We start from the raw sequence: 66,586 nt of genomic DNA, 5'->3' as shown, positions 1-66,586 counted from the left end.
GCATCAGATGATGCTGCCGTTCTCTACGGGCTGCAGGAATCCAATGACGGAAGGTAGGTATCCTTCCGCACTGTATTCCTCCGCCACTTAAAAAAAAAAAAGTCCCTAGTCTCACTTTATGCCATTGCTGTGTGGGAATTTCCACAATGGCATAAAGTGAGACTAGGGACTTTTTTTTTTTAAGTGGCGGAGGAATACAGTGCGGAAGGATACCTACCTTCCGTCATTGGATTCCTGCAGCCCGTAGAGAACGGCAGCATCAGCTGATGCTGCAGTTCTCTACCCAAGATCGTCGTGGGACACACTCGTGGACTGCTTCGGATCGTGGGTGAGTATTTTTGTGGTTTGTTATGTTAATATTTATTCCGGAAAAGACAATGGCTTCGGGGAACAATGTGACAAGTATTGGTAAGTATGTTACTCTATGTTATATGTACTGTATGTCTATGTATGTATTGTATGAATGTATTGTATGTATGTAGTATATATGTGGTATGTATGTAGCATGTAGTATGTATGTAGTATGTATGTAGCATGCATGTAGCATGCAGTATGTATGTAGCATGCATGTAGTATATATGTAGTATGTATGTAGCATGCATGTAGTATATATGTATGAATGTATGTAGCATGTAGTATGTATGTAGTATGTATGTGGTATGTATGTAGCATGTAGTATGTATGTAGTATGTATGTAGCATGCATGTAGTATGTATGTAGTATGTATGTAGTATATATGTAGTATGTATGTAGCATGTAGTATGTATGTAGCATGCATGTAGTATATATGTAGTATATATGTAGCATGTAGCATGCATGTAGTATGTATGTGGTATGTATGTAGCATGTAGTATGTATGTAGCATGCATGTAGTATATATGTAGTATGTATGTAGCATGTATTATGTATGTAGTATGTATGTAGTATATATGTAGTATGTATGTAGCATGTAGTATGTATGTAGCATGCATGTAGTATATATGTAGTATGTATGTAGCATGTAGTATGTATGTAGCATGCATGTAGTATATATGTAGTATGTAGCATGTAGTATGTATGTAGCATGCATGTAGTATATATGTAGTATGTAGCATGTAGTATGTATGTAGCATGCATGTAGTATATATGTAGTATGTAGCATGTAGTATGTATGTAGCATGCATGTAGTATATATGTAGTATGTAGCATGTAGTATGTATGTAGCATGCATGTAGTATATATGTAGTATGTAGCATGTAGTATGTATGTAGCATGCATGTAGCATGTACTATGTATGTAGCATGCATGTAGCATGTAGCATGTAGCATGCATGTAGCATGCATGTAGCATGCATGTAGTATGTATGTAGTATATATGTGGTATGTATGTAGCATGCAGTATGTATGTAGCATGCATGTAGTATATATGTAGTATGTATGTAGTATATATGTAGTATGTATGTTGCATGTAGTATTTATGTAGTATGAATGTAGCATGTATGTAGCATGTATGTAGTATGTAGTATGAATGTAGCATGTATGTAGTATGTAGTATGAATGTAGCATGTATGTAGTATGCATGTTGTATGTATGTAGCATGTAATTTTTTTTTTTTTTTACATTCAACACATTAGCCGGATGATAGGACTATTACTGTCCCATCATTGGCTAATGTGTCAATCACTGTCATGGTAGCAGGCATCGCCCGATGGGACTTGTAGTCCCATCGGACGATGCCTGCACAGACCCCCGAAGCCTGCACAGCCCCCCGGCAGGCCGGCACAGCCCCCCGGCAGGCCGGCACAGCCCCCCGGAGCCTGCACAGCCCCCCGGCAGGCCGGCACAGCCCCCCGGCAGGCCGGCACAGCCCCCCGGCAGGCCGGCACAGCCCACCGGAGCCTGCACAGACCACCGGCAGGCCGGCACAGCCCCCCGGCAGGCCGGCACAGACCACCGGAGCCTGCACAGACCCCCTGGCAGGCCGGCACAGCCCCCCGAAAGGCCCGTACAGACCCCAGAGAGGCTGTACAAGGGCAGGAAAGGGTTTTTCTTATTCCGATACCGGAAGTCCCATAGACTTGAATGGGACTTCCGGTATCGGAATCGGCGATACCGATACTTTTTTTAAAGATCGGCCGATACCATCCGATACGATACTTTGAAGTATCGGACGGTATCGCTCAACTCTAACTACCACTTCAAGTATTCTCATTAACATATTTCTTCTTTCACATTTTCTTGAGCCTAAGTGACAACCGCTGATGCCTGGTTTGTCACCTGTAACTTTAAATCTTTATTCAAATTTCACATCTTTCCTAGATCTCACTGTCAGCTATAAAATCTGTTCTAGTACGATCAATACCTTTATTAACCACTATCATTATTTATTTTTACTATCAAAAAGTGCTAAACATTATTAATAAGTGCAATATAGACATTGATCCAGCCAAGATGTCATGAAATGTCCTTATTCCAAAAGTAAAACGCTAATTAGTTGAGGTAGTCCTTATTCCTAAAAGACTTATGTAAAACCAAGAAAGAGCACCTAAAGAGGTGCAACTATATACTTAACAGTTCTGGATCATTCAGTGTCCATGATCTCCACAGTTCAGTAAGAAAAACACTGCCAATAAAACTGGGCAACAAAAACTGGAATCAACAAGAAAACATCATAACAAAAATAGAAAAAACAGGCACAATGGTGCAAATACCCTCCTGGGTAACAGAGTTAGTTATTGGTATGCTCTTTAGTGTTGGTGGTCCCCTCCTGGGGTGCTGGAAGCTGATGACTTGGGCTGCTGCCAGGGGAGAACTGGTGGGCATCCTCTTCCTGCTTGTGGGTTCACATAGGACGAGGTGGTGGCAGCTGGTGGAATTTCTGCCTGAGGTACAGCGGGTGCAACTACCTGTACCATAGGGTGGTTAACAGGGTTGGCTGTAGCCTGCCTGGCCTTGGCAGGTGTGATCACCACAGTGGGAGGTATTCCTGCCGGAGGGACATAGGTCTTTTCTTTCTTGGCGTATATTCATAGCGTACCAGCCACGTAACCCCTCATGCCGGTTAAAAGTAGCGTATTCCCCTGGTTGCAGGTCTCTGGCAGGGTGTCCCTTTCTGAGGTGAGACTCCACATCCCTCCTGCTGAAGAATAGGTCTGAGATCCACTTGGGGTCGGTGATGAAACAAAACCCCCGCTCATGATTAACATTCAGGACCTGACCCCATCCTGCTGAGTCCCGGGGACTGTAGTGACCGGCACGGACCTTTTCCTTCTGGTCCAGATCAGGGCCCAGCACAGCCAGCCTCCGCTGTTCCCATTCTCTCTGCTTGACTGCCAGCTGGTGGATGGTCTGACATTTGGCCATGGTCTCATCCTCCTCCCAGGATCTGCTTCTACCCACCGTAGACAAGGGCACTACTGCTAGGGGTTCAGGTGTTTCCCCCCAGGGCTCATAGTCCCAGTCCCAGACAAGGTCCAGCACGACCTGTCCGGACACTGCAGCAGTTACACACCCCGAGGCCTGCCCAGATGTAGGGGCAGCAGACGTACCTGGAGCCTCCTGGCGATGCTCCGTTGCAGGTTTGGGACGGCAGTCGAAAGCATGGACATCCACCGGCATAGTCCAATCAGCTGCTGGTGGCGGCGGTGGAGCAGATGGCGGCTCCGGGTCCGCAGGGGTCTCTGGTGGGGCCTGCGCAGCCGTGTCAGGTCCAGGTTGGGGCTCTACTTCCTCTGCTTCAGCTCCCCAGCCCTCAAACAACTCCTCTTGGCAGGCCGCGACCAGCGGTAATTGCAGCATGGAGGTGGAGACAGGCGCTGCCGGTAACATTGCAGCAGCCGTCGGTTCCATGGGTGCTGCCTGAGGGAGATCCGGTGCAGCATCGACAGGTACTGCGGGTGAAGGTACCGGTGGTACAGCAGCAGCGACAGGTACCGGTGATAGAGGTGCTGATGGCGTGGGCCCCTCCCGGGCGTGCTGCCAGTTCAGGATCCAAAGTGCCTCCTGTCTCAGCCGCAGACGGGTAGTCAGCTGGGTTATCACGTCTTCCAGCTGCTGACGGTTCATGTTGGGAGTCTGATTGGAGCCTTCAGCCAGTGTGCCGGGGGAGGTTCAGCTCAACCTCCGTGCTCTCTTCGGGCCTCCTTCCTTCTTTCATCATGGTGGTCTCTCCTTCTTCCTGTCTGGACTCCTTTCCCGCCACCGACTCTCGCTCCTCCTTCTGGGGGCGGCGTCTTCTTCCTACTCCTCCATACCAAGCCAGTATACGAACCCCTCTGGGGGTGGGCCATGTTGCGGTTGCATAGAAGTTCAGGCAGGGGAGGCCCTGGACAGTTTGTGGTCTTTTCTTAGGACCACCCATGTTGTCACGCCCTTCTTCACCGTGTCGGCGGCCATTTTTAGAGTCCATTTTACAGTCTATAAATGTGGTTATTTTGGCACATTTTCAGCAATGTTTTAAGTCCAATAAATCTGAGGTACACAGAACCCGGTGGTACCGGGCTTCGTCATCCTGTTCGCGACGCCAAGTTGGGTCGCCCTCCCAGGGCCGGCGGGGTACTCGGTACCGGGCCCGATGAGCTTCAATGGGAGATGTCACGGCAGCTGGGACCCGGCCCATGGCCCTGGGCGCCCATTGTAAAGAGGGAATGAGTTCAGTCTGTTTCTGATAGTTACAGTTTATGAATGAATGATTCATGATGCCACCTGTGGCGTTCGGCAATGAAGATGTTAAGCAGAGGCTGCAGACAGATCCTCTGGGACAGATGGTGTGGTGCAGCAATGATGTTATAGCCCTCCACAGGCAGGGCTGTAGTCCCAGGGCAGTGTAGGTGAAGTGACACGTAGATGGTGCAGTGTCAGGCACGAGGGATGTAGCAGTGCTGAGCAGGTGGATGCAGGAATAAGTGGAGGACACCAGGGCATTTAGTTCCAAAGCTTTACTCACAGTCTGTTGTGGTACAAGCGCCCGCATCCGTGCCGTGTCCTCCGGGTCAGGAGCTCAGCCAACTTCCAGGTAAGATAAAGTACTCCTTTCCAACACTCCGCCAACATATGCCTTTTCTGAATGTCTCCCTTGTTGCGCCTATAGTAATCACAGTACTGAGTTACACTGGAGTTCCTCCTGTCAGATGTTCCTATGAACTCTACTTGTACGGCAGACAGCTGTGGCCTGCTTCGGGGACTCCTTACTACCTAGTCCCGGCTCACTCATGATGCTGTTGTGCCCACAAGTCTTGTGTAGGAATAAAGTGGTGACAACTTCTATTCCTCCGGTGTCTGCTGCAGGACCATTAGTATCCATACAACCTCGGGGACCGGACCCCGGCCTTGCGATGTGAACTTGGGAAGGGTTCTCCTCTAACCCTAATCCTTAATCCTCCTCTCCTTGCGTTCCGTACAATCCTTTCCTTCTCATGGAGAGTCAGGCTTTCTATAATGTCTCCTTCCTGTGCCAGCGGACCCAGGTCACTGAGGTCGGCTGCAGCACTTACTTCCATCCATCCCACTCCGGGGATCTTCTCTCCTCCTCTGACTCTGTCAGACTGACCAAATCCTAAACTCTTCCCGCTCTTTTGAGTGCAAACTAAACTCCACCCGCCTCCCAGCACGTTTCGTGTTCCAAGCAGGGAGCCACCAAAGGTGCTTTGCTACACTCCAAGCAGGGAGCCACCCGTGGTGCTTTGCTACACTACTTTGTGGTGTGGAGGTGCCGGTGTTGGAGTGTGGTCAGGTGTCTCCACCTTACCTGGATGGTGGGGTACCACACCTCAGGAGGAGGTGCAGTAACTCTGCGGCGACTGAACCCTCAGGGGCGCCACATAATACTAACGGCCCCATACAGATGAGATCAGAGTTGGCTGAATGGTCATTTGGCAAACGGCTATCTCTCCCGACTCCCCCATACACACAAATATTCCAGCTTTCCTGTGGTCTGTATGAGAGAGTCGCCTCCAGACTCCTCTAGAGGAGGATTATCTACAGGAAGAACAAACAGATTATCCTCTGAAATTCAGGATGCCGGATCCTTCTCTGCCCTGACATCTGTCGGGAGGCCCCCAAATACATTATATGGTCGGCCAAACCCCCCGAAATCAGTGCCTTCATGGAACTTTAGTCTAATGTGTATGGGGGCGTTATAAGGTAACTTATTGGACGCTGCCTCTGGCCCGGCCTAATAGACCTTCATACATTGCAGCCCAGACCCCATTATTAGGCATGTAAGTATCGCAGTAACTAGGCCGCCCCATACTATCGAGCACTTGGAGGCGGGGGGCATTCAGCCAAACTCTGTCACAACTTCTTAGATGCCATGTTTGCTTTTCACATCAGCAAGTGGTTAAACTCTCAGGGTTTTTGTTGCAGCCGCTCCTGTGCCATCCCTGCGGTGTACATCTATGTTCTGGGGCCCAAAAAGATTAATTTCTTTTTAATAAATGTTTAACATGTCAAAAATTATAAAATGTGTCTTCTGCTTTTTTGTTATTTTTTTTCTTCTTAGAAGAATTGTTGGAGCCAATTTTCTTTAGAAACATTTTAATATCGGCTTTTTCTGGAGTTTTTCTTGTAATATAGGAAAGCCTAAGGCCAGAAATAAACCCCATAAATCACTGTACATGGAGACTTTGGGAGCAGATCATTTCTGTCCGCGTTGATTGTGGAAACTAAAAATCTTTTCTAAAAGCCTCAAACTTCTGTGTGTGACTCAGAGCTGAGATCTAACGTGAGAGAAGATTCCAGTGCGGGGAAGACGGGAAACCTTCATATAGACGGCCGGTGGGGATGGAGGCAGTGACCGACTCTGGCCAAATCTGTCTCTAGAGCCGCAGTAGAAGATGAAGATGTCGTCCTCATCATGAAGGAGTTATTTCTCATGTCGCGTGTAATGAATATCTTCTGCAGTATTGCTAATGCCGATTCCAGTGTCGGTAATGAGACGAGAATTAGCGTTATGGAAGATGAGTCTATGAGGAACGTGTTCAGCTGCCGACTCCGAGGAGGAAACTGCTTGTTGTCTGTGACCTAAATATATAGGTTTTATTAGTAGATAAAATAATAATAATCTTTATATAGCGCCAAAATATTCCGCAGTGCTTTACAGTTTAACAGTTTCAAAACACAAGTCATAAGTAACAACGTTAACAATACAATAATTAAAGTAAAATAAGACGACCATGCTCGTGAGAGCTTACAATCTACAATGAGGTGGGGGAGATACAAAGTACAGGTGTGTATTTACAATGATGTATTTACAATGATGGTCCAGCCTTCTTGAGAAGGTGGGGGACAGAGATAGTGAATGGGCTACATACTCACACTTGCACATAAAATGACTTTGATTAGTGAACGTGATAGGCTGCTCTGAATAGATGTGTTTTGAGAGAGCGCCTAAAACTGTGCAAATTGTGGATAGTCCTAATTTCTTGGGGTAGAGCATTCCAGAGGATTGGCGCAGCGCGGGAGAAGTCTTGGAGTCGGGAGTGGGAGGCGCGGATTAGTGCAGAGGTTAGTCGAAAGCCTTTTGCAGAGCGCAGCGGTCGGCTAGGCCGATAGACGGAAATGAGGGAGGAGATGTAGGGGGGTGCCGCACTGTGGAGAGCTTTGTGGGTGAGAACAAGTACTTTGAATTGGACCCTATAATGAATGGGCAGCCAATGTAAGGACTGGCGAAGAGCGGACGCGTCCAAGTACCGATTAGCCAGATAGAAGACCCTGGCTGCTGCATTAAATATGGACTTGAGAGGGCAAAGTCGAGTAGCGGGGAGGCCAATTAATAGATCATTGCAGTAGTCCAGGCGGGAGTGTATCAGAGTGACAATGACGGTTTTTTTTGTTTCCCTGGTGAGAAAATGGCAGATTCTAGAGATGTTCTTTAGGTGTAAGCGGCAAGAGCAGGCAAGACATTGTATATGGGATGTGAAGGAGAGGTTGGTGTCAAACATAACACCCAGACAGCTCGCCTGCTGCCGGGGTGTTATTATGGTGCCACCTACGGTGAGGGAAATGACATATTTAGGGAGGTTAGTAGATGGCGGGAGCAGAAGAAGTTCAGTTTTTGAGAGGTTAAGTTTCAGATAGAGAGCGGACATGACGTTGGAGACTGCGGACAGACAGTCACTGGCGTTCTGTAGTACAGCGGGGGTAAGGTCAGGGGATGGCATATATAGTTGTGTATCATCAGCATAAAGATGGTACTGAAAGCCAAATCTGCTGATGGTCTGTCCAATTGGGGCCGTGTAGAGAGAGAAGAGAAGGGGGCCAAGGACTGAGTCCTGAGGTACCCCGACAGCGAGAGGAAGAGGAGATAACGTGGAGCCAGCAAACAAAACACTGAAGGAGCGGTCAGAGAGATAGGAAGAGAACCAGGAGAGAGCGATGTCCTTAATGCCTAGTGACTGGAGCCTATGGAGTAGGAAACGGTGGTCAACAGTGTCGAAAGCTGCAGAAAGGTCGAGAAGAATGAGCAGAGAGTGTTCACCGTTACATTTTGCTGTCAGAAAGTCATTGGTCACTTTGATAAGTGCACTTTCAGTCGAATGTAGGGGTCGGAAGCCAGACTGTGAAGGGTCTAGGAGGGAGTGAGAGGAGAGGTAACGGGTAAGGCTGCAGTAGACTAGGATGGGTCGAGAGCAGGTTTCTTTAATAATGGAGTAATGATAGTGTTTGAAGGAGGATGGGAAAATGCCTGAGGAGAGGGAGAGATTAAAGATTGTAGTTAAGTGAGTTGTGATGACTGGAGAAAGAGACTGGAGGAGTTGTGAGGGAATGGGGTCGGTAGTGCATGTAGTTGGGCGAGAAGAAGATAGGAGTCTGGAGACTTCTTCTTCTGTGATGGGATCAAATATGGAAAGTGAGCCAGGGGAAATGCAATTAGGGATGGGAGTCACAGCACTTGGTGGTTGGGAGCGGATGTCCTGACGGATATTATCTATTTTCTCTATAAAATGGGAGGCCAGGTCATTTGCACAAATGTCTGAGATAGGAGCTTGTGCTTTTGGCCTGAGGAGGGAGTGAAAAGTGTCAAAAAGTTTCTTGGGGTTGTTGGCTAGTGAGGAGATCAGGGTGGTGAAGTAGGTCTGTTTGGCGAGGTGAAGGGCAGAGTTGTAGGTTCTTAACATAAATTTGAAGTGGATGAAGTCTTCTGCTGTGCGGGTTTTTCTCCATCGGCGTTCAGCACTCCTAGAGCATCGCTGGAGAAATTGAGTTTGCGATGTGAGCCAGGGCTGTTTTACTCTGTGTTTGGAGGTTCTGAGGGTGAGGGGCGCTACCTGTTTAAGGGTGGTTGTAAGAGTGTGTTGTAGTGATGAACAGCCAGATCATTACAGGAAAAAGAGGAGATTGGGGACGGAAGATTGTAGGGAGTCTAAAAGTGTCTGAGGGTTAATGGCTTGTAGATTTCTGAATGTGTGATAGGTAGGAGTGTGCTGGGGTGGGCGAGGATTTGTGAGCGTGAAGGAGAGAATGTTGTGGTCAGAGAGGGGAAGTGGTGAGTTATTTAGGTAGGAGATTGAGCAAAGCCGGACACAGACCTGGTCAAGGGTGTTACCGTCTTTCTGTGTCTCAGAGGTTGAGAGCTGTGAGAGGCCAAGAGAGGTGGTTAGTGATAGAAGCTGGGATGCAGATGTGGAAGTAGGGCTGTTAATGGGGATGTTGAAGCCTCCCAGAATAAGAGTTGGTATTTCTGAGGACATGAAGTGCGGCAGCCAGGCTGAAAAGTGGTCAAGGAAGTGGGTGGGTGAGCCTGGGGGCCGGTATATGACCGCTACTCTGAGGGAGAGGGGACAGAAGAGCCTGATGGTATGGACCTCAAAAGAAGGGAATGAGGGTGATGGAACTGGGGGGACGTCAGGGAACAAAACTAAGCACTGTAAAATAATAAATCTCATATGTTTCCCTTATTATCTCCAGTAATTGTATTATTACACAGGATTCATATGATGTTACATCGGCTCATCATCTTCTCATTCAGGTCTCTACATTATCGGATCCTCTCAGGGAAGATCTTCTACAAAAGAAAATTTTCCTGATTTACCCATCAAGGATGGATATGGACAGAGACAAGATGGTGGAGAGGATATTACACCTCACCCTAGAGATCCTCTTCAGTCTCACTGGAGAGGTGAGAGATTCTGATGACGTCACATTACATCATTCTTATCTGTGGGAATAACAGATGGACAGAACTGGAGAGGTGAGGACTCTGGAAATGTCTGTAGTGAGATTTATTACTGTGTCTCTCCATTACCAGGATTACACAGTGGTGAAGAAGACCTCTGGTGATCACTGTCAGGACCCTATGTCTGAGGGATGGAGAAGACCCCTGAGCCCAATCACAGGGCCTCTACCTCACCCCCTGATCCATGTAGACATCAATGACCAGAAGATCCTAGAACTCATCTACAAGATGATTGAGCTGCTGACTGGAGAGGTGACACTGCTGGGACATTATACAGTAACACTATGAAGGGATCGGGGGGATGACGGTATCATTGTATGTGTCAGGTTCCTATAAGGTGTCAGGATGTCACTGTCTATTTCTCCATGGAGGAGTGGGAGTATTTAGAAGGACACAGAGATCTGTACAAGACCATCATAATGGAGGTTCCCAAACCCCTCACATCACAAGGTAATAGACAGGACTAAATACACACGGCCTATAATTATCTGTATGTAGAGAATGAATTCAGTCCCTGTATGTGTTTCCTCCAGATCTATCCAGTAAGAGGACAACACCAGAGAGATGTCCCCGTCCTCTTCTTCCACAGGACTGTAACCAAGAAGATCCCAATGTTCCTCAGGATCATCAGGTAGATGGAGAGAAGGTGTCAGGAGATCTTCCCTATGATGTGTAGACGGCTGTGAAGGTCTTGTGCTCAGTCTTGTTTTATCCACCAGTATTATATGTTTTATACTTGTGTAATGAGAACGGTGGAGATGGCAGGATTAGAGCTGATCATAGATGGGACTTCTCCATCTGTCGGTGACTTTTACAATATTTGTTTCAGGGTGAAGATCTGACCCATATTAATACTACAGAGACATATGTGAGAGATGATGAGCGGTGTAAAGAGGAGATTCCCACATATGACTACCCAGGTGAGTAGTAACCACTGAATGCAGAGAAGTCACAGATTCTTCTCAGTCACTGGCTGTGGCTGCCTTATCGGTGGTGTAGTCCGGCCATATTACCATGATCACCATTTTGCCTCTTGACCACAACATTCTCCTCCACCCAAAACTGTTCAAATGACTTTGACCTTTTCTATAGAACTTACAACCTGGAGGATCCACCTACCCCCTGGTATTAGTGTGAGGGTGATCCCTTAAAGAGAGATCTATATGATTGCTTGCACCTGATCCAATATAGGCCGAGTGCACTCTTAAAGAGTCACACTGAACACAGAGTTAGATGTCTACCCCTTTCTCAGTAAAGGCTTGCACACAACTGAAGTTTATTCTCAAGACAGAGAGACAGGAAATGGGTGTCACACAATCTCCTGAGTAGCCAGTGTCAGTCTATGATAGGTCCATTTCAACTTCACTTCCATATATGGTATCCAGTATCTTAGCTTCTGCATTCCAAGGATTCCTTCCAAGGTGTCTGAAGACACAGACGCCATCTTGGTACACCATATCAGAACTGACTTATATAAGGGTTAATAACTGATTTCATTAGCCATTGTCTCCTTCACATTAGAAGACGCTGACCGTTACCTGCCCAGATCTGTAACTATAAAGCCAAATGACAGCGTACGTAGAGTGTGCTGACAAGTTAGAAAATCACTTGAAGAAAGGTATTATGATGGGCCTGTAACAGAAAGCGGAGGGTAATGATGCTGTTGGCTTCCTAGATCCCTGAGATCTTATCGGATGAATCTTCTCTCCCTTCTGTGCTGCTGAATGTCTCATGGTCCCTACAAGACCAGGTCCAGTCTTTCTGGCCAAACTTCCCTTTTATGATGGACAACAGTAAATGTGCAGTGAGGCCGAGTGTGAATTTCTGTATAATAACAGCAGAGTTTCCCTTTATCCTGACTTTTCAATTTGTATTAAAACCAACTAACTTCAAGGAGGATTGTGATAATCTACAGGGCAAACATTCCACCTGTGCCATGATATATCTCTAAGCTGTGCGTGGCTGATGGCTGTAATATACATTTATTCACGCCTGCAGGCAGGGCCGTATTTAGAGTTTGTGCTGCCCTAGGCACTTTTCTTGCTGCCCCCCCCATTGGCGAGTATGACTAATGCAGACACTGTCGGCAGTGACTTGGGCTACTTTCACATCAGCGAGTTTCGCCATTCACAGCAGATCCGTCAGTGGATTTAATAGCGCAATATCAATGAATAGATATTATTCTTAATATTATGTCACAATATTAGGATCTGAGGATTTTGTGTTTTGAGGTCACGAGCTCTCTGATATGATGTTGCTGCCTGTCTCTCTGTCTTCCTCTTTTGACACTGCAGTGTGGTGGTCAAGAAAGCATTAACTAGTTAACAGCAAGAAGTATGATGCCTTTACTAACTGAACTATAAACTATCCCCATACCATGTCCAGTTGACATTGGAGGATTACCCGTATATACTCGAGTATAAGCCGACCCGAGTATAAGCCTACCCCCCCTTAATTTTGACACAAAAACTTGGAAAACTTATTGACTCAAGTATAAGCCTAGGGTGGAAAATGCAGCAGCTACTGGTAAATTTCAAAAATAACTAGATGTGTATTTCCTGAAGGAAGTACAGATAGTGGTTTGAAATCGTACCCGGCTGCCCCTTTAAGAGAGACTTGCCTGCTGCTCCTGCAAGACTTTCAACTCAGGATCCGGTTTAACTGTGAGTGCCTCTCAGGGGCCACTTTGGCCTCAGGGTCTGATTTGGTGGGTGGGGCTCCTCAGGATCTGATTCCTTGGCCTGGGCTCCTCAGGGCTTGAATTGTTGGCCGGGATCCCTCAGGCTCCTATTTTGTGGGTTGTGGCCCCTCAGGGTCCGATTTTGTGAGTGTAGCCCCTCAGGGTCAGATTTTGTGGGTGTTGCCCCTCAGGGTCCGATATTGTGAGTGGGGCCCCTCAGGGTCCGATTTTGTGGTTGGGGCCCCTCAGGGTCCGTTTTTGTGGGTTGGGCCCCTCAGGGTCCGATTTTGTGGTTTGGGCCCCTGAGGGTCCGATTTTGTGGCCGGGGCCCCACAGGGTCCGATTTTGTGTCCGGGGCCCCTCAGGGTCCGATTTTGTGGTTGGGACCTCTCAGGGTCTGATTTTGTGGTTGGGGCCCCTCAGGGTCCGATTTGGCGGGCGGGTCCCCTCAGGGTCCGATTTGGTGGGCGGGGCCCCTCAGGGTCCAATTTGGTGGGCGGGGCCCCTCAGGGTCCGATTTGGCGGGCGGGTCCTCTCAGGGTCCGATTTGGTGGGCGGGGCCCCTCAGGGTCCAATTTGGTGGGCGGGGCCCCTCAGGGTCCAATTTGGTGGGCGGGGCCCCTCAGGGTCCGATGTTCTGGCCGGGGCCCCTCAGGGTCCGATTTTGTGGGTTGGGCCCCTCAGGGTCCGATTTTCTGGCCGGGGACCCACAGGGTCTGATTTTGTGTCCGGGGCCCCCAGGGTCCGATTTTGTGGATGGGACCCCTCAGGGTCTGATTTTGTGGTTGGGGCCCCTCAGGGTCCGATTTTGTGGTTGGGGCCCCTCAGGGTCCGATTTTGTGGCCGGGGCCCCTCAGGGTCCGATTTTGTGGCTGGGGCCCATCAGGGTCCGATTTTGTGGCCGAGGCCCCTCAGGGTCCGATTTTGTTGGGGCCCCTCAGGGTCTGATTTTGTGGCAGGGGTCAATCAGCCTCCGATCTGGAGGCCGGGGTGGCTCGGCCTCCGATTTGGAGGCCGGGGTGGCTCGGCCTCCGATTTGGAGGCCGGGGTGGCGCAGCCTCCGATTTGGAGCCTGGGGTCGCTCAGCTTTCGATTTGGCGTGTCGGCCCTTTAAGACTCATTTCGGTGCACCGGCCCTTTAACAATCACTTTGGCGCGTCGGCCCTTTAAGAGCTAGTTTGGCTCGCTGGGCTTCTTCTAAATCAACTTTGGCGTACATTCTCTCTCAGGGGCATGTGTCATGTGATGAAGCTAGATTTGCATTAGTGCTGTGGGTTTCGCTTTAAGAGCTGATATTATGTGGCAGAAGCTCTGTCCTTGGGGCGTCATGTGACATTCGTAGGCGTTGGCATAGTAACTTGGTCTGCCTGCGCATATCAATGAGCTTAACTGCCATTTCAATCGCCTCAGGGCACGTTTTGCCATTTCCCATTGAAAAGCATTGGAGACAGTGCATTCCAATGACGGGAAAAAAAATTTTCAAATGCAAATTGCGCAAAAACTACAAATCCGATCGACACGAAAAATACTTAGCACACCTCTCGTGGACGCTGGCTTCGAAACGACACCTCAACGTAGTCTGTGCGTGTAGCGGTTCGTACTGTATTAATTGCGGAAATCAACTTAATAATAATAATAATAAGAAGAATAAGTTAGCAGCGTTCGGATTACAATATAGTGGTTTTTTCAAACCACTATAAAAATAGATACCAATAAAAGTAAAATTAATTGAGACATCAGTAGGTTGAATGTTTTTGAATATCCATATTGAATCAGGAGCCCCATATAATGCTCCATACAGTTCATGATGGCCCCATAAGATGCTCCATACAAAATGCACCCCATATAATGCTGCACAGAGGTTAATAATGGCCCCATAAGATGCTCCATAGAATAATATGCCCCATATGCTGCTCCATAAAGGTTATGGCCCCATAAGACATTCCATAGATTATGCTCCATATGCTGCCTCATAAAATGCTCCATAGAATAGGCCCCATAAGATGCTCCATTGAATATATCCCCATATGCTGCCCCCATAAGATGCTCCATCGAATGTTTCCATATGCTGTCCCCTTAAGATGCTCCACTGAATATGCCCCCTTATGCCGCCTCCATAAGATGCTCCACTGAATATGCCCCCATACTATGCTCCACTGAATATGCCCCCATAAGATGCTCCACTGAATATGCCCCCATATGCTGCCTCCATAAGATGCTTCACTGAATATGCCCTTATATGCTGCCCCATAAGATACTTCACTGGATATGCCCTCATATGCTGCCCCCATAAGATGCTACACTGAATATGCCCTCATATGCTGCCTCCATAAGATGCTCCACTGAATATGCCCCCATATGCTGCCTCCATAAGATGCTCCACTGAATATGCCCCCATAAGATGCTCCACTGAATATGCCCCCATATGCTGCCTCCATAAGATGCTTCACTGAATATGCCCTTATATGCTGCCCCATAAGATGCTCCACTGGATATGCCCTCATATGCTGCCCCCATAAGATGCTACACTGAATATGCCCTCATATGCTGCCTCCATAAGATGCTCCACTGAATATGCCCCCATATGCTGCCTCCATAAGATGCTCCACTGAATATGCCCCCATATGCTGCCTCCATAAGATGCTCCACTGAATATGCCCCCATATGCTGCCTCCATAAGATGCTCCACTGAATATGCCCCCATATGATGCTCCACTGAATATGCCCCCATATGTAAGGAGAGCTTTAAACTAGAACAACATGGGAAGGGAAGCAAAAGACCAGAAAAAGCCATACACCTGACAAATGCTATTGAGAACTCTGCTATTAGAAGTGGAAAGGAAGAACAAAGACGAAAGAATCTAGTTAATAAATATATTGAAGAAAGAGAAACCAATCACAAACTAAAATGTTTCTATACTAATGCAGAAAGCATGGGCAACAAACAAGGAGAATTGGAACTACTAACACAGGAAAAGAAATATGATGTAATTGGAATCACTGAAACTTGGTGGGACAATACACATGATTGGAATACAAGACTAGAAGGATACAACTTATTTGCAAGAAACAGACTTGATAAACGAGGAGGGGGTGTCGCATTGTATGTTAGAAACGCGTATATCTGCACAGAGATTGAAGCTTCAGAGACTGGGAGTTCTGTGGAAACTGTTTGGGTAAGAATACAAGGACAGAACAATGGAAAGGACACCATTGTAGGCATTTACTACAGGCCGCCTGTGCAAGCTGAAGTTATGGGTGAACTCTTTATGCATCAAATGGCCAAGTTCTCCAAAAAATATGACATAGTTGTCATGGGAGATTTCAACTATCCAGACATTTGTTGGGAATCTCTCTCAGGCAAAACTAACAGGTCAAGGAGATTCTTATCCTCTCTTGCTGACAACTTTATCTTCCAAAAGGTAAGGGAGAAAACAAGGGGAACTGCTACCTTGGATCTAATCCTTATAAACAGGGAGGAAATGGTTGAGGAGGTAAAAGTGGCTGGGACCCTAGGAAGTAGCGACCATGCTATTTTAGAATTTTGGATAACTAGAGGCGGAAGACCAGTGAAGACTCAGACATCAAGGTTAGATTTCAGAAAGGCAGATTTTAAGGGATTCAGAAAGAGAATTGGAGGGATCCAATGGCTGGATATCCTTAAAGACAAAAATGTCCAGGAAGGATGGGAAATCTTGAAAAATGAAATTCTCAAAGCACAGTTGTTAACAATTCCGAAAAGAGGGAAGAATAGGAAGCATTTAAGGAAGCCAGGATGGATGAACACAGAACTTAAGCACATGCTAAAAAGGAAGAAAAAAATGTTTATAAAATGGAAAGAGGGAGGCATATCTAAAGAAGAATATAATGCTGTCTGCAGAACCTGCAGGGCACAAATCAGATTATCTAAAGCTGAAAATGAATTGAGGCTTGCAAGAGATGTCAAAAGCAATAATAAAGGATTTTGGGGATATGTCAAAAGTAAAAGAAAAGTCAAAGATGCTATAGGATTTTTACAGGATGAAAATGATGACATGGTAAGACAGGATGTTGAGAAGGCTGAACTTTTAAATTCCTATTTTGCATCTGTTTTCTCTCAGAAAGGAAATGTAACATCAACTGTTATTCACTGTCCTATTAAGGGAATAGAAGAATCCAGGATATCTATAAACAGAAAGATAGTGAGGAAACACTTAGCTAACCTAAATGAATTCAAGTCTCCAGGTCCAGATGAATTACACCCCAGAGTACTGAAGGAGATAGCAGAAGAAATTTTTGAACCCCTCTCCATAATCTTTGAAAATTCTTGGAGAAAAGGAGAAGTGCCAGAAGACTGGAGAAGAGCAAATGTTGTTCCTATCTTCAAAAAGGGGAAGAAGGTGGACCCAGGTAACTATAGGCCGGTGAGTCTGACTTCTATACCAGGAAAGATCTTTGAACAAATTATTAAACAACATGTATGTCAATACCTGGATAAGAATGAAGTGATTAAACAGAGTCAGCATGGGTTTGTAACTAATAAGTCATGTCAGACTAACTTAATTTCCTTCTATGACGGTATCACTGATTGGGTGGATCAAGGAAATGCTGTAGATATAGTATATCTTGACTTCAGCAAAGCATTTGACAAAGTCTCTCATACAATCCTTATTGAAAAAATGACTAAGTATGGAATGGACAAGGCAACTGTTAGGTGGATTCATAACTGGCTTAGTGATCGGACCCAAAGAGTGGTCGTAAATGGCTGCACATCCAGTTGGAGGAATGTCTCAAGTGGGGTACCACAGGGCTCTGTCCTGGGCCCTGTATTGTTCAACATCTTTATCAATGATTTAGATGAAGGAATTGAGGGTAAACTGATCAAATTTGCTGATGACACAAAGCTAGGAGGGATAGCTAATACTAGAGAAGAGAGAGAGAGGATTCAAAAAGATTTAAATAAACTGGAGAAGTGGGCAGCAACTAACAGAATGGTTTTTAACAGGGAGAAATGCAAAGTACTACATCTGGGCAATAAAAATGAAAAAAGCATATATAGAATGGGAGGAATAGGGCTAAGTGACAGCACATGTGAAAAAGACTTGGGTATACTAATAGATTACAGACTGAATATGAGTCAACAGTGTGATGCAGCAGCAAAAAAGGCAAATGCAATTCTAGGATGTATTAACAGAAGCATACAGTCTAGATCACGTGAAGTCATTATTTCCCTCTACTCCTCTTTGGTCAGACCTCATCTGGAATATTGTGTCCAGTTTTGGGCACCACATTTTAACCCCTTCCTGACATGCGACGTACTCTCCCGTCCACGGTACCCGGGCCCGTATGACCGTGGACGGGATAGTACGTCTACCGCGATCAGCGGCGCCCACGTGGTGAGCGCCGCTGATCGCGGCCGGGTGTCAGCTGATTATCACAGCTGACACCCGGCACTATGTGTCAGGGGTGGTCACGGACCGCCCCCGACACGTTAACCCCTTGCACACCGCGATCAAACATGATCGCGGTGTACCGGGAGTTAAAGGGAAGCATCGGCAGGGAGGGGGCTCCCTCCGTGCTTCCCTGAGCCCCCCACGGCAGCGCAATGTGCAGCGCTGCTGCGGGGGGCTCCTATCCTCCAGGCCCCCGAATCCAAGATGGCGACGGGGGCCTTCGGGGACCTGAGGAAGCTGGCTTCCTCAGTGCCTGCAAAGCGCAGGCAAGAGGAAGTCTTCAATGCCTGTGACAGATTGCTTATCTGTCACAGTGATCTGTGATGTGACAGATCAGCGATCTGTCACAGGACAGTGATGTCCCACCTGGGACTATGTAATAAAGTAAAAAAAAAATTAAAAAAAAATGTAAAAATAAATTTAAAAAAATCGCCAAATAAATTAGAAAAAAAAAAATATATATTCCCTCAATAAATCCATTTTTTGGAAATAATAAAAAAAAAACAATTAAAGTACACATATTAGGTATCGCCGCGTCCGTAATGACCCGCCCTATAAAACTGTCCCATTAGTTAACCCTTTTAGCGAACCTCTTAAAAAATAAAAATAAAAAACGAAGCAAAAAATAATGATTTATTATCATACCGCCAAACAAAAAGTGTAATAACGCGCGACCAAAAAGACACATATAAATATCCATGGTACCGCTGAAAACGTCATCTTGTCCCGCAAAAAACGAGCCGCCACACAGCATCATCAGCGAAAAAATAAAAAAGTTATAGCTCACAGAATAAAGCGATGCAAAAATAATTATTTTTTATATAAAATAGTTTTCATTGCATAAAACCGACAAAAACATAAAAAAACGACCTAAATGAGGTATCGCTGTAACCGTACTGACCCGAAGAATAAAACCGCTTTATCAATTTTACCGCACGCGGAACGGTGTAAACGCACCCCCCCAAAAGAAATTCATGAAACGCTGGTTTTTGTTCATTCTGCGTCCCAAAAATAGGAATAAAAAGCGATCAAAAAATGTCACATGCCCGAAAATGGTACCAATAAAAACGTCAACTCGTCCCACAAAAAATAAGACCTCACATGACTCAGTGGGTCAAAATACGGAAAAATTATAGCTCTCAAAATGTGGTGATGCAAAAACTATTTTACAATAAAAAGCGTCTTTTAGCGTGTGACAGCCGCCAAACATAAAAACCGCCATAAATAGTAAGTCAAACCCCCCGTTATCACCCCCTTAGTTAGGGAAAAATAATAAAACTAAAAAAAAAAGTATTTATCTCCATTTTCCCGTTAGGGTAAGGCTGTGTGCACACGCTGCGGATTAGGTGCGGATTCATCCGCGCGGATTTTGTAAAATCCGCAGGTGAAACCGCAGGTCAAAAGACCTGCGGTTTTACCTGCGGATTGCTCTGCGGTTTTGTCCTGCGGTTTTTCATCTCAATAGAGGAGATGGCAAACCGCAGGAGAATCCGCAGAAAGAATTGACATGTCAATTCTTTCTGCGGATTGAAAACCGCAGATAATCCGCGCGGAAAATTCCGCACCGTCTGCACTGCGGTTTTTGATTCCCATAGGGAATCATGGTACTGTACACCGCAGCAGAAACTGCTGCGGGTCCGCAGCAGCCAAAACCGCTGCGGAACCGCAGCAAAATCTGCAGCGTGTGCACACAGCCTTAGGGCTAGGGCTAGGGTTAGGGTTAGGGTTAGGGCTAGGGTTAGGGCTAGGGTTAGGGCTCAGATTAGGGTTAGGGGTGTGTTGGGGTTAGGGTTGGAGTTATAATTGGGGGTTTCCACTGTTTGGGCACATCAGGGGCTCTCCAAATGCAACATGGCGTCTGATCTCAATTCCAGCCAATTCTGAGTTGAAAAAGTCAAATGGTGCTCCTTCCCTTCCAAGCTCTGCCATGCGCCCAAACAGTGTTTTACCCCCACATGTAGGGTATCAGCCTACTCAGGACAAATTGCAAAACAATTTTGGGGGTCCAATTTCTCCTGTTACCCTTAGGAAAATAAAAAATTGGGGGCAAAAATATCATTTTTGTGGAAAAAAATGATTTTTTTATTTTCACATCCGAGTGTTATAAACTTCTGTGAAACACTTGGGGGTTCAAAGTGCTCACCACACATCTAGATAAGTTCCGAAGGGGGGTCTAGTGTCCAAAATGGGGTCACTTGTGGGGAGTTTCAATAGTTTAGGTACATCAGGGGCTCTCCAAACGCACATGACACCCGCAGACCATTCCATCAAAGTCTGCATTCCAAAACGTCACTGCTTCCCTTCCGAGCCCCGACGTGTGTCCAAACAGTAGTTTTCTCCCACATATGGGGTGTCAGCGTACTCAGGCCAAATTGGACAACAACTTTTGGGGGTCCAATTTCTCCTGTTACCCTTGGGAAAATGAAAAAATTGGGGACTAATTGATCATGTTTCTGGAAAAAATACGATTTTTTTATTTTCATGCCCTGGCATTATAAACTTCAGTGAAGCCCTTGGGGGTTCAAAGTGCTCACCTCACATCTAGATAAGTTCCTTAGTGGGTCTAGTTTTCAAAATGGGGTCATTTGTGGGGGGTTTCCACTGTTTAGGTACATTAGGGGCTCTCCAAAGGCAACATGACACCCGCAGACCATTCCATCAAAGTCTGCATTCCAAAACGTCACTACTTCCCTTCCGAGCCCCGACGTGTGCCCATACAGTAGTTTTCTCCCACATATGGGGTATCAGCATACTCAGGACAAATTGGACAACAACTTTTGGGGTCCAATTTCTCCTGGTACCCTTGGGAAAATAAAAAAATGGTGACTAAAAGATCATGTTTGTGGAAAAAAATACGAATTATTTATTTTCACGCCCAGGCATTATAAACTTCTGTGAAGCACTGGGGGGGGTCAAAGTGCTCACCACACATCTAGATAAGTTCCTTAGGGGGTCTAGTTTCCAAAATAGTGTCATTTGTGGGGGGTTTCCACTGTTTTGGTACATCAGGAGTTTTCCAAACGCGACATGGTGTCCGATCTCAATTCCAGCCAAAAACGTCAAATGGCGCTGCTTCCCTTCCGAGCTCTGCCATGCGCCCAAATAGTGGTTTACCCCCACATGTGGGGTATCAGCGTAAGAACAAATTGCACAATAACTTTTACGGTCCTGTTACCCTTGGAAAAATAAGAATTGAGGGTGAAAAGATCATTTTTGTGGAAAAAATATGATTTTTTAATTGTATGGCTTTATGTTATAAACTTCTGTGAAGCCCATGGGGGTTCAAAGTTCTCGCCACACATCTAGATAAGTTCTTTAGGGGGTCTAGTTTCCAAAATGGTGTCATTTGTGGGGGATTTCCACTGTTTTGGTACATCAGGGGTTTTCCAAACGCGACATGGTGTCCGATCTCAATTCCAGCCAAAAACGTCAAATGGCGCTGCTTACCTTCCGAGCTCTGCCATGCGCCCAAATAGTGGTTTACCCCCACATGTGGGGTATCAGCGTACTCAGGACAAATTGCACAATAACTTTTAGGGTCCTGTTACCCTTGGAAAAATAAGAATTGAGGGTGAAAAGATCATTTTTGTGGAAAAAATATGATTTTTTAATTGTATGGCTTTATGTTATAAACTTCTGTGAAGCCCATGGGGGTTCAAAGTTCTCACCACACATCTAGATAAGTTCCTTAGGGGGTCTAGTTTCCAAAATGGTGTCATTTGTGGGGGGTTTCCACTGTTTTGGTACATCAGGGGTTTTCCAAACGCGACATGGTGTCCGATCTCAATTCCAGCCAAAAACGTCAAATGGCACTGCTTCCCTTCCGAGCTCTGCCATGCGCCCAAATAGTGGTTTACCCCCACATGTGGGGTATCAGCGTACTCAGGACAAATTGCACAATAACTTTTAGGGTCCTGTTACCCTTGGGAAAATAAAAATTGGGGTGAAAAGATCATTTTTGTGGAAAAAATATGATTTTTTAATTGTACCGCTGTACGTTATAAACTTCTGTAAAGCCCTTGTGGGTTCAAAGTTCTCACCACATATCTAGATAAGTTCCTTGGGGGGTCTAGTTTCCAAAATGGGGTCACTTGTAGGGGGTTTCCACTGTTTAGGTACATCAGGGACTCTCCAAACGTGACATGGCGTCCGATCTGAATTCCAGCCAATTTTGCATTGAAAAAGTCAAACGGCGCTCCTTCCATTCTGAGCTCTGCCATGCGCCGAAACAGTCGTTTCCCCCCCACAAATCAGGTATCAGCGTACTCAGGACAAATTGCACAATAACTTTTGCAGTCCAATTTCTCCTGTTACCCTTGGTAAAATAAAAAAAATTGAACCTGAAGTATTTTTTTTATGAAAAAAAGTTAGATGTTCATTTCTTTTTAAATATTCAAAAAAATTCCTGTGACGCACCTAATGGGTTAATAAACTTCTTGAATGTGGTTTTGAGCACCTTAAGGGGTTCAGTTTTTAGAATGGTGTCACTTTTGGGTATTTTCTATCATATAGACCCCTCAAAGTGGCTTCAAATGTGATGTGGTCCTAAAAATAAAATGGTGTTGTAAAAATGAGAAATCGCTGGTCAACTTTTAACCCTTATAACTTCCTAACAAAAAAAATTTTTGGTTCCAAAATTGTGCTGATGTAAAGTAAACATGTGGCAAATGTTACTTATCAAGTTTTTTGTGTGCCGTATCTCTGTGATTTAAGGGCATAAAAATTCAAAGTTGGAAAATTGCGAAATTTTCAAAATTTTTGCCAAATTTCCATTTTTTTCACAAATAAACGCAAGTTATTTGAATGAAATTTTACCACTAACATGAAGTACAATATGTCACGAGAAAACATTGTCAGAATCACCGGGATCCATGGAAGCGTTCCAGAGTTATGACCTCATAAAGGTACAGTGGTCAGAATTGTAAGAATTGGCCCGGTCATGAACGTGCAAACCACCCTTGGGGGTGAAGGGGTTAAAGAAGACATCAACAAACTGGAGCAAGTTCAGAAAAGAGCGACCAGAATGGTGACCGGTCTGCAAACCCTGTCTTATGAGGAAAGGTTGCAGGATTTGGGAATGTTTAGTTTGCAAAAGAGAAGACTGAGAGGAGACTTAATAGCTGTCTACAAATATCTAAAGGGCTGTCACATTGTAGAAGGAACAACTTTATTCTCATTTGCACAAGGAAAGACTAGAAGCAATGGGATGAAGCTGAATGGGAGGAGACACAGATTAGATATTAGAAAAAACTTTTTGACAGTTAGAGTGATCAATGAGTGGAACAGGCTGCCACGAGAAGTGGTGAGTTCTCCTTCAATGGAAGTCTTGAAACAGAGGCTGGACAGGCATCTGACTGGGATGATTTAGCGAATCCTGCTTTGAGCAGGGGGTTGGACCAGATGGCCCAGGAGGTCCCTTCCAACTCTACGATTCTATGATTCTATGATTCTTCACAAGTACCCAGGTTGCAAAAGAACTGAATAAGATCAAAGTTTTGAAGGCTTCAGGTCCTGACGGCATCAGTGCAAGGCTAATCAAAACCTGTGGGCACCAGCTGAGTGAGATCATTACATATCTGTTCAATATGAGCCTGAGAATGGGTATAGTACCACAACTGTGGAAATTATCGTGTGTGGTACCAGTTCCGAAGAAACCTTATCCGAAAGACCTTAATGACTATAGACCTGTAGCATTGACATCACACCTGATGAAGGTACTAGAGAGATTGGTTCTCACACGTCTCTGTCCTCTAGTGAGCTCTGATATGGACCCTCTCCAGTTTGCCTACAGGCCGGGCATTGGTGTGGATGATGCCATTATCCACCTTCTAGATAGGACTCTCTCTCACCTGGAGAAACCTGGGAACACTGTGAGAATAATGTTCTTCGATTTCTCTAGTGCTTTTAACACCATACAGCCAGGTCTACTGAGAGACAAGCTGGGCCTTGTTGGCGTGGACCTCCAACTCTCCACCTGGATCCTTAACTACCTCACGAACCGACCTCAGTTTGTAAAGGTTCGGGACAGTGTGTCAGATACAGTGATCTGCAATACAGGGGCACCTCAAGGTACAGTTCTTGCCCCTTTTCTCTTCACACTGTACACTGCGGATTTTAGGTGCCACTCATCTAGCTGCTACTTGCAGAAGTATTCTGATGACTCTGCAATAGTAGGCCTCATCACAGGAGGAGTTGAAAGAGAGTACAGAGATACTAACCAAGCTTTTGTGGAGTGGTGTCAGAGGAACCACCTTAGGATTAATTCCGGGAAGACCAAGGAATTGGTGGTGGACTTTCGCAAGGGCAAAAATCCACCAGTAGTGGTGAACATTCAGGGAAATGACATTGAGATAGTCGACACCTATAAGTACCTTGGTGTGATCCTCAATAATAAGCTTGACTGGGCCCATCACTTGGATGCAGTGTACAGGAAGGGCCAAAGCAGGCTTTATCTGCTCAGAAGGCTGAGAGCCTTCGGAGTTAGAGGGGCACTCCTTGCATCATTCTTCAACTCTGTTGTGGCATCAGTCATCTTCTTTGGTGTGGCGTGCTGGGGTAGTGGCATATCAACCAGGGACAGGAATAGGCTGGACAAACTGATTAGAAGGGCCAGCTCTGTCCTGGGATGCCCCCTTGACCCAGTTCAGGAAGTAGGCGACAGGAGGATACTGGCCAAGGTGAGCTACATGGTGCAGAATGATTCCCATCCCATGCATGAGACCGTGACAAAGATGTGCAGTACTGTCAGTGACCGGCTACTTCATCCTAAATGTGAGAGGGAGCGCTATCGAAAGTCCTTCCTTCCTGCTGCAGTTAGGCTGTATAACCAGCACTGTCCAAAACGGAGAACGACCCAAACAGAGAACTGATAGATCCAAAGTTGTGACAGTCCGGTTAAATTTTTTTTTTTTTTTTTCTTCGTATATGTACCTACCTACTGTCAATGTAATGCCTTTATGCATCTGTATCTGTACTTGTTCCTGCCTTGCTGCTGTAATGCTCTGAATTTCCCCATGGTGGGACGATTAAAGGATTATCTTAATCTTGTCACGGAAGCGCATGACATAATCCATGATGGACACTTCAGTGGGGTTTAGCTCATCTTCCCAGGATTCTTTTACCAACCTAAGGGGACCCCAGACTGGCCTGCCGTAGAGGAGCTCGAAGGGGGAGGACCCCATCGAGGCCTGCAGAACTTCTCTGTAAGTGAATAGCAGGTGTGGGAGGTACCGCTCCCAGTCGCGCCCTTGGGTCTCAACCAGCAAGCGGAGCATCTGTTTGAGGGTACCGTTGAAGCGTTCACACAAACCATTGGTCTGTGGGTGATACGCACTCGATACCATCTGCGTCACCTGCATTTTCTTACAGAGAGCCTCCATTAGGTGAGACATGAATTGGGTCCCTTGATCGGTAAGCATCTCCCTGGGAAATCCTACCATTGAAAAGATGGTCACCAGTGCATCCGCCACCTTATTCGCCCTGGTTGAGGACAGAGCTACTGCCTCTGGGTACCACGTAGCGTAGTCTACCATGGTAAGAATGCATTGCTTTCCAGAGCTGCTGGGGACTGCCAGCAGGCCACAATGTCCACTGCGATTCTCTGGAAAGGCTCCTCTATCACCGGCAAAGAGATCAGGAGAGCCTTAGGGGCAAGCCCTGCCTTCCCCATTTTTTGACAGATGATACAGGAGTGGCATGATTCGGACATGTCTGTCCCCATCTTGGGCCAATAGAAGTGTTGAGACAGCCGGTCCTTAGTTTTGCTGATCCCCAAGTGTCCAGCAAGTGGAATCTCATGGGCAATCCGTAACAACTCAGCCCTAAATCAATAGGGAATGACCAGCTGTCTTTCCCTCAGCCACTCCTTTTGGGATTCTCCGGGTACTGTCTCCCAGTACAACCTTCCTCGTTCCCAGAACACCCTTTCCTTATCAGTTGCGGAGGTGGGTGTCTCGGCGAGGTGTCTCAATTTCTCCAGGCTCGCATCTGACCGCTGAGCAACCTGAAACTCCTGGCTGGAGGCAGACAGAAGTGGGGTCCCCTCTTCACTGGGACCCTCTGGGACCTGCTGTGGGTCCACCTCTAGTTCAGTCACTACTGTAGCGGAGGAGGGTCCAGAATGCAGGGTGCTACCTGCATTCCAGGCACTTTGACTGCGGGTGACAGCAGCTACGTAGGCTGTCTCCAAGGGGATTTCTACCTCCCCATCCACCCCCAACATTTCAGGGGCAGTGCTACTTATGGGCCAGTTACCTTCCTCGGTGGCACTGGCCAGTGGCATGGCATCACCTTCCTCACGGTTCCCATGCACCTCCCCATTTCCTGTAGCATCGACACTTGCTCCTGCTTGGGTTTCCTCAGCCGTCTCACTCCGCAGAGCAACGTGACTGAGCACTCCTGTACCTGTAGACACATCAACCTTCTCAGAAAAATGGTTATCAGGTTCAGTTGGCACATTTACATCACTATCAGCATCATTCCTAGGGAAAGAATGGTTATCAAATGCATCATTACTATATAAAGCATTGTCAGGTAACCCATTCAGTTTCCGACCATCATCAGGGTCAATGTTACCCTTATTATCAGATTGGGGAGGGGTGTCAGGGAAGTAATATGCAACCATTCTCCCCAAATCATTCCCCAATAAAACATCAGTGGGCAGGCTTTCGGACACCCCCACTTCCCTCACCCAGCTCCCAGCACCGCAATCAATGAAAACCCGGGCCATTGGCAAGGGGCAGCTGACGCCCCCAATCCCGGTGACGTTTAGGGTTTTCCCATCAATCATCTCTTCACTGGTCGCCAGTCCGGGTTGGATGAGGGTTCGTTCGGCCATGGTGTCCTTGAGGCTTCTATCGAGGCGGGCCCCCACACAGATGTGCTGCACGTTGTCATCGACCTTTCCAACCACACCACCCACCAAAAGAACAGAGGCGTTGGGCCCAGACGCCTTGACTGGGGGGTTCTTCTGCATCTCCGGACAGGTGGCACTGAGATGTCCAGTCCGTTTGCAGAGAAAACACTGGCGAGGGTCTGATGTGGGTCTGGCATTGGCAAATGGGACAGGGCCTCCGGTGTGTCGGCTGGCCGGGGCACTGGGGTTGGTTGCAGGCTTACCCCCTCTCCAGCTGGCAGTGACTGGCTTCCGTGTCTCTGGTTTCCGGTTGGCCTCATAGGTGTCGGCAATCTGCGCTGCTTTGTTCGCATCCGTTGGCTCTTGGTCCAGTATGAACTGTCGGACCTCAGCTGGGCAAAGATGTAAGAACTGGTCTTAGATCATAAGGTCTTTCAGCAGCTCAAAGGTGTTCACTGACAGTCCGTGGATCCACTGGTCAAAGTGGGTCCTGAGTCCTTGCACCACATCAATATAACTGTCGTATGGGCCATGTTGGAGGTTCCGGAACTTCTTTCGGTATACCTCAGGGGTTAGCCAGTATTTGGCGATCAGGTCCTGCTTGATGGCACCATAGTGGTCATCTTCTTCTGGCGGGAGAAAAGCAAACGCCTCCAGAGCTTTGCCTTTTAGCCCTGGGGCCAAGTGCCTGGTCCCATTGTTCCATAGGCAGCTGGTACTGTCTACAGGCTTTCTCAAAGGCCCACAGAAAACTGTCCAAGTCCCCGTCCTTTTCCATCACAGGAAAATGCTCTTGCCGGGGTTTAGGACTCTGAGCGCTGTTGGGCTTGCGGCTCCAGGCTGTGGAGAGGATTCCCCCCTGCCTAAGAACCTCCAGTTCGTTGTCTCACTGGGCTTTGGCGCTCAGCTCTTTCAGGCTCTGCTTGGCACTCAGCTCTCTCAGCTTGACGCTCTCTCCAGCGCTTGCTGGATCAGCAGCTGACGTCTGTCCATATCTTCAGCGGGGCAGTGTTGTAGGGCCAGTTCCGGATAGCGGTCCATGGCTCCCTGGCTACAGGTAAGGCTGGCCAGCACCAGCTAGACCGCTGAAGCTGCACCATCGGCATGGGCGCTGCCTTCTGTGTCCACTGGGCCTTGGGAATGGTCCTGGCTCTCTTCCCATTGCACCAGCGCCGCAATCAACTTCTCTGCTTTTGTCGGCGGCGTCAAGCTGGTTTGATGTGCACAGGGCCGCAAGGGCATCCTTGTTCAGCCGCTTATAATAAGATTCTCTCCACGTATCCATGTTTGCAAAATAAAGGAAGAGATAGGATAGAAAAACAAAGAGAAGGGAGGGGGTAATCACAAGTACACACAATTGTCTCAGGACTAGTAAACACTGAGTTCGTTCTCCAAACTGTTGCTGCAGGGTCCTCGGAAGAACCATGCAAGTTTTAGTGAGAGGGATGATTGCTTAATCCAGATCATTAGTGCTCTATGATCCTACCGCTCTGCCACCAAATGTCAGGAAAAGGGGTTGTATGACCTTTGGCAAGCACACGGCTATTACATGGGCCGGGGGGCTTATCTTAGTTATCCCACCACTGCCATAATGTGATGAAAAACAGCAAGATAGTCTTGACCTATCAATTTACTGCATGGGGGCTTATTTTAGTCATCCCACCGCTGCCAACAATGAGTTACAAACTGCTGGGAATTGTGTATATCCCACTTTCCAGTTCCGCTTTGGAAATTGCAACTCTCCGGCGCCCCCTTACCCTCAGGTCAATCAGGGAACTGCACCTAGGATAATTAGTTGCCAGACGGGCTACTTGTTGTGCACTGGCTATTAGGCCCACTGCAGCAAGGGAATTATAAAGGCTCTGGCCGCAGCTAGACAATCAGCTTATAAAATCCCTTTCGTCACTGCCAGCTAGCCAACCTAGGCCAGAGCACACTTCGCTACCACCAGCTTGTGATTTCTCTATCAATATTTAAATTAATAAAGGGGTACGAAGACAACCCAAATTAGTAGCGTAATCAACTTCAGGCACGTATGAATTTGTGATAGAGCAAGGAGATACGGAACTAGTAATTTTATATTTTTACTCCCAAAAGATAGGCAGTGTTTACAGAAGATATAAAAAGATTTTACAATATGAGACAATTAAATTATGTACAAAGCAATTACAAATAAAAAAAAGAGGATTAACAAGAAAAGAGGCATTCACATGTTAAGGGGGTTTTACACATAGCAATATCGCTAACAATATCGCTAAAGCATCACCGATTTGGTGACGCAGCAGCGATATCGCTATGTGTGATACTTACCTCCGACCGGCTCCCCCGCTGTCCATCGCTAATCGCGTAGCTCCATTTCTCGTCATCTGCTTCCTGCTGGGCTGCGTGTGAAAGGTAAGTAACAACCGCTAGATCCCTGCTGCATCGCTGTGAGATCTTCCTGTGTGGAAGCTCACTAGCAATCATTTAGCGATGCACCAGCGATCCTGACCGGGTTATATCGCTGGTCGGGATCGCTGGTGCATCGCTAAATGTAAAGGGGCCTTTACTTAGATCATTTCAGGCAGAACCATGCTGGTGGGAGAAGCCAGACATCACCATGCATTGAGGGGTCTGGATGCAGCAGTTTCCCAGGCTAGAATGAGCTGTCCTGACTTAAAGTGACTTATACCCCTGGGTTTGTGACATCAGTAAAGGGTCTGGCTTGTGTTGGTCCTCCCCCTGCTTTCAGAGTTACAATCTGGCTAAGAAAACTATAATAATCATATCTTGCAGAGGGTACCTCGTATAGAAACGCACATAGTATCATCTTATTCAGCTTGTCGCTGGCGTTCATTCAAAATGAAACACAAAGCATCGGGCTGCCCTGGTTGCGCAGGAATCCACTTCTCGGATTCTGCTGAAGCTATAATTTGGAAAAACACAGGCTAAATAGTCCCATCGAAGAACATGCCAAATATGTAATTTCATATTTCTATCACTGATTGGGTCCGAGTTATGGCCTCTTTGATATTTCCCACATATATATATACAACACATGGGCTTATACAAAGAACATTCTTGGCTAATTAGCATTCCTTAATGGGGAGGGGGAACAGGAAGGAGCGAGTGAGCTGTAGTCTCAGGTTAAAAGCTGTGAGTGAAGATGCAGGCATGACAGGAAAAAAACAGGGGGTGTCAAGCCCTCACAACTGGCATAGCAGAGTTCAGTATGTGAATAGAAGAGTCTTGAATGTTCCAGAAAATGTGAAAATCAGGGAAATCTTACGTCATATTTTACATTATCGTTACAGGCATTATCAACAATAATATCAATGCTATTATATGCATTACGTAAAAATGGGGGCAGGTCAGTGAGGGATCAGCAACCTGTCATAAGCCAATATAGATAAATATGTAATCAGAGCACACTACGTAAGTCTCATTGACCGTTACAGGAATCTTTTGATTGTAGTGATTGCATCAAAATGTTGTGCAACAAAATATTAACCCTTTCACGCCAGAGCCTGTTTTTGCTTTTGTGACCAATTTTTTCAACTCTGACCAGTGTCACTTTATGAGGTCATAATTCTAAAACGCTTCAACGAATCCTGGTGATTCTGAGAATGTTTTGTTGTGACATATTGTACTTTATGATAGTGGTACCATTTATTTGATATGATTTGCGTTTATTTGTTAAAAAAGAAAATTTGTCAAAAATTTTGAATATTTTGCACAAAATAGTTAATAAATCATATTTCCCACACTTTACATCAGCACAATTTTGGAAACAAATTTTTTTCATTAGCAAGTTATAAGGGTTAAAATTTGACAAGCGATGTCTCATTTTTACAACAAAATTTACAAAACCATTTTTTAGGGACCACTTCACATTTGAAGTGAGTTTGGGGGGTCAATATGACAGAAAATACACAAAAGTTACACCATTCTAAAAACAGCACCCCTCAAGGTGCTCAAAACCACATTCAAGAAGGTTATTAACCCTTCAAGTGCTTCACAGGAATGAATGCAATTTGGAAGGAAAAAATAAACATTTACTTTTCTATACCAAAAATGTTCCTTTACACCTAATGTTTTCACTTTTGCAAGGGTAACAGGAGTAAATGGACTATACGTTTTGTTTTGCAAATTCTCCTGAGCATGCCAATACCCCATATGTGGGGGAAATCGCGACATTTGACTTTTTGAATGTAAAATATGTGGGAATAATTAGCGGTTGCCATGTTGCATTTGGAGAGCCCCTGATGTGCCTAAACAGTGGAAACCTCCAACAAGTGACACTAATTTGGAAACAAGACCCCCCCAAGGAGATGTGTGTTGGCACTTTGAACCCCAAGTGCTTCATAGAAGATAATTACGTAGAGCCGTGAAAATTAAAAAAATCATATTTTTTCCACAAAAAATGATCTTTCCGCCCTCAATTTTTTCCAAAGGGTAACAGGAGAAATTGGACCCAAAAATGTGTTGTGTAATTTGTCGTGAGTATGCTGACACCCCATATGTGGGGGTAAACCACTGTTTGGGCGCATGGCAGAGCTCCAAAGGGAAATAGCGCCGTATTGGAGAGCAGATTCTGCTGGAATTGTTTGTGGGTGACGTGTCACATTGTCAGAGCCCCTGAGGTGCCAGAACAGCATAAACCCCCAAAAGTGACTGCATTTTACCAAATACTTCCCTGAATGAATTCTTCTAGTGGTGCAGTGAGCATACTGACACCACAGCTGTTCCATAGAAAATTATACCATTGGGCTTTGAAGAAAAAATAATTACATTTTTACCACTAAAATGTTGTTTTAACCCCAGATTTTACATTGGAAAATAGGTAGATAGGTCACTACACCCATAGATGAATTCACAGAGGGCTGTCATTTCCAATTCCCAGAGGGGTGTCATTTCCAATTCCCAGACCAACAGAATCCCCCCTGTAGTGACCCCATTTTGGAAATAATGGTAGGATGGCGTGCACTCGGGTCATTAAAAGGGCAAGGTGCTGGTGAAATGGACCACGTGGGACCCAGATAAGCACAAGAAATATAATTCACCGCACACTTTTCTTGGACATTATGCAAAATTAGTGAATTTTATTCAAAAACATCCAGCTTTAGCTTACAGCGTTCGTTAATCAATACAATACATTCTACGTATGTTCCATAATTTGTGTTGCTGTATTTATTTGCATATTTACAAATTCTGGATTTCAATCACTAAAAATCCTTGTTTAAACCGTGGTTTCCCTTCATCTGGTATTAACAGTCCCTCTTTTGTACATAATCATTTTGTATATATGGTTTTTATGTATTAGCCATATGTACACCGTGTGCAGAATTATTAGGCAAGTTGTATTTGAGAGGATTCTTTTTATTAATGAATAACAACTTATGTTCTCAATCAGCCCAAAAGACTCATAGATATCAAAGCTTAATATTTTTGGAAGTTGGAGTGGGGTTTTTTTAGATGTGGCTATCTTAGGAGGATGGATATCTGCTTGTGCAGGTAACTATTACTGTGCAGATTTATTAGGCCACTTAATAAAATACAAATCTATACCCGTCTCACTTGTTTATTTTCACCATGGAAACCAATATAACAACACAAAATGTAGAAATAAACATGTCTGACATTCAAAAACAAAACAAAAACAATCAGTGACCAATATAGCCACCTTTCTTTATGATGACACTGGCCTTCCTCCCATCCATAGATTCTGTCAGTTGCTTGATCTGTTTACGATCAACATTGCGTGCCGCAGCCACCACAGCCTCCCAGACACTGTTCTGAGAGGTGTACTGTTTTCCCTCCCTGTAGATCTCACATTTTATGAGGGACCACAGGTTCTCTATGGGGTTCAGATCAGGTGAACAAGGGGGCCATGTCATTATTTTTTCTTCTTTTAGACCTTTACTGGCCAGCAGGGCTGTGGAGTCGGTAAGCCACAGTTGCGACTCCGACTCCTGGATTTTATCAGGCTCCGACTCCGGCTCCGACTCCGACTCCTTCATAAATGGCCAATTCATAACAACAAATTTACTGTTGTAAAATATTAAACATCGTGCTTATTCAGTTTCTCACCATCATATAAGTAATCAGACCACTTAGAGCAAAAACTACATTTATTAGAATACAATTAGAATATAGCAAATAACTTTTATAAACTTTTCTAAACTGTAAGTAAATATGCAATAAACACTTTTATGCAGTTAAAAGGAAGAAATCTATAAATTTGTCCTCAGAAAAAGTATTGCCTCTGTCAGATCCTCCTTCATGGATGCCCTCAAATCTGATCTAATTATTTTGAGAGCAGAGAACAACCTCTCTACACTAACTTGTGTTGGTGGCAAAGCAGTAACCACTCGGGCAACATCTCTGACAATGTCAGGATACAGAGGAATCGCTTGTTGCACTGTTATTTTTGATGAACGGTCAAATTTCTCAATTTCTTTTAGTGCACATGAAAAATTCTGCTGAAATGTACTGGCTGTTCTTCTATGCGGGAACGCTTTGCACGGTGCTTGTGATCCAAATATTTTTCGAAATTAAATTCTTCATCAGTTGATGATGAGGGTGAAGATGTGGCAGGACGACCAAATTCTTCTTGTTCCTCCTGACTGTTCTGCAACCCTTTCATCCTTACTGCTATTTCAAACAGAGCTTCTTTTCCTTTACTTAGCTGTTGATCATCTAGAAGAATCCGATGCATTGGGTCTACATAAACAGCTGCCAAAAGAATGTTATTTTGTAATAGTAGCTCCTCTCTCCGTTTCATTGATGTAGCAATGCCACTTGCAATTAACCCTCCTCTTTGGGACAGGCGAAACATCAGGTTCTTCCACTCCTTTAAGAAAATACCTGGAGTTAAGTCCTCTGCTTGTAATTTTTTAGTCACTGTAAATGGGTGCTCTAGCAATTTTTCCAGCTCAGTCACCTGATTCCACTGACTTTCATTTAGCGTCAGTTGAGGGTTAGCCATGTCTACAAGAAAGGTTTTCAGTTCAATCAAGCGCTGAATCATTAAGTAAGTACTGCCCCATCGTGTGGCTTGATCAATAATTGCCCCTTTTCCAGCACGTCTCTTCAAAATTGAGTCAACTTTAGGGGTTCTGGCAACAGTAGCCAATTTTCTCACCTTGCCAATCCGTGCAGCAGCATGTCCTTCTTGCAGACTGTCTCTTATAGCCAGCTGTAGCGTATGCACAACACAGCGCATGTGATGAATGAAAGAACATATTGACACAGTTTCAACAAGATCATCTAAACTATCATGTTGCTGTTCATCTGAAGCAACTTCAGTTTGCTCCTCAGTTACAATACTGTGTTCCTCTATTTCAAACATTTCTGTGTCTGTGGACCCAGAATGTTCTTCTAGCTGCTGGTCACCATCATTACTCTCATTCATTAGCTTAATAGTACTTATCATATTTGAAGCATTGTCAGTTACGACAGAAAGAACTTGCTCTTTTTTAAGTTCATAGTCTTGCAGAACCTTTTCCACCAAGACCTGGAGAAACTCACTGGTGTGATGAGCTTTGGTGTCTTTTACTGCCAATGTCTTGGTAACTTTCATTTTTGTCACAAACAAATCGGACATTGATGGCAAAATAGTTCACTCTGTGACGTGTGCAGGTATCCATTTTAAGAAACAGGCTCCCTTGAGAGTTTTTTTAAGTTCTTCCTTTTGTTTAAAATCTTCTTCAATTACTAATTTTCTAATACTCTCTCCAGAGAAACACCAAGCTTGCGGACCATTTCCCCATTCAGACACATAAAAGCTGGTCGTGAAAATAATGAAATAGGCACACTATCCTTTACAACAAGCTCTATGATCTGTTTTTTAAATGTATCTACTGTCATTGTCACAGTAACTTTGTCACTGACAAAATATCTTGCAACTGATGGCTGCAAAGTTCTCTGCTGCTTTGTTTGGCTGGAAGAGCTGGGCACTGGTTCATTGGTTTGGATGCAGTCTTTCTCATCCACTGCTTTCAGTACTTCTGGATGAAAGCGCTGTAAATGTCTCTTTAGATTAGAAGCTCTGGTAGGAGCATTTTTATCTTTGCCTGAATATGCACTCATCTTGGCTTCACAGCATTTGTTTTCGTCTGGATCATTTGTCATACACTGACAGACATAATGTTTTCTATCTTGAGTGATGGTGAAATGTTCAAATACAGCTGATTTAATGTGATGCTTCTTTGACATTCTCAGGTTTTTAATTCTGCATTCACAATCCAAATGACAATTGTTTTTCCTAAAAACAATTGTACAAAATTATTGCCAGGTCGTACAACTGATATAGTGGTCAGTAGTGTTGAGCATTCCGATACCGCAAGTATCGGGTATCGGCCGATACTTGCTGTATCGGAATTCCGATACCGACTTCCGATATTTTTTCAATATCGGAAGTCGGCATCGGAATCGGAAGTTCAAAGTTGATTGACAGCCTGACGTCATCATGATGCGCGGTGTGTGCGCATCATGATGCGCCGTCATTTCGGGCCTTCCGGGGGTCTCTGCCGGCCTGCCGTGGGGCTGTGCCGGCCTGCCGGGGGGCTGTGTGGACTGCCCGGGGTCTGTACCGGCCTGCCGGGGGGCTGTGCCGGCCTGCCGGTGGTCTGTGCACCCTGTGGGGGTCTGTACCGGCCTGCCGGGGGGCTGTGCCGGCCTGCCGGTGGTCTGTGCACCCTGTGGGGGTCTGTGCCGGCCTGCCGGGGGGCTGTGCTGATGTCCGGGGGTCTGTGCAAGCATCGTCCGATGGGACTACAAGTCCCATCAGGCGATGCCTGCTACCATGACAGTGATTGACACATTAGCCAATGATGGGACAGTAGTAGTCCCATCATCCGGCTAATGTGTTAAATGTTAAAAAAAAAAAAAAATACTACATACATACTACATACATACTACATGCATGCTACATACATACTACATGCTACATACATACTACATACATACTACATACATACTACATACATACCACATACATACCACATATATACCACATACATACCACATACATACTACATACATACTACATACATAACACATATATACTACATACATACTACATGCTACATACATACTACATACATACTACATACATACTACATGCTACATACATACTACATATATACTACATGCATGCTACATACATACTACATGCTACATACATACTACATATATACTACATACATACTACATACATACTACATGCATGCTACATACATACTACATGCTACATACATACTACATATATACTACATACATACTACATACATACTACATGCATGCTACATACATACTACATGCTACATACATACTACATATATACTACATGCATGCTACATACATACTACATGCTACATACATACTACATACATACTACATACATACTACATACATACTACATGCATGCTACATACATACTACATGCTACATACATACTACATATATACTACATACATACTACATACATACTGCATGCTACATACATACTACATACATACTACATGCATGCTACATACATACCACATACATACTACATACATAACACATATATACTACATGCATGCTACATACATACTACATGCTACATACATACCACATACATACTACATACATACTACATACATACTACATACATACTACATGCTACATACATACTACATATATACTACATGCATGCTACATACATACTACATACATACTACATACATACTACATGCTACATACATACTACATATATACTACATGCATGCTACATACATACTACATGCTACATACATACTACATATATACTACATACATACTACATACATACTGCATGCTACATACATACTACATACATACTACATACATACTACATGCATGCTACATACATACAACATACATACTACATACATAACACATATATACTACATGCATGCTACATACATACTACATGCTACATACATACCACATACATACTACATACATACTACATGCATGCTACATACATACTACATGCTACATACATACTACATGCTACATACATACTACATATATACTACATGCATGCTACATACATACTACATACATACTACATACATACTACATACATACTACATGCTACATACATACTACATATATACTACATGCATGCTACATACATACTGCATGCTACATGCATGCTACATACATACTACATACATACTACATGCTCCATACATACCACATATATACTACATACATACTACATACAATACATTCATACAATACATACATAGACATACAGTACATATAACATAGAGTAACATACTTACCAATACTTGTCACATTGTTCCCCGAAGCCATTGTCTTTTACGGAATAAATATTAACATAACAAACCACAAAAATACTCACCCACGATCCGAAGCAGTCCACGAGTGTGTCCCACGACGATCTTGGGTAGAGAACTGCAGCATCAGCTGTTGCTGCCGTTCTCTACGGGCTGCAGGAATCCAATGACGGAAGGTAGGTATCCTTCCGCACTGTATTCCTCCGCCACTTTAAAAAAAAAAAAAGTCCCTAGTCTCACTTTATGCCATTGCTGCGTGGGAATTTCCCACACATTATTATTTATTCCGTAAAAGACAATGGCTTCGGGGAACAATGTGACAAGTATTGGTAAGTATGTTACTCTATGTTATATGTACTGTATGTCTATGTATGTATTGTATGAATGTATTGTATGTAGTATGTATGTAGTATATATGTGGTATGTATGTAGCATGTAGTATGTATGTAGCATGCAGTATGTATGTAGCATGCATGTAGTATATATGTAGTATGTATGTAGCATGTAGTATGTATGTAGTATGTATGTGGTATGTATGTAGCATGTAGTATGTATGTAGCATGCATGTAGTATATATGTAGTATGTATGAAGCATGTAGTATGTATGTAGTATGTATGTAGTATGTATGTGGTATGTATGTAGCATGTAGCATGCATGTAGTATGTATGTAGTATATATGTGGTATGTATGTAGCATGTAGTATGTATGTAGCATGCAGTATGTATGTTGCATGTAGTATATATGTAGTATGTATGTAGCATATATGTAGTATGTATGTAGCATGCAGTATGTATGTAGCATGCATTTAGTATATATGTAGTATGTATGTAGCATATAGTATATATGTAGTATGCATGTTGCATGCATGTAGTATATATGTAGTATGTATGTTGCATGTAGTATATATGTAGTATGTATGTAGCATGTAGTATGTATGTAGTATGTATGTGGTATGTATGTAGCATGTAGCATGCATGTAGTATGTATGTAGTATGTATGTAGCATGTAGTATGTATGTAGCATGTAGTATGTATGTAGTATATATGTAGTATGTATGTAGCATATATGTAGTATGTATGTAGTATGTATGTAGCATGCATGTAGTATATATGTAGTATGTATGTAGTATATATGTAGTATGCATGTTGCATGCATGTAGTATATATGTAGTATGTATGTTGCATGTAGTATATATGTAGTATGTATGTTGCATGTAGTATATATGTAGTATGAATGTAGCATGTATGTAGCATGCATGTTGTATGTATGTAGCATGTAATTTTTTTTTTTTTTTTTACATTCAACACATTAGCCGGATGATGGGACTACTACTGTCCCATCATTGGCTAATGTGTCAATCACTGTCATGGTAGCAGGCATCGCCCGATGGGACTTGTAGTCCCATCGGACGATGCCTGCACAGACCCCCGAAGCCTGCACAGCCCCCCGGCAGGCCGGCACAGCCCCCCGGCAGGCCGGCACAGCCCACCGGAGCCTGCACAGCCCCCCGGCAGGCCGGCACAGACCACCGGAGCCTGCACAGCCCCCCGGCAGGCCGGCACAGCCCCCCGGCAGGCCGGCACAGACCCCCTGGCAGGCCGGCACAGCCCCCAGAAAGGCCCGTACAGACCCCAGAGAGGCTGTACAAGGGAAAAACAGGATTTTTCTTATTCCGATACCGGAAGTCCCATAGACTTGAATGGGACTTCCGGTATCGGAATCGGCGATACCGATACTTTTTTTTTAAGATCGGCCGATCCATTCCGATCCGATACTTTGAAGTATCGGACGGTATCGCTCAACTCTAGTGGTCAGTAATACTGTTGTTATTCCTCATGTACTCACAGTTAACTGATGCAAAGTTTGTTGAAAGGATAATACTTCTTACAGTCTTCCTCTTCTGAGTAGCAGGCAGCTGTGAGATGCATGGAAGACGCACACCTAGTATGATCTAGTCTAGAGGAGGAGCTTTACTACTAAGAATTTGCAACACATTTTCACTTTCAGTTTCATACATTGTAAGTAGGGGGGTTGGGGCAGCATGAGGTTAACCAAGTATAAGATTAGATAAGGGCAGTGGAGAACAGTGACACACAAGAAGTAAGAAATGTCTCTATCTCCAGCAGAACTGCTTATCACTGTTGTTCATAGTTTGATAGAACATATATATTTGAGTAACGTTTATAAAATTCATATGAAAGTTCAATTATGAAATATTAATACATTTTTTTTAAAGCTGGAGTCGGAGTCGGTACATTTCTACCGACTCCGACTCCGGCTCCAACCAAAACTAACTCCGACTCCATGACTCCGACTCCACAGCCCTGCTGGCCAGCCACGCTGTGGAGTATTTGGATGCATGTGATGGAGCATTGTCCTGCATGAAAATCATGTTTTTCTTGAACAATACCGACTTCTTCCTGTACCACTGCTTGAAAAAGGTGTCTTCCAGAAACTGCCAGTAGGTCTGGGAGTTGAGCTTCACTCCATCCTCAACCCGAAAAGGTCCCACAAGTTCATCTTTGATGATACCAGCCCATACCAGTACCCCACCTCCACCTTGCTGACGTCTGAGTCAGAGTGGAGCTCTCTGCCCGTTACTGATCCAGCCTCGGGCCCATCCATCTGGCCCAACAAGAGTCACTCTCATTTCATCAGTCCATAAAACCTTACAAAAATCTGTCTTAAGATATTTCTTGGCCCAATCTTGACGTTTTATCTTATGTTTCTTGTTCAAAGGTGGTCGTGTTCCAGCCTTCCTTACCTTGGCCATGTCCCTGAGTTTGGCACACCTTGTGCTTTTTGATACTCCAGTAATGTTTCAGCTCTGAAATATGGCAAAACTCGTGGCAAATGGCATCTTGGCAGCTTCACGCTTGATTTTCCTCAATTCATGGGCAGTTATTTTGCGCCTTTTTTTATCAACATGCTTCTTGCGACCCTGTTGAATATTTGCCATGAAACGCTTGATTGTTTGGTGATCACGCTTCAAAAGTTTGGCAATTTCAAGACTGTTGCATCCCTCTGCAAGACAACTCACAATTTTTGACTTTTCAGAGTCCTTCAAATCATTCTTCTGACCCATTTTGCCAAAGGAAAGGAAGTTGCCTAATAATTAAGCACACCTTATATAGGGTGTTGTCATGAGACCACACCCCTCCTCATTACAGAGATGCAAATCACCTCACTTGCATAATTGGCAGTTGGCTTTCAAGCCTATACAGCTTGGAGTAGGACAACATGTATAAAAAGGATGATGCGATCAAAATACTCATTTGCCTAATAATTCTGCACACAGTGTATATGTATATATTGTCATATATGTTTTCTTATATTGTCCTCTCTATTTTTGTAGTACCCCATGACTAAGATCCGGGAGGATCGAAACGTTCGGTATGGGAATCTAGGTTGTATATACTAATTTTTCTGTTCTGGCACTTTTTTTCTGTGGACTGGATGTTTATTAATAAAATTCACTAATTTTGCATAATATCCAAGAAAAGTGTGCGGTGAATTATATTTCTTGTGCCCATTTTGGAAATGACACCCCACTGGGAATTCATCTATGGATATAGTGACCATTTTCACTACACAAATGATTTCCAGAAGCACGTAGAGGAAGGTTTAGAGCAAAAATGTCATTGTAGTGCCCAATATATTGTGCCCAGCTTGTATCTCTGGAGACCTCCCCCCACCTACCCCCGGAAATTGTTAAGTCAGCTCCACTCAAATGTGTCTGTCACTAAATAATCCAAATGCTTGAATGTCAAAACAGTTCAAAAACGTGGTTCTGTGTGGAGGATTGTAAAGCAGTCATGGAGGCATAAGGCTGGCAGTGATGGGCATTGTGGGTAATAATAGCGGGGATCATGCCTCATTCCTCTCTAGGAACATACACGACATCTTCTCTGGGGGTTCTTTCTTGTTTCAGTTACTGGGATGAGCGCAATAAAATGTCGCTCAGTGAGTCTTCTGACATCTTCAGATTCTAAAGGATTGGCTGGGACAACATTTTCAAAAGCAAGATTTTCAGTGACCTTTTCCTGATAATCAAGGAAAGTATCTGCATTTCCGGCTTTTCTGCATTACATAAAAGAATTATATGTGGCCACCTGAAACAAATAACTTTTTATACCAGATCTATGATTTTCTTGATACCTGGTATGGCTGTAGAACCTGATTTGCAAGGTCCACACCCCATATATTTGTTGTAGTCAGTGACAGACACAGGTTTTGGAGTAGTGGATCCCTGTTGGTCTGCAGTGGCCCTTGTGGCATCTGTGTGGATCGAGCTCAGGATAAAAATATCTGTTTTATCCTTAAACTTAAGGGCAAGCAGCTCTCCATTGTGTAAAGCCCCTGACTGCCCCTTTCGGAACTTTTTGCTGACCAATGATTGTGGAAACCCCTGACGGTTTTTTCGAATGGTCCCACAAGCCCCTATGTTATGTTCAACCAGACTTTTAAATAGGGGTATGCTGGTGTAGTAGTTGTCAATATACAGATTGTAGCATTTTTGTAAAAATGAATGATTTTTCCAGATGTCCCCAGATAAGTAGGGCATCCTGGTGGGTTTAGTTGGCTGTCTTTCCCCTCATAAATGTGAAAAGCTGATGTGGATCCGCTTGAACTCTCGCACATTTTATAGAGCTTTATTCCGAACCTTGCCCTCTTCGAAGGAATAAATTGCTTGAGGTGCAGTCTTCCTTTGAATTTTACAAGGGACTCATCAATGGAAATGTTTTCTGTTGGGGTGTAGAGCTATAAGAACTTTTCTGTCAAGTCTTCGATGATGGGTCTGATTTTGAATAGTCTGTCATGTTCAGGGGCATTTCTGGGCAGACATTGACTAGTGTCATAAAAATGCCAAAATCTCAAACTGTGGAAAAAAAATAAAGCTATAGAGGGGTATAGGGGAATACATGAGATACAGTTATTTGGTTTGACCCCCGGCTGACTGAACTGCTAAGTCTATGGAATTTTGGACAGTGGAGAAGAATAGGTATATGGTATGTGTCGCTGTTGCTAGATGGTGAGACATTTAAAACATTTGAAACACTTAGTGAAGAGTTCCCTTTGGAGCATACTATGTTTTACCAGTATCTGCAGCTGCGACACGCATTCTCTAGACAGTGGAGCAAGTCACCGATAGTGATACAGAATGACAGTATATTGAATACGCTTGGCCCCCAGAGGGGCACTAGGGGTGTTATATCGATAATTTACAGGGGATTGCTGGGTACATTTTTGTATAGACACCCATTGATGGCTAGATCCAAATGGACAAGGGATTTGGGAGACATATCGGATGAGCAGTGGGAGTCGGTTTTACAATATGTCCCTAGAATATCTGTAAGTGAATCTGGGAGGGGGCCGCAGTTATACACTATACATAGGGTACACAGGACACCTGTGTGGATGAAAAAGGCTGGACTAAGGGCAGACTCTGGATGTCCGAGATGTACGATGGATGAAGTGGATATTCTTCATATGCCATTGTCTTGTCCAAGATTACAGGCATTTTGGATCGGGGTCCTGGATTTGGTGGAAAGAGTGACGGAAGCAAATATTACTCGAGATCCATTGACGTGTATTTTAGATCATGTAGAGGAGGTGGCGTTGGATGAATGGGGTAGGTTAGCAATAGCCAGACTGCTTTATGTTACAAGTAAAACTATCATATTGCACTGGTTAGATGAGAATCCTCCAGCTAGGCAGGAATTTGTAAAGAGAGTTAATTTTGTAATCCTTATGGAGCGAAGCGTCTACATGAAAAGAGGCAAGATGAACCACTACGAGAATATCTGGGGGGGTGCTTGGACTTTCCCGGATTGGCTTCCGCAGAACTCGTCAAAAATAGGTTATTAGGGTTATAAAACAGTGTTCAACATTGTAATGCATGGCTAAGGATTGTAGATGCGTGACGGGGGGGTTCTTGTTATGGGAAGGGGGAGGGATGTGTTTGGTGTATTTGCATTTATTAAAATATGGGGAAAGTATTATAATTTGTACTCTAATGTATACTTATGTATGTAATACTATCCTGTATGCTTTCTTCAATACTTTATTCGCTGTCGGAACATAAAAGTGCATAAGCCTCCTCTGCACTATAATACTGACCGGCCATTTTATTCGTTTTCTTTTTTTTTACGTAAATACAAAACTACGACGTGACTGACGTGACCAAATTATTGGGGAAACAATGGAGAAAAGCCTAATTCTTTACCCTACCCCTAACTTCAGAATAAACCCTAACTTTAGCCCCAACACTAACCCTAACTAACCTGCCTTATCTGTTTTTCTTTTTATTTGATATTTGGGAGGCAGAATGAACAAACAGTTGAACACCACACACTACTGGTTCATCCAACAAGGTTTTCTATTAGACTGTGAGCTGTCATTGTCTTGGTAAATAATTAAAGGTTTTTACATAGCTTGCCATTTTTATGGACAATTTAAAGGGGTTGTCCACTACTTTTTGTAACCCCCCATTATATCCCCCTGGGGCCCCTAATGATTTTTGTAATTACATTGCGTTGCCAATTCTGCCTGTGAGCGGCGTCATGCGGGCAGCTGATTCCAGGTCACGTGACCCCCAGGCTGCAGCTGCCGCTAACATCTGCTGATGTCATGTCAATTTCCTGACTCTGGAAATTGATGTGACATCATCAGCAGGCGTGACCCAGCATCAACACACTGCTGTCGCTCATCAAGAGTCACAGCAGTGTGTGGGCGGTGCTGCACCACACGTCACAGCCCCATCACTCTGCAGCATCTGTCTCCTCACCCATCAAGAGTGATGGGATTGTGCAGGGGGTGGACGGGGCTGTGCGGGGGGGGTGGACGGGCTGTCTGTCAGCTGTGCGAGGGGTGGACAGGCCGTACCGGAGTCTGCGGGCTGCTGTGTGTGCAGTGCAGGGGTCTGCAGGCTGTCTGCTGGCTATGCGGGGAGTGGACGGGCCGTGCGGGGATCTGTGGGCTGTCTGCTGGCTGTGCAGGTTGGTGGACAGGCCATGCGGGGGTCTGCGGGCATCGATCTCCTGTAATAAAATAATAAAGCAACCTATACTCACCTTTCCGCTGTAGTCCAGATAATAATGAGGGTCCCAAGACTATCTCCCATATAGAGCAGTTGCATCAGCTGATGTGACCTCTCTCCAGGGACCCCAGCAATGAAATGACAGGCAGAGGTAATCCTCCGCTGTGTATCCCTCCACCACCGGGAAAGAGATCCCGTAACCATAGCCCTAACCCTAATCCTAATTCTCATGCAGCATTGCTGCAAAGTGAGAGCCTGAACTCATGTAACCTCAGTGATGCACTGCAGGAGCCATTGTCTCCTGTCAGTTCATCACTGGGAGGCCCACTCACCTGATGTCACTGTTCTGTAGGGGAGATCGTCGTGGGACACTTGTTATTAATTGGACTGTGTCGGACAGGGAGTATACGGTTTGTTTGTTTATTTTATTACTTTTTAATACAGGAGACCAAGGGCATCGCTTGGATCTGGGCGTGCAAAAAAAATATGAATTCCATGTTGTGTTTTATTTCATTAAAATACTTTATTCTTATGTGTGTGTGTTTTTTAACCCTTTATTACTATAAGATTAATAATGGATAGGCATCTTATTGACACCTGTCCATTATTAACCGAGCTTAATGTCATTTTCCAATAGCAAGGTGACATTAATCCCTTATTACCCCATATCCCACTGCTACACGGGAGTGGGAAGAGAGGGGCTAAGTGCCAGAATTGGCACATCTTATAGATGCGCCATTTTTGGGGCGACTGTGGGCTGGTATTTGTAACCAGGGGGGTCCAATATCCATGGACCCTTCCTATGCTATGAATATCAGCCCGAAACTGTCTGTGTTGCCTTTCTGGCTATAAAATTTAGGGGGACCCCACGTCATTTTTTTGGGGGTCCCCTATGTTAATAGCCAGTAAAGGACATGCAGACAGCTGCCGGCTGATATTCATAGCCTGGGAAAAGGCCATGGGTATTATCCCCTTCCCAGGCTACAAATATTGGCCCCCGGCCATCGGCTTTCCCCCTATGGCAAAGGAAATTGTGCAGGAGCCCACGCCATTTTTTTTATTTCTTATTTTTTTTTAAATGAAATATTGTTCATTAATAAATATGGATATATCTATGGATATATATATATATATATATATATATATATATATGGAAATATCTATGGAAATAAAATATCTATGGAAATATCCATGGCTATATCTATGGATATATCTATAGATAGATATATGGATCTATCTATAGATAGATATATGGATCTATCTATCCATCCATCTCTGTATCTATCCCATATCTATCTATCTATCTTTTTTTCTATCCTCTATCTATCGGTGTGTAATGTAGTGTGGGTTGGACAAGTGTAAAAGAGGAGGTTGGACAGAAATGACATCACAAATCATTTTTTGTTAAATAACATATCTTTATTTAGCTTGCAAAAACGCACACAAATCCGCATGTGAAAAACACATGAAAAGCGCATCAATAATGCACCTGAATTTTCTGCCAAGAGCTGCAGATTCTGTGTGGAATGATCCGCCCTGGAATCCGCCCGGTGTGCACACAGCCTTATAGCTCTCAGCACTATAACGGTGTGTACATGGGGACTTATTATTAAGAACGCCTGTGTCTGTGCGCGCTCCTGCGTGTGTGCGCTCATGATGCTTGCAATGTGTTTTATGTGAACCCGTGGCAGATTGTGCTGTGGATTTTTCCATGCAGATTTTGTTAAATCCGCAGGTAAAATGACTGGCGTCTTACCTGCAGATTTTGTGTGACTTTCACCTGCTTTTTGACACCTGCGGATTCTTATAATGGAACAGGTGTAAAACGCTGCGGAATCCGACATTCTGCAGTAATGAACTCTCAGCGTTTATGCTGCTGATTTTCTGCACCATGTGCACAGAGGTTTTTGTTTTACATTGACTATAATGGCACTGTACAACGCAGGAGAATCTGCTGCGGATCCGCAGGGCCAAATCCGCTGCAGATCTACAGTAGAATCCACAACGTGTGCACAGACCCTTACAATAAGATGCTTCAGATTGAAGAGAGAGGAGGGAGGGGTTTGGGTGTGTTTTGGAGTGGGTGTGCAAGGTGCTGGCTTACAGGCCAGTGCAATGCATCATGGAACTTGTAGTATTAGAGCACAGTAAGTCGGGAGAAAGGAAGTTGTCGATTAACCCGATGAGAGCTGGAGCCAGCACAGAAAATGTGCTGCTAGAGCATGATAAAAGGTAATATTGCTAATATAAACACAGTGGATGTTTTTACTGGCACATAATGGCAAGATTTATGAAAAAAAAGTTATAGTGGTGGACAACTTCTTTAAGTAGAAATGTTCAAAAATATAAAACTCAATGATATTTTATTAAAAAAATTGTTTTCTATCTTAGCAGATGACTGCACCAGGAGATCAGAGGGACAGCTGACATCTTCAATTTTTAAATCTGATGATCTTGAGATCCTGCAAGATACAACTGAAGTGAATGCTATTACTCCAGATATATCATCATCCATTCACAGCAAAGATCCGTCATCTGATCCTATGAAACAGGTCCCATCTTCTGATTCATTACCGACTACTAAGGAAAATCAAAGTCACAAAAGAGGCATTAAAAAACAAACTGCTCCTAAAGCAAAGAAGTCATTTTCCTGTTCAGAATGTGGGAAATGTTTTAACCAGAAATCAGATTTGGTTACTCACTATAGAACTCACACAGGGGAGAAGCCTTTTTCCTGTTCAGATTGTGGGAAATGTTTTAACCAGAAATTAAATTTGGTTATTCAACATAAAATTCACACGAGGGAGAAGCCTTTTTCCTGTTCAGAATGTGGGAAATGTTTTGCACTTAAATCACATTTTGTTAGACACCAGAGAACTCACACAGGGGAGAAGCCTTTTTCCTGTTCAGAATGTGGGAAATGTTTTAACCAGAAATCAACTTTTGTTAAACACCAGAGAATTCACACAGGGGAGAAGACTTTTTCCTGTACAGAATGTGGGAAATGTTTTGCAGATAAATCAAATTGTGTTACTCACCATAGAACTCACATGGGGGAGAAGCCTTTTTCCTGTTCAGAATGTGGGAAATGTTTTAACCACAAATCACATTTTGTTAAACACCAGAGAACTCACACAGGGGAGAAGCCTTTTTCCTGTTCAGATTGTGGGAAATGTTTTGCACGTAAATCAATGCTTGTTACTCACCAGAGAACTCACACAGGGGAGAAGCCTTTTTCCTGTTCAGAATGTGGGAAATGTTTTAACCAGAAATCAACTTTTGTTAAACACCAGAGAATTCACACAGGGGAGAAGCCTTTTTCCTGTTCAGAATGTGGGAAATGTTTTAACCAGAAATCAATTTTGGTTAATCACCAGAGAACTCACACAGGGGAGAAGCATTTTTCATGTTCAGAATGTGGGAAATGTTTTGCACGTAAATCACTGCTTGTTATTCACCAGAGAACTCACACAGGGGAAAAGCCTTTTTCCTGTTCAGAATGTGGGAAATGTTTTAAGCAGAAATCACATTTTGTAAAACACCATAGAACTCACACAGGGGAGAAGTCTTTTTCCTGTTCAGAATGTGGGAAATGTTTTGCATGTAAATCACTGCTTGTTACTCACAAGAGAACTCACACAGGGGAGAAGCCTTTTTCCTGTTCAGAATGTGGGAAATGTTTTGCAGATAAATCAAATTTTGTTACTCACCATAGAACACACACAGGGGAGAAGCCTTTTTCCTGTTCAGAATGTGGGAAATGTTTTAAGCAGAAATCACATTTTGTAAAACACCAGAGAACTCACACAGGAGAGAAGCATTTTTGATGTTCAGAGTGTGGGAAATGTTTTGCACATAAATCACTGCTTCTTACTCACCAAAGAACTCACACAGGAGAGAAGCTTTTTTGATGTTTAGAATGTTGAAATGTTCTACTCAGAATTCAAGTCTTGTTACACATGAGAGAATTCACACAGCAGAGAAGCCATATTCATGTTCAGAATGTGGAAAATGTTTTAAATGGAAAATAGATCTTGATCGCCATCAAAGAGCACACATTGGGAGAAGCCTTTTCTCCTGTTTAGAATGTGGGAAATGTTTTAACCGGAAAGCGCTTCTTGTTAGACATCAGAGACCTCACACAGAGGAGAAGCCTTTTTCATTTTCTTAATGTGGGAAATATTTTACTTGGAAATCAACTGTGAATAAACATCAGAGACGTCACATAGGGGAGAAGCCTTTTTTATGTCCATAATGTTTGAATAGTTTTAACCAAAATAGAATCTTCTTAAATGGGTTGTCTCTTGTCATTCCTCATTTTTGCTGAAAAAAGGATAAAAGTAAACTTTATTAATTCCAAATGTAAAACTATACCCATAATTCACCCCCTGAAGGTTAGTCAGAAGGTGACTAATAGAAAAAACATGTACCCAAAGTTCAGTGGGTGAGATGACGTATACACACTCACTGTCCAAGGCTCTCATTTCTACGTGCTTCATCGACCTCACCAAAGGCGACTCATCAGGAGAGTATTTAATATTGACCTATATTCAAATGAGACTAGACAAAAAAAGCTAAAATCATGTTATCCGAAACAGTCAGAAAACTAGCCACATTTTGGCAGATCCCAGACCTCAAACTATATACTTCGTAAGTTTATAAGCCCCTCCAGTGTCAGGAATAGATAGTATGTGACAATACAGTATAATTCTTGCGATTTTTCTCCTATAGGGACTGCCCTAGTTTGGTATAATCTTAATAATAATCTTTATTTTTATATAGCGCTAACATATTCTGCAGCGCTTTACAGCTTGCACACATTATCATCGCTGTCCCCGATGGGGCACACAATCTACATTTTCTATCAGTATGTTTTTGGAATGTGGGAGGAAACTGGAGTACCCAGAGGAAACCCACGCAAACAAGGGGAGAACATACAAACTCCTTGCAGATGTTGTCCTTGGTGGGATTGTAACAGCTGTTAATTAGTAGTGCAGACAAATTGTCCTAGACTAAACTCAGTCTTCAGACGGCCCAATATGTACCACTCAGGGAAAACTTACCTGCTCCAAAGATCATTAGAAGCTTCTAACTAATGGCCGTGCTGCGGTCTGTCAGGGAATGAGTGCAATATCGGTATAAAGACTAGGGATATGTGCAACCATAATGTCTGGGAGATCTGTGCCATTATTTAGTATGAATATGGAAATTATCTCTGAAAGATAAGTGTTCCCTGAGTGGTATATACTGTATTTTCACATACTATCTATTCTCGACACTGGAGTGGCTTATAAACTTACACAGTATATAGTTTGAGGTCTGGGATCTGCCAATATGGGGCTAGTTTTCTGACTGTTTCGGTTAACATGATACATGCAGGGCCGCCATCTGGGCATTACTGCCCTGACTGGCGTATGGGGCCCGGAGGGCAGAGGGGGCCCGCATCGGGCCTGGTCTCCTCTGCTCACTGGGCCCCTATCGGCAGCTAAACCGGGCCCTCGGCGCAGTGGCAGTTAAACGCTATTGACATGCGGGCCCGGCGGCCCGCACGTCAATAGTTAACAGCCACGGCAGCCACAAGCCAATCAGAGGCTGGCAGCTGACGTCAGCAGCAGCGTGCACCTCGCCGGCATGTGACGTTAGTGTCAGTCGCCGGCTAGAGCGCGCTGCAGCGTGGAGGGAGTGTGAGCGTCGCCCGCCACTGGAACGCGGCCATGTAAGGAGAAATTGTTTTGTTTCTTTTCTGACAGCGGCGATCCGGGGGGCAGAATGCTGGACTGGGGCAGAATCCTTAATATGGGGCAGAATGCTGGACTGGGGCAGAATGGTTAACATGGGGCAGAATGCTGGACTGGGGCAGAATAGTGAACATGGGGCAGAATGCTGGACTGGGGCAGAATGCTTAACATGGGGCAGAATGCTGGACTGGGTCAGAATGCTGGACATGGAGCAGAATGCTGGAGACTGGGGCAGAATGCTTAACATGAGGCAGAATGCTGGACTGGGGCAGAATGCTTAACTGGGGCAGAATGCTGGACTTGGGGCAAAATGCTGGGTGCTGGGACAGAATGCTGGATTGGGGCAAAATGCTGGGTGCTGGGGCAAAATGCTGGGTGCTGGGGCAGAATGCTGGACTGGGGCAGAATGCTGGAGACTGGGGCAGAATTCTGAACATGGGGAAGAATGCTTGACTGGGGCAGAATGCTGGATATGGGGCAGAATGCTGGATACTGGGGCAGAATGCTGGAGACTGGGGCAGAATGCTGGACATGGGGCAGAATGCTGGACTGGAGCAGAATGCTGGACTGGGGCAGAATGCTAAACATGGGGCAGAATGCTGGACTGGAGCAGAGAGCTGGAGACTGGGGCAGAGAGCTGGAGACTGGGGCAGAATGCTGGAGACTGGGGCAGAATGCTGGAGACGGGCAGAATGGAGATACGGGGCATGATTGGAGACAGATGGGGCAGGGTTGGAGACAGATCACACAGGATCATGGGGCAGGATGGATACAATGGAGATCATATGGGGAAGAATGGACACTCATGAGGGCGGGATGGGAGAACATATGGCTAAAGCCAGGAATGAGACACACAGGGGTCAGGATGGGGGATGTTATTACCATAGGGGTAAATTAAGGGATATTATTACTGCAGTGATGTATTTAATTTTTTGAGTATACTGTTTTAAATGGGGGGGTGGTCCTGTACTGTGCAGAGCGACACTGTCGCCTTTTTTATTCATGTGGTGTAATGTAGTAATTGGGAAAAAATAAATAGTGTGTTCTGCAAGCGGAGCTCTAGATAACTGTTATTTCCTGCAGAGACGAGTGCTGGCTGGAAGAAGTGATGGCGATCTGTGCTGGATGAAGAAAAACAAGGATGAAGGACTTCACCTAGAGACATCACTGGTGAGTTAGTGTGTTACCTGTACACTGACACTATACATTGTATACTATATACAGAGGTCCTGTGTATGATATAGAAGAGTTAATGGTTTGCTTTTATATCCCTTTAATTACCTTTAAGACTTCAAATGCCTTTTTTCCTATTATTGCTATGTGTTATTCTTATGTAGAGTATTAGTCTCTGTCTTCAAGGAAACTATACTTGTTATCATATTTGTTCTCAACAACATGTTCTGGGTACATTGTAAACAAGGTACGACCCTGAGGTGATGGTGGGGGTCAAATGAGCTCCATAGAGCCACATATTGTTGTAAATGGTATAAAAATATTGCCTTTTGCTGCATTACGTCAGATAAAGTGATTTGACCACTGCGTGTGTGTTGAGTCTCTTTGTCTCCAAGCGCTTGTGAACAGAAGGGCGAAACCTCGTACTCTGGCCTCACTGGTGATCTGGCAAGATCTGACGCTTGGTCAGAACAAAAAGCAGCTACGACAGTTTTGACGCCCAACGGGGACCGTGTGGAGACCAGCCTATTCGGAATCCATATGTGGGAGTTTCCTGGGAGGTTGAAAATGCAGAATCCAGGCTGCAGCAGGTGAGAACTTTTATTCTTACACTGATTTTGCATTTGCAACCTCTCTAAGGATCTCTACTAGAGTTGAGCGACTTTGGTCGGATCGGGTTTCGTGAAACCCGAATGAAACAAAATAAGTTTCAGATGAAACTCGTCCGACTAGAGCAAAACAAAGTCGGAGTTTCGTCCGAAACCCGACCCCAATGCAAGTCAATGGGAAATAAAAGTCGGACGAAACTCCGACTTTTTTTGCTCTAGTCGGACGAGTTTCATCTGAAACTTATTTTGTTTCATTCGGGTTTTACGAAACCCGATCCGACCAAAGTCGCTCAACTCTAATCTCTACATATCTCTGGGTAAGACTGTACAAACACGGTTCAAAAATAACCCACATCACCAGTGAGCGGTGAGTATGTCCGTATGAGAGTTGAATAATAGAGTAATAAGATAACAATTGTCATCTGTATTATCTGTTAATCTGTTCTGGCAATATACTAATATACTAACTGGTCGTGTACTGGTGTACTGTGTATCACAAAGTCTGGGATAGACTCTCTGCAGCGTCTATTTTGGATTTTCAGTAAATCATATGAGGCTCTATTTTGTATAGGGCTGTGGTTTTTGGTTGCTCAGGTTTTCATTGATTCCTGTTGCTTAAGAAGTTGGCTTTGGTGTTCTCAGAGTGTCAGTGGACACGGCTGCAGGTTAAGGTGTCAAATCCAAAGTGCAGGATACGCAGGCTGTGTGAATCCTTGTATATATGTCTATTGGAACCTCCGAATGAAATGAGAGATGAGTAATTGAGATAAGGGATTTTTGTTATCTTCTCTTTGTAAAATCAAATGACCGTATGAATGAATCAACACACATCATTTTGTGTCAAGAGATTTGTGACCTTTCTAGTTGTGGGGGAATCCCGGACAGATGCGTTATAGATATTTCAAATCTACATCTGAGACTGAATGAATTGAGTAATGATATAGCTCGTGTTATATGTGGCATTACATTGTAAAGTTTCCTGAATGCATTTGGCCATAAAATGGCAAGACGTGGTTACTTACATTATACAGTTATCTGCTCTTACATTGAAATCCCGTGATTTTGAGTTTTTCTTGTAGAAATTGATTTTGATTAAGTCTAAAGAGCTATGGCATTCTGTTAGTTGAAGGACACTACATTCTGATGGGAGGGGGAATGATGGCGCTGCACACTTTCTCTTCTCCCCTTCTCTCGCTCCTCTCGTCTTATCTCTGCTGAGTGTCTAATGAGAGGATTCACAGAGCGGCGCTCAGATTCTCTGTGGTTCTGAAAGGCTCGCTATAAGATTTGTGCATTTTAAAGCAACAGTACTTAATTGAAATGGAAAGAAATTGTGGAAGTTGAAAGTAAAATATGGTGCCTAATTTAGAAGGAAATTCTAAGTGATTGTTTGGTCATTAATGTGTTTGAACCCGCTTCTAGTTGTGTGATTGATTTGTATAGCAAATTGTGTATCAGCAAAGGAGGTAGCCGACTGTATGGCTGATAAAGTAGGTCAGAGGCCTATCACACCTGGGCCTTCTTACTTTAGTCAGCAGGTTTTCTTGTTGTGGATGAGGAGAGGGCAAGGAGCCCTCTGGATATACCTTGGCAGGCTCACTCTGACTTGCTATGTGTGGGCTGTAAGACAGAGGTCCAGACACACAGAAGAGCATTTCAAAAGAAAGATGAGCTGTCTAAGTTAAAGTAGCCTTCCCACAATCCATGGAGCTGGGCTGGAAGGAAAAAGGCCTATTCCTATTCTAGTCAGCTGATCTAATGGGTGAGAGCCTTCTCGTTACATCCTGTAGGTCTACCGGGTGAGAGGCAAGGAGCCTTCCCGCTACAGCTTGGCAGGCTCGCTCTGACTTGCTACGTGTGGCCGCCCGTAGATAAGGTTAGGCACACTAGAGGGGCATTTCAGAATAAAGGTGAGCTGTCGGTAGAAAAAGGTTGAAGCCATGGCAACTGGTGCATATACAGAGGATGGCTATGGGGGTGCATGTATAGAGGGTGACTATGGGGGTGCATATACAGAGGGTGGCTATGGGGGTGCATATACAGAGGGTGGCTATGGGGGTGCATATACAGAGGGTGGCTATGGAGGTGCATATACAGAGGGTGTCTATGAGGGTGAATATACAGAGGATGGCTATGGGGGGTGCATATACAGAGGATGGCTATGGGGGTGCATATACAGAGGGTGGCTATGGAGGTGCATATACAGAGGGTGGCTATGGGGGTGCATATACAGAGGATGGCTATAGGGGTGCATATACAGAGGATGGCTATGGGGGTGCATATACAGAGGATGGCTATGGGGGTGCATATACAGAGGGTGGCTATGGGGGTGCATATACAGAGGGTGGCTATGGGGTGCATATACAGAGGGTGGCTATGGGGGTGCATATACAGAGGGTGGCTATGGAGGTGCATATACAGAGGGTGGCTATGAGGGTGCATATACAGAGGGTGGCTATGGGGGTGCATATACAGAGGGTGGCTATGGAGGTGCATATACAGAGGGTGACTATGGGGGTGCATATACAGAGGGTGTCTATGGGGTTGCATATACTATAGAGGATAGCTATGGGGTGCATATACAGAGGGTGGCTATGAGGGTGCATATACAGAGGGTGGTTATGGAGGTGCATATACAGAGGGTGGCTATGAGGGTGCATATACAGAGGGTGGCTATGAGGGTGCATATACAGAGGGTGGCTATGGAGGTGCATATACAGAGGGTGGCTATGGAGGTGCATATACAGAGGGTGGCTATGGAGGTGCATATACAGAGGGTGGCTATGAGGGTGCATATACAGAGGGTGGCTATGGGGGTGCTTATTGTTGTGAGTTCATTTTCCCCTTCACTACTGAGGCCCGAGGAACTCCCTCTTCTGGTGAAGAAAGGTAGTGAGCCTGATTGTCAAACACCTGGGGCTGATGATGATGACTGGCTGAGTGGAGTTAATGACTGGATATAAGGCTGCCGACGCCCTTCTGGCCTGCGGGTGATTTCTCTGTGGACTTCTAGGAAACCAGTCTGATTCCTGCTCATCTAAAGCTAAGATTTCTGCTTTGCCTTTTTGCATTAGTGTTTTGTTTTCCTTGCTTTTCTGGATTCTGCCATTCCCTGCTGGGGTGAGCTGAATCTCCTTTTGCCTGTTGCTCTGTCTTCAGAATATTCCTGAGTACTGACATAGCTTTGTTGAAGCCTAGCGTCTTCAGGGCCTTTTTTACTGTCAGTTTGTTGGCTCTTATTTTCATAGGGTTGTTCACGGATTGCAGACAGCAGCCTTCCTGTCCTTTCCTATCTAACCTAGCGTGGGCCCCATCTTTGCTCAGTCTATCTTTCTGTCTGTGTTTTGTTCTTTCTTCTTGCTTCACCGTCATTATATGTGGGGGGCTGCCTTTTGCTTTGGGGTCTGCTCTGGGGCAGTTTAGATTTCCCTTTCTGTCTTTAGGCTATGTAGTCCTCCGGCTGTGATCGAGGGGCCTAGGGCATCGTAGGAGCCCCCCACGGCTACTGCTAGTTGTGTTGATAGGTTCAGGGGTCTGCAATCCGAGAGCTGAGAACTTCTCTGGTTTTCTGGACTTAGCTAGCATTTCTATTTTTGCCTCCTACGGTGACTCAATCATAACAGAATCACCCGCCCTACCGCAGATTCTAGGGTACTCAATAGCAGGAAAGAATTGTATAAAAAAAAAAAAAAGTGTGTATATTTTTTCCTCTATATCTCTGAGGCCGTAGGGGGAATTTTTTTTCTCTCAATGGAGATAAAGCAATTGTCTGATCGTGTGGAGCAGCTCGCTGCGGAAGTGCGGGGAATTTCCGCCTACCTTGCTCATTCACATGCTGCTGAACCAAAGATTCCTATACCTGATGTATTTTTTGGGGATCGGTCTAAATTTTTGAATTTCAAAAATAATTGTAAATTATTTTTTGCCTTGAAGCCTAACTCGTCAGGGAGCTCCGCGCAGCAGGTTAAAATTGTCATCTCTTTGCTGCGTGGCGATCCCCAGGATTGGGCGTTTTCTTTGAAACCAGATGATCCTATTCTGACTAATGTGAATGCATTTTTTCAGGCCTTGGGGTTGTTGTATGACGAACCTAATGCCATTGATCAGGCTGAAAAGACCCTGCTGGCATTGAACCAGGGTCGTGATTCTGCAGAATTGTACTGTCAAAAATTCCGAAAGTGGGCTGGCTGCTCTCTTTCGGAAGGGGTTGTCAGAAGCCATAAAAGATACTATGGTGGGATTTCCTGTTCCCTCTGGTCTTGACGATTCTATGTCTTTAGCCATTCAGGTTGATCGGCGTTTACGCGAACGCAGAGCTGCACGAGAGGTGTTGCCACCTGTTGAACAGATGTCTGAACCTATGCAATGTGATAGAGTTTTTTCCAGAGAGCAGCGTCAGGAGTTCAGAAGGCGTAATAAGTTGTGTTTTTTCTGTGGAGATGCCTCGCATATTATTTCTGTCTGTCCTAAACGCGAGAAACGCTTTGCACACACGTTTTCTGTTGGTGGTGTTCAACCTAAGTTTCTTCTGGCTATTACTCTGATCTGCTCCCTGTCCACATTTTCCGCCAAGGCTTTTGTGGATTCGGGAGCAGCTCTAAACCTAATGGACTTGGATTTTGCTAAACGTTGTGGATTTCCGATGACACCTCTGCAGACGCCTATCCCTTTGAGGGGGATTGATGCTACTCCTTTGGCTAAAAATAAACCTCAGTTTTGGACCCAGGTGGTAATGCGGGTCGCCCCAGACCATCAAGAAAATTGCAGGTTTTTGGTGTTACATAATCTGCAAAATACTATTGTTCTGGGGTTTCCCTGGTTACAAATTCATAATCCAGTTTTGGATTGGAAATCTGTGTCTGTGGTGAGTTGGGGTTGTCGGTGTGCCCTTAGTGAGGCTCCGGTGTTTTCCACCTCTCCTCAGTCGCATGATGTTCCTGATTATTTGGCGGACTTTTATGATGTATTTAGTGAGAATGAGTCTGCGTCTCTGCCTCCTCATAGGAGTTATGACTGTGCTATTGAACTGAGCCCGGGGTGTAAATTTCCCAAGGGTCGGCTCTTCAATTTATCTGTACCCGAGCACGAGGCTATGCGATCCTATATTAAGGAGGCGTTGGAGAAGGGTCATATTAGACCATCCTCGTCACCCTTAGGTGCCGGTTTTTTTTTGTGTAGCCAAAAAGGATGGATCATTAAGACCTTGCATTGATTATCGTGCTCTCAACAAAATTTACAAAGAAAAAAACGACCAGAAAGTCCCAGAAGGATAATATATTTTATTACGTCATTAAAAAATAGTTAAAAACCATTACATAAAAATAGGTAATACATATACTGAACAAAAAAGGGGGGTTATGCTACCCAGATATAAAGCATAAAAAATGTGAAAAAAATGGTGAATAAGCGAAATAGATATTGATATATATAATGAATAATAAACAATATAAAGTGCACAAACACCAAAAAATATATTATAAACCATAAACATAAGTGTAAACCACTACCACAGTAAACCTATATATATCAATATATCGAAATAGTGCATCTGTGTGATAAGGTTGAAAAAGGACACTATATGTGTCACCGTGAATTAAGGGACCGGGTTGCTTCCCCAGGAGACCAGGAGAGGTTGTATGTATTTTCACTTATTTTTATTGTTATTTTTGCAATATTTTTCCTTTCCTGGTCGGTAGACACCTTAATTCACGGTGGCACATATAGTGTCCTTTTTCAACCTTATCACACAGATGCACTATTTCGATATATTGATATATATAGGTTTACTGTGGTAGTGGTTTACACTTATGTTTATGGTTTATAATATATTTTTTGGTGTTTGTGCACTTTATATTGTTTATTATTCATTATATATATCAATATCTATTTCGCTTATTCACCATTTTTTTCACATTTTTTATGCTTTATATCTGGGTAGCATAACCCCCCTTTTTTGTTCAGTATATGTATTACCTATTTTTATGTAATGGTTTTTAACTATTTTTTAATGACGTAATAAAATATATTATCCTTCTGGGACTTTCTGGTCGTTTTTTTCTTTGTAAATTTGGTGTTTTCAACACGACTGTCCTTTAAACAGTCCAACACTCTCCAGCGATATATTATTTTTTATTCATAGTATTATCTTAATATAATGTAAATCTCGCTGTTTCTCCTTATTTCGTGTTTTTTTCTCAACAAAATTGCTGTTAAATATCAGTATCCGTTACCCCTGATTTCTGATCTATTCTCCAGAGTTAAAGGTGCTTGCTGGTTTACCAAGCTTGACCTCAGGGGGGCGTATAATCTTATTCGCATTAAGCATGGGGATGAATGGAAGATGGCGTTTAATACTCCGGAGGGACATTTTGAGTACCTGGTGATGCCTTTTGGGCTCACTAATGCCCCTTCTGTCTTCCAGTGCTTCATGAACGATATTTTCCGAGATTTTGTCGATAAATTTTTGATTATCTATCTGGATGATATTTTGATCTTCTCCAAGGATTGGGATTCTCATGTGGAACATATTCGGACTGTGTTCCGGATCTTGAGGGAGAATTCCCTGTATGTCAAAGGATCTAAATGCCTTTTTGGAGTACAGAGGATTTCTTTTTTGGGATTTATTTTGTCCCCGTCAACTATTGAAATGGACCCGGCCAAGGTACAGGCCATTTACGATTGGGTTCAGCCCACTTCTTTGAAGGCCCTCCAGAAGTTTTTGGGTTTTGCTAATTTTTATCGGAAATTTATAGCAAAATTTTCTAGTATTGCCAAGCCATTGACTGATTTGACTAAGAAGGGTGCTGATGTGTTAAATTGGTCTCCGGAGGCTGTTTCTTCCTTTCAGGAGCTGAAGCGAAGATTCACCTCCGCCCCGGTTTTGCGGCAACCTGATGTCTCACTTCCGTTCCAGGTAGAGGTGGATGCTTCTGAGATTGGTGCAGGAGCTGTTTTGTCCCAAAAGGATCCTGTAACATCTAAAATGAATCCCTGTGCTTTCTTTTCCCGAAAGTTCTCTCCATCTGAACGTAACTATGATGTGGGGAATCGGGAACTGTTAGCCATGAAATGGGCATTTGAGGAGTGGAGACATTGGTTGGAGGGAGCTAAGCATCAAGTCGTGGTCCTCACTGACCACAAGAATTTGATTTACCTAGAGTCGGCTAAGCGCTTGAACCCTAGACAGGCTAGGTGGGCCTTGTTTTTTACACGTTTTGATTTTGTGGTTTCTTTTCTTCCTGGAACTAAGAATGTCAAGGCTGACGCCCTCTCTAGGAGCTTCTTTGCTGATTCTCCTGTGGTGACCAAGCCTGCTACCATCTTAGGCGAAGGGGTAGTTCTTTCTGCCATCTCGCCCGATTTGAGACATGCTCTGGAAGAGTTCCAGGAGGACAAACCTGAGCGTTGTCCCAGTGGAAGGTTGTATGTTCCTGACCAGTGGAAGAAGAGAGTGATGTCCGAAGTTCATTGCTCTACTTTGGCTGGTCATCCAGGTATTTTTGGTACTAGAGATCTGGTGAGTCGGTCTTTTTGGTGGCCCTCCTTGTCTCGTGATGTCAGGAATTTTGTGCAGTCCTGTGGGACATGCTCCCGGTCTAAATGTTCTCGCTCTAGTGGGTTGTTGATGCCTTTGCCTGTCCCCAAGAGGCCATGGACCCATATTTCAATGGATTTCATCTCTGATATGCCTATCTCTCAAAGGATGACTGTTGTTTGGGTGATTTGTGATAGGTTCTCTAAGATGGTTCATCTTGTACCACTCCCTAAGTTGCCGTCTTCCTCTGAATTGGTGCCCCTGTTTTTACAACAGGTGGTTCGCTTGCACGGGATTCCTGAGAACATTGTATCTGACAGAGGAGTCCAGTTTGTGTCTAGATTTTGGAGAACTTTCTGTTCCAAGCTGGGAATTCAGTTGTCCTTCTCCTCTGCTTTTCACCCTCAGGCCAAAGGGCAGACAGGGAGAACAAACCAGACCTTGGAGTCATATTTGAGATGTTTTATTTCTGCTGATCAGGATGATTGGGTTTCATTTTTGTCCTTGGCCGAATTTGCTTTAAATAATAGAGCTAGTTCTGCCACTTTGATGTCTCCTTTTTTTTGTAACTTTGGGTTTCATCCTCGATTTTCTTCAGGGCAGGTGGAGCCCTCTGCCTGCCCAGGGGTTGACACTGTGGTGGAGAGAATGCACCAGATCTGGGACCAAGTGGTGGATAAGTTATCTCTCTCCCAGGAAAAGGCCCAGCGGTTTTCCAACCGACATAGGACCATTGGTCCCAGGGCCAGACTGGGACTAAAATTCAGCCCTGGCATTTGAAGTTACACAGGCCCACTAGTCACATGGTGACTATATAATATCTTTGTACACTTGTAGTTTACAAGAAGTGAGAGGAGATTAACACGACTATATAACATGTAGTCATAGCTGTGCCCAGTATTTCAGCTCAGTCCTATTTATTGCTTTTAGGTACAGTACTCCTCCCAAATCTCTGTCCCCTTTTGTATGCATGATTACAGAATTCCTGGCAGAACTGCTATCCATTGGGCAACCAGACCACCTGGTCATAGCCGCCCCTATCATACCTCCCAACTTTTGAAGAAGGGAAAGATGGACAAAGACTGCGGCGCGCAAATTTTGGCCACGCCCAGCCACACCCATTTCACAAATAGTCACACCCATGTCCACACCTAATCGCACCCATTTAGCACTGCTGATCACACTGACTGGTACTGAGGGCACAGTGGCTGGCATTATGGGCACACTGACTGGCACTAAGGAAGAGAGAAAACAGAGAGAGAGAGAAAAAAGAAAACAGAGAGCGAGAAAGAAAGGGGAAAGAAAGAAAGAACAGTGAGAGACAAAGAAAGAACAGTGAGAGACAGAGAAAGAACAGAGAGAGAAAGAAAGAGGGGAAAGAAAGAAAGAACAGAGAGAGACAGAGAAAGAACAGAGAGAAAGAAAGAAGTAAAGAAAAGAAAGAAAGAACAGAGAGAGAGGAAAGATACTATAGCAGCCCGGCTCCCATTGTAGTGCCCACCTGAGCCTCCCGGTGCAGGACCTATCATGATCCGCTCACATGGCCGGCATCCCCGATTCCAAGGCGATCCTGCTGTCTGCGCTGTCGGAGGAGGACACGGTGATGGATCTGAAGCATTCCTGGTTCCGTCACAATCTCCTCAAGAAATTATCTAATTTCCGGTCAGCTTCCAGCACATCACTTCAGGTGGAACGTCATGTGTGTGTTTTAAAATGCTCCTCGGGGCTCCACCATGTACTCCTGTGTCCGTGGGAAAAGCCCGCTTTGTATGCTTTTTACACACTTGGCTCCGCTCCGTACATCCCGTACACATATGGCTCCACTTCATACACACACGGCTCCACTCTGTCCACCTCGTACACGCGGGGCTCCTCTCCGTACACCTCGTACACACGCGGCTCCTCTCCGTACACCTCGTACACGCGCGGCTCCTCTCCGTACACCTCCTACACGCGCGGCTCCTCTCCGTACACCTCGTACACGCGCGGCTCCTCTCCGTACACCTCGTACACGTGCGGCTCCTCTCCGTACACCTCGTACACACGCGGCACCGCTCCGTACACCTCGTAGACACGCGGCTCCGCTCCGTACACCTCGTACACACAGGGCTCTGCTCCGTACATCTCGTACACACACGGCTCCGCTCCGTACACCTCGTACACACACGGCTCCGCTCCGTACACCTCGTACACATGCGGCTCCGCTCCGTACACCTCGCACACACGCGGCTCCGCTCCGTACACCTCATACACACCCGGCTCCGCTCCGTACACCTCATACACACGCGGCTCCGCTCCGTACACCTCGTACACACGGCTCCGCTCCGTACACCTCGTACACACACGGCTCTGCTACATCCACACTGTAAATCCTGACCCCACACATACTTACTTCAACCAGCACCATGACAACAGCAAAGCAGAGTCTTGCAGACGGTAGAGGCAAGGCTGAGCGCACAGGACCTGTGATGAGGTCACAGGAGGGGCGGAGTCAGGGGTGACATGATCGGGGGTCTGGACAAAGGCTCCTGATCATGTGACCCCCTGACTCCTCCCCTCCTGTGACCTCATCACAGGTCCTGCGAACAGAGCGAGCAGGCAAGCGAGTGCGACGCTGTGAGTGGCTGCGGGGGGGAGGGGGTCTCATGCTAAGGCGAGGATGGGGTGCGAGGGGGGGTGTGTGGCGGCTTATCTCCCTGCAGTGCGGGAGGAACTTGGAAACTATCACCGCCGTGCCCGCAGAGGGCCGGGGCAGGAGCAACAGTGGCCGCAGCAGCTGGCAAGCGGCCAGATGATCAGCGCTGCCGCCCGCGGCCCACGTGACAGCGGCCCAGCGGGAAAATGCCCGGTTGGTTATATTGCCAATCCGGGCCTGATTGGTCCCCAATTTAAGGTTGGTGATATGATGTGGTTATCATCAAAAAATATTGCTATGAAGGTGGCTTCTCCTAAGTTTAAGCCTAGATTTATTGGACCTTACAAGATTTTGGAGATTATTAATCCAGTCTCTTTTCGTTTGGCTCTTCCTGTCACATTTAAAATCCATAATGTGTTCCATAAATCTTTGTTGAAGAGGTTTGTTGAACCTGTTGTTCCGGGGGTTGCACCTCCAGACCCTGTATTGGTTGAAGGTAACATGGAATATGAGGTAGAGAAAGTACTGGATTCCCGTCTGGCTAGACGGAGACTCCAGTATTTGGTTAAGTGGAAGGGTTATGGTCAGGAGGATATTTCCTGGGTCTCTGCCTCTGATATTCATGCCAAAAGATTGGTGCGTGCCTTTCATCGGGCTCACCCTGATTGCCCTGGTGGCGTGGTTGAGGGTTCGGTGACCCCTCCTCAAGGGGGAGGTACTGTTGTGAGTTAATTTTCCCCTTCACTACTGAGGCCCGAGGAACTCCCTCTTCTGGTGAAGAAAGGTAGTGAGTCTGATTGTCAAACACCTGGGGCTGATGATGATGACTGGCTGAGTGGAGTTAATGACTGGATATAAGGCTGCCGACGCCCTTCTGGCCTGCGGGTGATTTCTCTGTGGACTTCTAGGAAACCAGTCTGATTCCTGCTCATCTAAAGCTAAGATTTTTGCTTTGCCTTTTTGCATTAGTGTTTTGTTTTCCTTGCTTTTCTGGATTCTGCCATTCCCTGCTGGGGTGAGCTGAATCTCCTTTTACCTGTTGCTCTGTCTTCAGAATATTCCTGAGTACTGACATAGCTTTTTTGAAGCCTAGCGTCTTCAGGGCCTTTTTTACTGTCAGTTTGTTGGCTCTTATTTTCATTGGGTTTTTCACGGATTGCAGACAGCAGCCTTCCTGTCCTTTCCTATCTAAGCTAGCATGGGCCCCATCTTTGCTCAGTCTATCTTTCTGTCTGTGTTTTGTTCTTTCTTCTTGCTTCACCGTCATTATATGTGGGGGGCTGCCTTTTGCTTTGGGGTCTGCTCTGGGGCAGTTTAGATTTCCCTTTCTGTCTTTAGGCTATGTAGTCCTCCGGCTGTGATCGAGGGGCCTAGGGCATCGTAGGAGCCCCCCCCCACGGCTACTGCTAGTTGTGTTGATAGGTTCAGGGGTCTGCAATCCGATAGCTGCCAACTTCTCTGGTTTTCTGGACTTAGCTAGCATTTCTATTTTTGCCTCCTACGGTGACTCAATCATAACAGCTTATACAGGGTGGCTATGGAGGTGCATATACAGAGGGTGGCTATGGGGGTGCATATACAGAGGATGGCTATAAGGCTACATATACAGAGGGTGGCTATAAGGCTGCATATACAGAGGGTGGCTATGGGGTTGCATATACTATAGAGGATGGCTATGGGGGTGCATATACAGAGGGTGGATATGAGGGTGTGTTGTGAACTCATTGTCTGGTCTACCAGTTGGGAGTTCTCCTTCCGTTCTCCCTCTGGTGGTGACAGGAGTTAGTGAGGTTGATTTAAGTGGTGGAGATCTGCCACCTGATGATGAGGACAGCGATTGGATCTCTGGAATCTCTGACTGGATTTAAGACAGCCGACGCCCTATTCTGGTGCTGGTGATACTTCTGGCTTCTCAGGTCTTGGTTTTCACCTCTGTTCCAGTCATCTCAAGCTAAGTCTTTTGCTAATGTTCACACTTGACTTTGTTGGTCTATTCAGTTTTTTATGAGGCCAGCCAGCCCCGACTGGGGCTGTGCTGAATTTCCTCTCTTATTCATCTGTATTTGCCAATTTGCTATTTCTGTCCCTTATTAGATTGGCCTCTTTTTGGTCTGTCTCAGAATATTTCAGAGTGCTGATATAGTGGGAGAAGTCTAGTGACTTCAGGGTTAATTTTGTTATCAGAAGTGTTGGACATTATTTTTGTAGGGTTTTTGGCAGATTGCAGACAGTGTCTTTCCTATCCTTTCTAGTTAGTGTGGGCCCCATCATTTGCTCAGCCTATTTTCCTGCCTGTGTTTGTGTTTTCATCTTTTCTCACCATCAATACATGTGTGGGGGCTGTCTTTCCTTTGGGGTCTGCTCTGGGGCAGTTAGATTTCCCCTTTTCTTGCTTTAGGCTTATTTAGTTCTCCAGTTGTGACGAGGCGTCTAGATTCATCGTAGGAACGCTCCACGACTGCTGCTAGTTGTGTGGTTATGATCAGGGATCTGCAATCTGCATAGTTACCAACCTTTCTGGTTTTCTGAGACGAGCTTGTTTTGTTTTTACTCCTCGGTGACCCATTCATAACAGAATCACCAGCCCCAATTTGGCACATCAGCTCCCTTCTTGGTCAGATCAGTCAGTGTCTTGACAATCCCAGAAAAATTGGCCAGATGATCAGGAATATCACGAGACTGAGGAGAGGTGGAGAAAACAGGAGCGTTGCCCTATGGGAAAATTGTATGTTCCTGACCAGTGGAGAAAGAGAGTGATGTCTGAAGTTCATTGCTCCGCATTGGCTGGTCATCCAGGTATTTTGGGTACCAGAGATTTGGTGAGTACCATATATACTCAAGTATAAGCCGACCCCCCTAATTTTGCCACAAAAAACTGGGAAAACGTATTGACTCGTGTATAAGCCGAGGGTGCACAGTGAGTGGCCCCAGTTATCTGCAGTGTGTGGCCCCAGTTATGATGCACAGTATGTGGCCCCAGTTATGATGCACAGTATGTGGCCCCAGTTATGATGCACAGTGAGTGGCCCCAGTTATCTACACAGTATGTGGCCCCAGTTATGATGCACAGTGAGTGGCCCCAGTTATAGTGCACAGTGAGTGGCCCCAGTTATGATGCACAGTGAGTGGCCCCAGTTATGATGCATAGTGAGTGGCCCCAGTTATGATGCATAGTGAGTGGCCCCAGTTATGATGCATAGTGAGTGGCCCCAGTTATGATGCACAGTGAGTGGCCCCAGTTATGATGCACAGTGAGTGGCCCCAGTTATGATGCACAGTGAGTGGCCCCAGTTATGATGCACAGTGAGTGGCCCCAGTTATGATGCACAATGAGTGGCCCCAGTTATGATGCACAGTGTGTGGCTCCAGTTATGATGCACAGTATGTGGCCCCAGTTATGATTCACAGTGTGTGGCCCCAGTTATGATGCACAGTGAGTGGCCCCAGTTACCTGCACAGTGTGTGGCCCCAGTTATACAGCACAGTGAGTGGCCCCAGTTATGATGCACAGTGAGTGGCCCCAGTTATGATGCACTGTATGTGGCCCCAGTTAAACTGCACAGTGAGTGGCCCCAGTTATGATGCACAGTAAGTGGCCCCAGTTATGATGCACAGTATGTGGCCCCAGTTATGATGCACAGTGAGTGGCCCCAGTTATGATGCACAGTATGTGGCCCCAGTCATGATGCACAGTATGTGGCCCCAGTCATGATGCACAGTATGTGGCCCCAGTTACCTGCACAGTGTGTGGCCCCAGTTATACAGCACAGTATGTGGCCCCAGTTATCTGCACAGTGTGTGGCCCCATCATGGTGCTGCTGCCGCTGCCTCACTTACAAAAAAACAAAAAAACTGTATACTCCCCTCAGTCGCTGCCCCTGCTCATCAGCGTTGCGGGCTCTGCAGTGACTGTGCAGGCAGAGAGCACGATTAGCGTTCTCTGACCTGAATGTCACTGCAGAGGACGCAAGACAGCAGAGCGCAGGGACAGGTGAATATGCCTCCCCACCCCCCCGTTCATACTCACCGGGTCCTGGCGCTTGTCTCTGCTACTCCCCTGCTTGTTCCATGTTGTCGGCGCTGCTCTCTTCCTGGTTCAGCAGTCACGTGGTACCCGCTCATTAAATATGCGCATATTTAATGAGCGGGTACCATTTGACAGCTGAAGCAGGAAGAGAGCAGCGCCGTCAACATGGAACAAGCAGGGGAGCTGCAGAGAAGGGTGAGTATGATCTGACACCCCCGCTCCCCCTCCCCCCGCCGATCCCCCCCAGTATATGACTCGTGTATAAGCCGAGAGGGGGACTTTCAGCCCAAAAAAAGGGCTGAAAATCTCGACTTATACACAAGTATATACGGTAGGTCTTTTTGGTGGCCTGCCTTATCTCGTGATGTCAGGAATTTTGTACAGTCCTGTGGGACTTGTTCTC

General features: G+C 45.0%; 1 protein-coding gene across 1 annotated transcript; it reads left to right on the top strand.

Annotated features, from left to right (window-relative positions):
• Window positions 1-7,837: 7,837 nt before the first annotated feature.
• LOC141076426 (uncharacterized) lies at window positions 7,838-48,766 on the top strand. The gene is made up of 6 exons (XM_073563878.1): window positions 7,838-10,095; window positions 10,225-10,404; window positions 10,479-10,602; window positions 10,686-10,783; window positions 10,982-11,072; window positions 46,860-48,766. The coding sequence occupies exons 1-6, from the start codon at window positions 10,018-10,020 to the stop codon at window positions 48,293-48,295; spliced, it is 2,007 nt and encodes a 668-aa protein (XP_073419979.1). The 5' UTR covers window positions 7,838-10,017; the 3' UTR covers window positions 48,296-48,766.
• Window positions 48,767-66,586: the final 17,820 nt, after the last annotated feature.

The sequence above is a fragment of the Dendrobates tinctorius genome, unplaced genomic scaffold (genome assembly GCF_039654945.1).
Source record: "Dendrobates tinctorius isolate UK_male_01 unplaced genomic scaffold, ASM3965494v1 ptg000404l, whole genome shotgun sequence".
NCBI lineage: Eukaryota > Metazoa > Chordata > Amphibia > Anura > Dendrobatidae > Dendrobates > Dendrobates tinctorius.
Note: the sequence above shows the minus strand (reverse complement) of the source record. Positions and strands in the feature narration are given on the sequence as shown.

Excerpts from the sequence above, each read along its gene's own strand:
- LOC141076426 (XM_073563878.1), top strand. The coding sequence starts at position 10,018 with ATGGATATGGACAGAGACAAGATGGTGGAGAGGATATTACACCTCACC. Across the intron at positions 10,603-10,685 it reads CAAACCCCTCACATCACAAG|ATCTATCCAGTAAGAGGACA; the intron begins GTAATAGACAGG and ends TGTTTCCTCCAG. Across the intron at positions 10,784-10,981 it reads ATGTTCCTCAGGATCATCAG|GGTGAAGATCTGACCCATAT; the intron begins GTAGATGGAGAG and ends TATTTGTTTCAG.